Below are 60948 nucleotides of genomic sequence, written 5' to 3' on the forward strand. Positions count from 1 at the left end.
GGCGCTTAAGACTGTAGTAGTGAAACATGCCAGATGTGCATGAGGACTATGAGCAGAAGTGGAGACTAAGCTTTGATATTCTAAAGAGTATATTGATACACAAATATATATCTTTTGATATATCCAGTACATTATCATTTCTCTCACACAATCACTCATTATTTATAGTATACCGAGCTAGTGTTACATTCTCCAGAGCACATTGCTCTTTGGTTAGTATCACGCTCTTGAAGGATGACAGTTAGAAATATGGCCTGCTCACTCAATGATTATCATAATTTCTTATACCAAAAATATAACCAGAGAAAGTTGTGAGCTCAAGAGTCAGAAATATTTAGAGGCTTCGTAAAGTTGTGTATCGTTGAACTAAAACTTTCTCTCATTCCAGACTACCTTATTGTATGGATAATGGTGACTATGTGCTAGACAAACATTCAGCTAGAAGCGTTCAGCAATATTCAAGGTTGTAATGTTTCTATTTAATGATGGCATCCTGCACAGCTTTTAGCCTACTCCTAAAATTGCTATTTATTACCTTTTGCAAAAGTTCAAACTGAAATGTTTTTTTCTCCCCTTAAATTTGTATAGTTAATGTATGCTTGTTTCATTAATGACCACTTTTGTACGAAGAATTATTGTCTCTTTGTTTGTAATTATGGCACCAAGATAGTCCTTTTATAAATCCCATTATCTTGCACAGTCTATGAAAAGTATAAATAGTCGAGAGGAAATGCTTCAGTTGAACTGTCTTTTCTAACCCACAAATTAATGGCAATAATGAAAGTTTTTAACAAAATTAAAAGCATAAACTATAAGCTTAGCCAGGAAGTCAATAATAATCACGTTTTGAAATAATTGTTAACCAAAAATTAATACCTGGGTGCCAGCCTGGGAAATAAGCAGTGAACAAGGATTGCGGCACTTACAGGGTTTTAGTGAAAAAACAAAAAAATGTTTTATTATTAAGCCTCAACGTTTCAATCCCCCACAGGGATCTTCGTCATTTGTTTTTTCTCCTGACGAAGATCCCTGTGGGGGATCGAAACGTTGAGGCTTAATAATAAAAATTTTTTTTTGTTTTTCCACTAAAACCCTGTGAGTGCCGCAATCCTTGTTCACTATATATATGAGAGAGAGAGAGAGAGAGAGAGAGAGAGAGAGAGAGAGAGAGAGAGAGAGAGAGAGAGAGAGAAAGGCCAGTGCCTGTGTGCTGGTTTGTGAAAATCATGTAACAGCTAGAAAAAGAAACCGCACCAAACAGGTCTTAACCTTGTGTCAAAGAAAACAACATTTATTGTCCACGTTTCGGCTCTGTAGGTCGAGCTGTCTTCAGGAAAATGCTGGAATTTATAGTCCAACAATACTATGGAAGACATATGTCCACTCCCCAGTTCTTCATAGTAAATGTCCCTAATTTAGTTGCAGAAGCAAGAGGATTTCCTCCTCCTGCGACAATATAGCAGTCTTACTGAAAATGCCTTATACAAGGAGATCAGAGCACAAGATAAACATGAAGCAGCTCTTGGACCTGGAGAGTTGTATGACACAGCATATTCTTTTGCTGATCTACAGATCCTATCGTATTTTAACCTTTTAATGAGACATATAGGAAAGGTTAAAAAAAAACTACTTTTGTAGGCAATAATGAATAATACACAGTGCTGATTTTACTTGTGGCTAAAAATTAATATTATGTTCAAAAATGGCCCTTTTTTATCTGTGTTTCAGGGGTGGTGTGTCCTAATGGTCCCTACCTGAAGCATAATAGGAGGGGGATAGCCAATCACAGCATTGCAACAACATAAGCAAAGACAGGCTTCAGTTCTCTATCGGGTCAGCCCAGCTGCTAATTGGTTCTATATCTCCGTGATACATAGGTGCAGTGTGCATGAGTATAGTCGACTACTTCGACATCCACTTTGCATTGCAACATACCTGTATGTACATAGTGATATGTTTTTTGAGGTCTGGAGGAAAGTTAGAAAACAAGATATGATAGGTGCTGTGGCAATATAGAAGTAGTTTTGCCCACTAGTATTCAATTAGGACACTCAACAGATAAGCCACTATTGTTTTTGTCTATGAAGAAACCAATCTAACTTCATATTGTTTTCAAAATTATAAAGACAGTGTAATGTTATGCTGGGCTTTATATTATTGTTACTTTTTTTAAAATTTCTCACCATGAAAATGTCTCTCGCTTTCAAAATTGTGTAATTTCTTGTAAACTTAACTCTCCTCTTTTTGTTTTTCGTTAATATATGTTTAAATAGAGGTTTACTCTTATATTTTTATTTGGATCAATTAGCTCCATAGCTGGAAAGGTACCAATTACAGCTGGAACTCAGGTAATAATTGGTTTCAATATAACAGGTGGGGTAGTCCAGTAAACCATATCTGAGCAGTAGTTACATTACATTTAAGAGCTAGAATCTAAAAATCCATCATATTCATCATAATATATGGATGTAGTAAGTGGTCATCCACTTGTCTTGGACAAAAATGAGAAAAAGTCCTGAAAGTTCAGTTTTTTGCAAAGAACCAAATCAAATGCAAACGAATGAAACTTGACACCAGAGTGGGGGTAGATTCTGCTGCTGCTGGCCAAAGACTGCTGCTGATCACAGTAACATTAAAAAAAACCAGACCCCTGCAGCCTCAGAGGAATATGATAAAAGTAGTATAGGGAATCAGACATATCTTCCCACTGTTCTGCCTGTGACATCACTGAGCCTGGTTACAGGCAGGGGAGTGACCGAGTGGCTGGAAGCCCCAGAGGCCGTCTGGGAAAAAGAGGAGGTTCCAGGAAGAGTCTGGGTTTGGAGCCAATTGCAAGGGGTTTCGAGAGAGAGGGGGGGGGGGGTTATAAAAGCACCCCTGCTGCAGCATCCAGCCAGAACCAGTTTGTTTGAAACTGTCCATGAGTGCAGACAGGCTGTTGTTTCATGCTATTGCATCTCTAGATGTACAGAGAGAGCCCATCACATTACCTGCCAAGCTGCTAGAAAGATGGTGAAAAGTGCCATTTGTTAGATTGACCCTGCTACAGAGCTGTCTGTAATCTCCAGTGTGACTGCCTCTGAAAAATAGATTTTTGTACGTACCGTTAAATCCTTTTCTCTTGTCCTACATTGGGGACACAGGCACCATGGGGATAAGATCCAGTTGCTTGGAGAAGGACACTAAAAGGTTAAAGAAGCTCCTCCTCCTGCTCTGGGCTTTATCCCCTGTTTATTTCCCCTGTCTTCAGTTTTCTGGCCGAAGAAGTAAAGACGCCCTATCATGTGACAAACAAGAAGAGGAGACCCTCCCGGAGACAGCTGTGCTGTTTTCCTAAGCCTGTAAAAAAGGCAATTGTAATAACATATGGCCAAGGGCCTGAACTAGAAGAGAACTTTAGAATTCTTAGCCAAGCCAATAACTAGAAAATCATTAAAACATCTGTGAGTCCGATCAACTGACAGGGAGGGAAGGCCTGTGTCCCTCAATGTAGGACAAGAGAAAAGGATTTAATGGTAAGTACAAAAATCTATTTTTCTCTTGCCTAGATTGGGGGACACAGGCACCATGGGGTCGTCCCAAAGCTACCCATGAGGGTGTGACTATACGTTTAGTGTTGAGGGAGAAATGCCCTTAACACCTTCCTCTTGAAGCTTGCTTCAGCTGAGGCGAGTGTATGGACCTTGGAAAACTTGGAAAAGGTATGCAGAGATGACCACACTGCCGCCTTACAAACCTGCTCTGCAGAAGCCTGATGTTTTATTGCCCAGGAAGTACTGAGCGATCTGGTGGAATGAGCCTTGACACCGAATAGGAGAGGCTTATCTCTGACATCGTAGGCCCTGAGTATAGCAGATCTGATCCATCTAGCAATGGCAAGAGAAAGCACCCCAGTGAGTGAGCCACCCAAGGGAGTATATTGGCAAGGATACAAGTGTGGGGCCCCAGTTTGAGGAGAGGTGTATTTACCTGCTAACTGGGAGTGGCTGCTAAGTTGTAGAGGCAGGCATAGCAGGCACTACATAATCAAATGCCTCATTTCACAGAAGTATGGACTGCCTGAGAACTGCTATCACATGACTAAGACACCAGCTAGACTGGATTGCCAAACATAAAAGCATTGATAGGGGTACTCCTAAGCGGGATCACCCCACCAAAGAACCCAATTTATAAAGCCTACCTGCCATTACTCTTAATTTTTTCATTAATCTTTAGTTAACAACACAACCCCATAGACTTATTACAACTTGGAAGTAGTTGCTATATTACTAGTGATGGGCGAATAAATTCAACAGGTGCAAATTCGTGGCAAATTTCAGTGTTTCAATGCCGGCGAATAAATTCACGAAAATGCAGCGAAAATTCACCGGTGTCAAAAAAAATTTGGAAATGCATCGGAAAAGTCGCTCGCGTTAAAACCATGACACATCAACATTATTTGGATGCCCATTGACTTTACCGTGGGCATCAAAATTGATGCGGGAGTCAAAATTTTCGCTTTGAGGGACAAATTCGCCCATCACTACATAGAACTTTTACTTCTTTTCTTAATTTTTTGTATAAGGAAATGTAATGATTGACTGAAATACATAATCTATTTTATATCTATTTCTTTGTGTTTCTGTGAAAACTGAATAAAAATGTCAAGTTACAAAAAAAGAATTGACCATTCTGTAAAATACTAAGTTAACATAAAAAGTGAGCCACCTCTTTTACTAATATATTTTTACCTCCTGACATCTTATATAGTTGGCGTCTTGTCATCATACAATAACCCATGAGTTCAAAAGGGTTTCATTTTCTTGCTCTGAAGCTTATTTTTAACCCTATTAACTGCAGGAGGCAAAAGAGGATTAACTATAAAGTGGTCCATTAGAAAACACGCCAAGTGGTGATTGGCTGTTTTTCTAAGTGATTGGGCTGATTTTCCATTTGTAAATCCATGTAAACAAATATCTGTATTTCCATAGTTTTCTATTATTTTTGTCTTGTTAATACTGCCATTTTATTTGTTTATGTTGTCACAACTTTATTCACTGGTTTTAGGCATGAGACTGAATATACAGTTTACAGTATTTCCAGGTGTGTTAATCTATAGCCTTGTAATGGTTTTATGCCGATTGCTTTACGTGCCTCCGCTGGTATAAGGCTCTGGGATTGTCATTCATTAGTTTAACATTTAGGGGGTTATTTATTTTAAAGGTTGAGTTGTGTTTTTCCAGAAAAATTCGAGTTTTTCCAGGGTAGTTTCAGTAAAAGTAGTTTCGGGATATAACAATCTTGGATTTATTATGCCCCGAAGCTGCAAAAAGCCTGAATGCCAAAATACTCCAGCTAAAACTTGTCAAGGTCATGTAGAAGTCAATGGCAGAGGTACTTTGAACCATTTGAAGATGTTTTTATCCTTCATGTTTTTTTCAGTGGTTTAAATTAATTAGAGGTATTCAAGGTTTTTTTCCAACGATAACACAATCAATACGAGTACTCAAATTTTTCCCCACTATTCATTTGAGTTTTTTCATAAATCTTCAAACATTCGAGTTGTGAGTTTATTCAGGTAGAAAAAACTCACAAACTCGACCTTTGATAAATAACCCCCTTAATAAAGCTGTTGACACAATATTTATACAAATGAATTGTTTTTAATAAATATTTAAATTAATTTAATATTATTTAATACTATTCACAGCAAAACCAAAGAGATAGGTTCCTACACAGGAGCACTAACTGAATCTCGTGCATCATTCAAAACTCCCATACACTGCAGTATTGTATACAGAGAGACATGCTACTTTGTACTCCCTTCTGGGACTTCATATTCATTGGCCCATTTATGATAACCAACACCTCCCATTGCATGTCTTTATTTTTTTCTCTCTAATTAATTAACCCTCTCCTTATCCCAGAAGAAGCCAAAATATCACTTTTTTAAATCTATTATCTTAGATGCTATGATCCAAGTAAAGCATTAATATTAGAATCTAACCCTGCCAAATGTGATTGTTATACTCTAAATATTCAGCAACCCCTTTGCCTTACAAATTGTACATTCTGTCTGTTGTCCTTCTAGCCTTAGTAATCGTCATTCACTTTCTAGGAGGTTGTCTTATCAGGAAAAAAATATCTTGACTTTGTTTGACATCGCTTGCCTTTTTAACCTTATGGAAATGTTTATTAAGTTATTTATTTATAGCGGGCAGAAATATATCTTAACTCAGACAGGATGTCTTCAAAGGTCTTGGTCACCCGGTAATAAAATACAGGGGCAAAATAAATTATGGACACAATATATCACAAAATCTAAGTAGGTACAGCTATGGTTAAAAGAGTGATATGATCTATGCTAAAGGATTTACGATCTCAGTATAGATACAACAAATTAAACAGTTATACCTGTAACAGCTTTTTAAGGGTTAATACAATTGTGCTGATAATGGTTTGCTTTTATTTTATACAAACAAGGATTTTTAATTTTATATATATATATATACACATTTCGGGAAAATCTAATAATAAATACGCCGAAAAAACATTACATTTATTTATGCTGCTCTTGGTTGGATATACACATTCACAGTGTAAAAATTGTCACATGTTGATTGAACAATGAAATGAATATAAATACTGAAAATAATTGCCACAAACTGAGGAACAGAAGGCAACATCTGTTTGATTTATTAATAACAAACAACCAATTCATCTTGCAAATGAATGTAGGCTGATATGAAATGAGTTACTTATCAAAATAGGAAGAAGACATGCTATAACAGGCACATCTTTGGGGAATTTTAACGTATTAAAACATTTTTCCAAATTTCAGGTGTAAATTTGAGCATTGTTTCAGTAGTCTGAAGGTGAAAAATAGTTTGGCTAAACACACATTACAAGGTCACAAACAGAATTGATCACCTATACCGGACACAGCATAAGATTTTTACAGCGACATAATGTTTGACTTTTAAAACGAAAGATCTATTGTATCAGTTAGCTATTTTGGCATAAAACTTAATTAACTGCAGATAAAAAGTTTAATCTCTACACACAGGCCTATTTATCATTATTCAAATGTGTGAACTCGAAAAAAATGTGAAAACTCACCAAACTCAAATGTAAGCTTATTTTGTAAATATTACTGGTGAGCACAAGTTTCCCTTTTTTAAAAAGAAATTCACATTCGACTCATCATTTTCAATTACACTTGAAACTTTAAAATAAATTGAAAAATGCTAAAAACTTGAATTGAAAAAAATCACTTAAATTTTGCCTGACAACTCCAATTAACCTCTACATCAAGTAGGTTTTAAATGTCAAATTTTGACATTTGAGGTTTTTTGCACTTAATATATGTTTATAATGTAAGTTTCAATAAATCTAATTCAAGTCTGTTTTAGTGCAAATAACTCAAATTGGGGTAAAACTTGAATTTGAACATTAATAAATTGCCCCCTAGTATAAGGGGTAAATAGAATACTACACAGATATTTTGAATTCTATGGCAAAATTAATGAGCTTAAGCAAGTGGAGAATAATTTTTATGCCCTATCTGTCAATCTTTTTCTTTTAAATTAATAGAAACACATAACAAATGTAACAAAAATGCAATATTTAAACTATTTTGAGAGGATGCAAAATTCTAGCACATTGCATTTTTTTTCATGGTTACACTTCTTTGAAAATCAGGTGCTTAGAGAATTGGCACATTTATTATACCAAATCAATGTATACGTTTGTCACAATGTATTCGATTGTTTTGAATCAATTAACACAATGCAGTGTAATGGTTGAATTAATGTCTGGGAAAATATTTTTTTTCACAATGGAAAGAATCATTCCAATGCAGAAGAGAGCTTGATAAATCTGATATAATCATTAAAAAAGAGCCTTATCAACTGAGGGTATTTATGTGTCCATCAAGTGTGCACAGTTTGAATAATATATATATATATATACTATATATATATAAGCTTGAGTTAAAGGTCAGAAACGTGTGTATATGTATATATATATATATATATAATATAATATATATATATATATATATATATATATATATATATATATATATATAATATAATATATTTCCCCTACGTCCCTTACGGCAGCACCATGAGATTTATTTTGCTTACCTTTCATGTAGGACAAGTGAGAAAAAGAGTTAATTAACCCCACCCATAAATACCAGCTACTCAAACCCTCTCTAGTGTTTTTTTGTCCTACCTTCGTAGGCAGGTGAGAGCTTTATCCGTGTAAAGGTTGATGCCTATAACATTCTTTCTCTTTTTTTCCAGGTATAACGATGCCAGGTCCCTAGGGGGACCGTAGACTGCATTACCCAAGGGTTTTTTTCAGTCGGAGGTTGGGTGACCTCTTAGGTTTTTCCGTCGCCGCAATGGACTGTGCAGCCGAGGGTTGCCCTTAAACAAAATGGCGACGATTAACCTCTGACGCGCAACTTAGAGTTGACGTGATTGGTTACACTGATGATGCGGATCAAGTGCGCGACGAGGTGAGCGCCAGAGAATCCTTTTCAGCAGATCACGCTATATTCAGGCGCCCATTTGGACGCGAAAAGTTTAAGTTGTGATCAGCCTGCTGTTTAACGTTGCTGCCTGGGTTGCAGCCTCCTTGTTTCAGCACAGAGGTACAAAGTAGTCTGTGGGCTAACTTTTTACCGGGATTTTATATATTATGTCTAATTATTTTTTGGTGTTTTTTACAGATGTCTACCCTAGATCCACCACCTGCTAAAAAACACAGGAAGTCAAAGCATCAACAATGTAGAGCATGTGAGATGCCTCTTCCAGATTCCTATGGGAAAAGATTCTGTAAGGAAACGATGGAATCCTTAGAGACTGAGGAATCACAAGCATCTGCCTCACAAGTAGCTAAGAAATCAAAATCTTTTCCGGTCCACCCAGTTATGAAAGACTTAATGACTAGAGAGTGGAAAAATCCTGAAAACCCTCCATCCATAACCAAAAGACAGAAACTATTGTTTCCCATTCAGGAAGAAGAGCTACTGTCCTGGGGGGCACCTCCTAAAGTTGATGTAGCCATTGCCAGACTGTCTAAGAAAACACTCATTCCTGTGGAAGACGGGTCAGGATTAAAAGATCCTATGGATCGCAAAATGGAGTCTTTACTCAAGAGAGCTTATAATACAGGCACAGCCATTTGTAAGCCAGCCTTAGCAGCCTCGGCAGTTGCTCGCTCAACCAGGCATTGGCTTAAACAATTTGCAGATGATATTAATAACAACATATCTCGTGAGGAGCTACTAGAATCCCTGGATAAGGTCAATAATGCAGTTGAATTCCTATGTGATTCATCTATTGAAAGTATTAAACTCGCTGCTAAGTCTATGGCTTTAACTACAGCAGCTAGAAGAGCTTTATGGCTAAGAACCTGGTCAGCTGATACAGTATCCAAAAATAGCCTATGTGCCATGGCGTTTGAACCAGGTCGTCTCTTTGGATCGGATTTGGATAAACTTCTGGAGTCATTATCAGGTTCTAAGAGTAAGCGTCTTCCTCAGGAGAATCTATCTAGGAGGAACAAAAACTCTTTTTTTCGAACCAGAAGAGCATCACCTAAGAGAGATGACTTTATTCAGAGAGACAGAAAGAGAAATGAAACAAATTCCTTTCGTTCTAACAGATCATTCAATACTTCCAGAGGTGAGAGAGGATTTGGAAGAACCTTCCCACCAAAGAAGAAGTCATCCTTCTGACGCCAGAAGTTCTCTTCCAGTGGGAGGAAGATTGACTTTTTCTTTCCAGAGTGGAAAGAAACCATTTCAGATGCATGCATACTGCAGCTTATTGCAGAGGGTTACAGGATAGAATTTCTAAGTCTACCTCCTCAGAGGTTTGTTCTCACTCCTGTAAATTCTCAAAGAAAACAGCTAGCTCTCGAGCAGGCCATTACAGAATTTGTTTCAGCCAGAGTCCTCGAACTGGTGCCTCCACAAGAAATTCATCGAGGAACCTATTCAAAGGTTTTTTTAGTCCCCAAACCCAATGGGACTTTCAGGACAATAGTGGACTTAAGGCATGTCAATCAGTTCATCCACAAGAGGACTTTCCGTATGGAAACTATCAAGTCGGTGATAAATATCTTGGACAGAGGCGACTATATGGCTTCTTTGGATCTCAAAGATGCGTATCTTCATATTCCAATATTTCCGGCTCACAAGAAATTTCTTCGAATTGCTGTGTTTATCAAGGGAGTTCTACACCATTATCAGTTCAGAGTTCTTCCCTTCGGGATAACAACAGCACCTCGGGTATTTACCAAGGTGGTGACGTCGATAGCAGCGGTACTAAGAGAAGAAGGCATAGCTCTGATACCTTATCTAGACGATTGGCTGATTACAGCAGTATCAGCGTCTCTGTTAAAGAAACATCTGAACAGAACCATCGAACTACTTCAGTATCTAGGATGGATGATAAATTGGGACAAACCAACCCTAGATCCATCCAGAACAGTCCAGTTTTTGGGGCTTGTCATCAGATCTACAGAGATGAAGTTATATCTTCCCCAGGACAAGCTTTACAGATTGAAAGAGGCTGTTCGGGAGATAATTGTGAGCCCCCTATCGACAATCAGAGGCTTAATGAGAGTTCTAGGTCTAATGACGGCATCGATAGAGGCTGTCGCTTGGGCGAAATTACACATGAGACCTCTACAAACAGAGATACTTATGAGTTGGAATCGGAAAGTTTCCTCCATAGACATGAAGATATGTCTCGTGCAGAGACACGATCCAGGTTGGAATGGTGGCTTCAGGAGAATCGCCTTGCTCAGGGTCTATCTTTTCAACAACCGAAATGGATAGTTCTAACTACGGATGCTTCTCAGTGGGGTTGGGGAGCTCATCTGAACCATCTAACAGCACAGGGCATTTGGGATCCAATGGAAAGTTCCATGTCCTCAAATTTCAGAGAACTGAGGGCGGTATACAAAGCCATTATGAGTTTCCAACAACAGTTGAAAGGCAAAAGTATAAAGGTTCTTTCAGACAACTCCACTACAGTGGCTTACTTGAACAAACAAGGGGGGACCAGAGTTCCCTTATTGAATCAAGAAGTTTTCAAAATCTTGAATTGGACGGAGAGACACAGTCATCGTCTGATGGCGGTACATATAATAGGAAAGGACAATGTTATAGCAGACCACCTCAGCAGGAAGAGGATTTTTCCGGGGGAATGGTCCCTAGATCAGCAGATGTTTTGGAAGATTACAGACCGATGGGGAATGCCAGAGATAGATCTTATGGCCAACAGGAAGAATCGCAAGATACAGAAGTTTTGCTCCTTAAACAAACTAGATCGCCCGGATTACATAGACGCTATGTCAATCAGGTGGGAATTCTGACTAGTTTACATTTTTCCCCCAATACCAATGATTCCCAAGGTATTGCAGAAGATCCGATTGGAGAGAGTACAGACAATTCTCTTAACTCCATTCTGGCCTCGGAAGAGTTGGTTTTCTCTGCTAATGAGAATGTCCAGGGGACAGTATTGGATTCTCCCTCAATTTCCAAATCTATTGACCCAGGGACCTCTTACAGTTCAGCATCTTTCGAGGTTGAAGATGACAGCCTGGAAACTGACAGGTCCATTTTAGAGTTAGAGGGGCTTTCTACTGAAGTAGTAGATATACTTATTCAATCTAGGAAGGCTTCTACTATCAAGACTTATTCCAGAGTTTGGAGAAATTTTGGAGACTGGTGCAAGAGGAAACAGATTTCACATGTACAACCTTCTGTGCCAGTGTTGTTAAAGTTTCTTCAAGAAGGTTTTGATAAGGGACTATCTGTTAATACTATCAAAACTCAGATTTCAGCTTTGTCTGCTCTCCAAAATAAATCTTTATCTACTCTACCGCTTTTTAAAAGATTTGTAAAGGCCATTTCAAAGATCCGACCTAGAATCATTCAACCCTCTCCTTCTTGGGACTTACCTCGTGTGTTAAACAAATTATGTGAATCACCTTATGAACCCTTGGAGAATACATCAATTAAGTGTCTATCTTTCAAGACTTTATTTTTAGTAGCCATTACTTCAGCCAGAAGAATTGGTGAAATCCAGGCTTTATCAGTAAAGGAGCCTTATCTGACCTTCCTTCCAGACCGTGTTGTTTTGAGAACCCTTCCAAACTTTAAACCTAAAGTTGTCAATACGTGTAATGTCAATCAAGAGATTGTTCTACCAAATATTCAGGAAGCCCAGGGACACAACTCTCAGCTTACCCTTTTGGATGTAGGCAGAATTCTGAAAACTTACCTAAAGATTACAGAAGAATTTAGAATATCTGAAAATTTATTCATCAGTTTCTGTGGGAAAAACAAGGGGCTCAAGAGCTCGAAACCTTCATTAGCTCGATGGATTAAAGAGACCATTCAGATGGCCTACATTAAGGATGATCTCAGTCCGCCATTTGCAGTCAGAGCACACTCTACCAGGAAAATTTCTGCGTCTTGGGCAGAAGCAGCCAACGTGTCTTTAGATCAGATATGTAGAGCCGCAACTTGGAGTAATCCAAATACTTTCATCCAGCATTACAGGGTAGACATCTCGGCTTCACGGGAAGCTTCCTATGGCAGTAAAATACTACAGAAGGCGTTATGAAAATGCCCTCCCTTGTTACTCGCTAACTCTCATGGTGCTGCCGTAAGGGACGTAGGGGAAAAAGTAAATTTTTACTTACCGTAATTTACTTTTCCCTTAGTCCCTTAGGCAGCAATAAATTACCCGCCCTAATAAAGTACTTAAGCATTGTCTGGGTGTCGTGTTTAAAAAAAAAAAAAAAAAAAAAAAAAAAACCACTAGAGAGGGTTTGAGTAGCTGGTATTTATGGGTGGGGTTAATTAACTCTTTTTTCTCACTTGTCCTACATGAAAGGTAAAGCAAAATAAATCTCATGTTGCTGCCTAAGGGACTAAGGGAAAAGTAAATTACGGTAAGTAAAAATTTACTTTATATAAACAATTCTGATGGTACCTGCACGCCTTCACCAGTTATCATTTTCCTGGTGCTTGGTCAATTTTAATTTATATAAAAATTCGAAAGGGACCAGCACTCCGTATTTCAAAATTGCAAAAAATTTTATTGTTACATCACAATGCTTCCAAAGTTTCGGATATATATATATATATATATATATATATATATATATATATATATATATTCCACGGGGCTACCAGCATTCACAACAAAGTTAGTAAGTATGCCTGGGTGCAGAAACGACAACATTTCCACTATACCTCCAAAAGAATCCGCACTCTCAGGACTTATAGATGAATAAAATTGGTCTTTACAAAACTTCAGTCTGACATTTCGGCCCTATCCAAGGCCTTTCTCAAAGTACTGAAACATAGCAAGTATGCCTTAAATCTGCATTTCTGGCAGGAAACAGTAGAGTCATAATGACATATAATCTACAGTCTGGTCATTTCCCTATGGGACCAGACTGTAAATTATATCCTTATAATAGGCGCGTTCTGGCGTCAGAACGGGCCGTTTATAACTTAATGAGTCAGCAGTGGTCACTGCAGCTTTTCTTCCTGCCTGTCCGCCTCAATTATCACTTCCTCCATCACGTGGTGTGCTCACTCGTGCCTGCTATTACAGTCTAGCTGACTTTTTTCCACTCTCCCACCCTCTGCCGTTTCCTCCCTCAGCATCCGTCTCCCTCTTCTGTTCCCCCGTCCACCTCTGATCTCGCTCAGTCTGCATCTCTCTCCCTCTTCTGCTCCCCCTCCAACCACTCCCTCTGCCCCTCCCACACCCTGTCACTCTTCGGTCGATCGTTACTTCTGCCGATACCACCCTCCAGCTAACAAACTTCAGACTTGCTCGTCTACGTCTATCTCCCTCTTCTGCTCCCCAAGTCCCCTCCTTCTCCGGTCACAGTCCTTCTGCCTCTCTCACATCCTGACACTATTCGCTCTTGTTACTTCTGCCGCTCCCACCCCCTCCCACTATCAAACTTCCCCTCCTTCCCTTGCCTTCAGCCATCTCTGATGCAGTGGAAACGTCACACAGAGCGGGCTACTTTAAAATAACCTGCAGAAAGCATAATACAGGTACCTAGCCCCTTTCAAAGCGCTGCAGGGAAAGATAAAAATAAACCAGCAAAATAGACTAGTTGGCATTATGGCATTATGTAAAAAGCAAACACAGAAAACTTCAGGAAGTAAAAGCTGAACTCAGAAACTTTAGATTATAATGGATAATGTACACCCTACTTAAAATTTATAAAGATATTAATATTCACCTCGGAGTTATGTGACCTGTATAAAAGCACTCGGCCTGCGGCCTCGTGCTTTTATATGGTCACAAAACTCCTCTGTAACATAATATCTTTATAAATTACAGTAGGGGGTACATTATCCACTATATAATTATGCTAAACACCATTTACCCCCCATAAAGTTAAAAAAACATTCCTGCTATGTGATACAATGCTATTTTCTCAAATATGTTCCCCAAATAATTTACCAACATTATTATTCATAAAAAACATTAAGTTAAAAACAATTCTCAAAATAGCAACAAATATTGTATCAATACATTAATGTATGATTATAATTTAGTAACAAATTGTAGCTATTGTGTTTAACTCATGAGCAGAAATACACGACCTTTAATTGATATCTGTGGCTACCAGTCAAAATAATTAAAAATAAAAATAAAGAGCTAAACCTATGTGTTGCAAATATATATTACTCCTCCCTCATTTCTGGTCCAGTGGTTTAACCCCTTTTAAGTTTATGACTTCACTCCCTCAACGTAGCTAACCAGAGCATTAACTCCATGGTTGCTAAGGTCACTAGTGTTAGTAACCCCCTTTTTTTGTCTTATATTATGCCTCATGAACCGTATTGCTCCTAGGGTCTTGGAGGGTTATTTTGTGGTGTTTCTATTAATAAGGGGATTATATCATCTACATCAACTTTCCATGAAAATATTATGGCCATCTCCAATTAATTACATAACTTAACTCATAATCTAATATATGTGATGCATAACATGCCCCACTGAACAAGGCCTATATACTGTGAACCAGTGTAAAGTGACATACAATATATCCACCAATGTGAAACGTAGCCACCTGCAAGTGTAACCACCCAATCCAGATACCCTATGATATGTGGCAATGCGTTTTGTAACTATTTTTATTTGTTTTTTAAATTTTTTGGTTTTTTTATAATTTTTAACTATAATTTCCACGTCATCTAATGCATAGTGGTAATTCTTAATGCCAAACACATCAAACTTATATATCCGTAGTGCAGCAAGCAGTATCTGTGATTACTAAAGAAAGAAAAAAAAATAGAAAAAGTGAAAAAAAACTGCGGGAGCATAAAAAATTATAAAACAAATGCAAAAAAATAAAAAAGATATATATCAAAAATATAAAAAATGTCCCCATGTTCGTGTTGTCCCTTATGGTAGAGCCCTACAGACAAATCAGTTGGAGTTGGATCATTCCTTACTGCAGAGGAGTAGCACCCCTAATGATGAAACATAATCCCCACATAATCAAGGGATCCCCGCATTATGTTAAAGTATAACTGGAGATTGAGCTTTGCTCGCCTACCCGTCAGCCAGCAAGTATCAGAACATCTTTGTTGTATAGGCATAGTCCTCGCAACGCTGCGATGTCTAAGTCAGGTAGTGGAGCGATCCATCCACACATCTCCCCAGGTTGGTGCCCTCCTTGTTTGAGACCCACCTGCAAACCAGGGATCAAACAGTATTATTTGAGTGGAGGCAAGCTCTCTTAGTCTCACTGCATCGGGGGTTTGCAACCGGCAATCAGATCCTCTCCCTTTTCTCTCTCCATGGGGGTTGTTGGCCGGCAATCGGATCTCCGATATATGTATATTTATATGCCAAAAGAGTAAGATCCACTCTTTTCATTGGGCTGAGCTGAGGCCTTACAGCTTAATGTTCCTTAGTAAGTAGAACATGGGAAAACAGCAGCCAAATGCAGCAAATTTTTGAGTCCTGAGAAAGAAAGAAAAGAAAGAAAGCCAGCCCAGGGTAACCCCGACTTTGTATTCTACAACATAAAATTGTTGTGTTGTTTGGAATAGCTTGAATTTTAGCTATAGATTACTTTAAAGTGCCAATGTTCTTTAAAATGCTATGTTGTATCTCTCTGTACAGTCTATGAAACCCAATATAGTTCTTCTTGCCATGGGGAAGTCTGTTCAAACCCCTGTTTGGCTAATCATGATATAATATACCCCAGACTTATTATAAGGGGATAGAACACAATAGGATAGCTAAACAGATAATAAAGAAGCATGTGGCCATTAATATTTAAACATTATAGCAACATAATGAATAAAGATGTAAATCGGCCAGTGTTTCCATCAAAGAAAGGGGGGGGGATTAAATCATATAGTTATCTCTACACTTGCCTAATGCCTGTATGAAGCTGATCACCAGTTACAAATTGCTTCTAAATATGGATAGGGTGTGAATGGGGGAGGGCACAGGTCCTGCGTCCCATAATGTGCAAAGTGGCCTTGGTAGCTACATACCAAAAATACTCTCAGGTGTAATGTACAACAGCAATTCAGATGATAGCGTATCTAAATCTGTGATTATTCAACCCAGGAAACCAGCACTCTTATGTTTTGCTATTGGGATAAAGCAGTGTGAAAATGCAAGCAAGAAATTCAAGTATAAGAAAATAATTTCTAGGCTAATAGGGGCAGATTTATCAAGTGTCGAATTTTGAATAAAAAAAACGTTTAAAAACAAGTAAAAAAAGAACAACCGAAGTTTATTAAATACATCAAAGGTTTTTTTTTACAGGTGAATAGGCCATTTTTGTTCGAATTTGAATCGTACGAATCAAAGTAATTACACATTCGATCAAATTCAATCAAAGTTTTTTTAAAAAAAAACTCCAAATAGGTTCTAGGAGGTCCCCCATAGGCTAAAACAGCAATTCAGCAGGTTTTAGTTTTAAAGAGACAGTACATGATAAATTACGATATTCGAATTTTCCAATTTTTTTGTACTAGTCGAAGTTTAAATTTTTTTCATTCCAATTTTCACTTCGACCACTGATAAATCTGCCCCTTGTGTCACTCTGTGAGGGACACATATCTGTGAGATACAGGAATAGTTTGGAGTCCCACAAATTAAAAAACAAACACCAGAGAAAACACAGAATTTCACCATTGACATGACTAAGGGAGTTATGTAATAACTGGCACTAAGTTTGCCCAGGAGCAGTAAATTATAGAAACCAATCAGCAGATAGAATTTACTGGTCACTTATTTAATAGTGAACATCTTATTGATTGCAATTGGTTATTGATCCTGGACAAACTTAGTGCTCCAAGAAGCCTTGTGACTCTAAGGGGCCGATTCATAAAGGGTCGAATATCGAGGGTTAATTAACCCTCAATATTCGACTGGGAATTAAAATCCTTTAGCGCAAATAGTTCGATCGAACGATTGAAGGAATAATCCTTCGATCAAACGATTAAATCCTTCGAATCGAACGATCCGAAGGATTTTAATCCAACCATCGAAGGATTATCCTTTGACCAAAAACACTTAGGAAAGCCTATGGGGACCTTCCCCATAGGCTAACATTGACTTCGGTAGCTTTTAGATGGCGAACTAGGGGGTCGAAGTTTATCCTTAAAGAGACAGTACTTCGACTATCGAATAGTCGAACGATTTTTAGTTCAAATCCTTCGATTCGAAGTCAAAGTCGAAGGTCGAAGTAGCCCATTCGATGGTCGAAGTAGCCCAAAAAACACTTCGAAGTTTTTTTTTACTTCGAATCCTTCACTCGAAGTTAGTGAATCGGCCCCTTAGTATTTGTACTAAGACTATATTTAAAATAAAATATTATATATAGTGATGGGCGAATTTATTCGCCAGGCGCGAATTCGCGGCGAATTTGCGCGTTTCGCCGCCAGCGAATAAATTCGCGAATCGCCCGCGAAAATTCGCAAATTTTTCGGCGAAGCGAAACGGCGCAAATTCGCCCATCACTGATTATATATTAAATACAATACTCACATCTGGGTACCTCTCCAGTCATTTGCATCAATACAATCCTATATAATGGAGACAATTCTTGCTTCACCAAGGGGCTATATGCTAAGTGCAGAGTACACAATGTTTTTTCCATGTTTTTTGCACTTTGATCCCTGCCCTTCTTGAATTTCCACACACAGACAGAAATCAGACAAGTTAGGGAGCACTGGTGGGCACCGGCTGCAACAGAACCCTGTTCGTACTGCCTGCCCTATGCTGTTAAGCACAGGACTGCATTTGGCTTTTGTACCCCTGGAGGTTGCAGTATAAAGTAAATGACCCAAATGGTAAGTTATCATTTAAAACTCACAAAACACCCTATAGTGATTATTTGACCTAGAAATATATATCCAAATAATATAATAATAATAATATATCCAATATATATAATAATATATCCAAACAGCTGCCATGGAATCGCTGCTTGATCTGTTGATCCCTTTTTGAAGTAGTCAAAGGAAAACTTTCTTTCCATTAATTGACAGCCAACCAATGAACCCACTATAAGTGACTTCAATGTTTAATGTAGTGAATAAGGCTTAGTTCAAAGGGTTTTAAAACCAACTGTAACAGCGTCCACAGCATCCCCTAGTTTTCTATAGAAGTTGCCAAAAAAAAATTCACCAATAAGGTGAATTTAATCGACTGATTAAAAACTTCACTATTAATGCAAACACACAGGGGCCCATTTACTTAGTTAGAGTGAAGGAATAGAATTAAAAAAAACTTTGAATTCCGAATGTTTATTTTGGCTACTTCGACCATCGAATTGGCTATTTCGATCTTCGACTACGACTTTGACTTCGAATCGAACGATTCGAACAAAAATCGTTCGACCATTCGATAGTCGAAGTACTGTCTCTTTAAAAAAAACTTCGACCCCCTAGTTCGCCACCTAAAACCTACCGAACTCAATGTTAGTCTATTGGGATGGTCCCTATACTGTAGGCTTTGCAATCTTTTTTTGGTCGAAGAAAAATCGTTCGATCAATGGATTAAAATCCTTTGAATCGAACGATTCGAAGGATTTAATTGTTCGATTTTTCGTTCGAAAAAATTAGTTCAAAAAAATTGCGTTAAATCCTTCGACTTCTAATATCGAAGTCGAAGGATTTAATCGTTCGATTGAACGATTTTTCGTTCGATCGTTTGATCGAACAAATTGCGTTAAATCCTTCGACTTCGATATTAGAAGTCGAAGTATTTAACTTCGACAATCGAATATCGAGGGTTAATTAACCCTCGATATTCGACCATAAGTAAATTTGCCCCATAGACCAACAAGAATGTTAGGCATCTTTCCCTTTTCTTACATATAGAGATAATTATGTCATTTTTACTTTATTATATTACACTGGGATCAGAAATGAGAATAAAGGACAAACTTGTTTAGTGCTGGGAAACTGTGCTTAAAGCTTCCAACTCCATTGCAGGAACAAAGAACATGGAGCCAGATTTACACCGATCAGTTGGGATTCTCATTGGAGGATTTTTTGCATTATAAAGCAATTGCTGGCTGCAGGGATTTGGGAAAAAGTTTAGGAACAAATTTATTGTGCATTATTGCTTTAATAATACCCTGATGTTACTGGACTACAGCTCCCAGCATGCCTCAACCTTTATTGTATGTTACATTACTCTGAGTAATGTTTGGTTGAGCAGTGCAGTGCAGGAAGGTTTACTGCCCCTTTAACCAAAATATTGTCCTTGTACTGTCTCCATTATACTGTAGCTGTGTGCAGGTTTATTCAAAGTAATTTATGTCTTTTCTTGGTGAAGGTGGGAATGGGGAGAATAACTCAATACGTTGAACAGTAAAAAGCCTATACATAGTTAAAGATTGAGAGAGAATCAATGTATTAAATGTTATGACCTTTATCATTTTTCAGTCAATGGGCCCTAATATAATCTTTTAATATAAGATGACTCCAGAGACTGGCAGAAGTGTCATGAAGTTGATGTGACATTGTTTACTATAAAATCTAGCATTCTAAATGTTAAAAAATAACCAAAACAATCATATTATTGATCAAAATGAAAACATTTTATTGTTACCGGACAAAGGACAAAGGAAAGGCAAAAAAAAAAAAGATCAGTACGAAGTCTGGAAATTTCACAGACTTGTTGGCATTTTATTAGCAATGAAGAAAATGTGCTGCCGTTTACACAATACTTTAAAGGGTAATTAAGACTGAAGTTTTATGAACGCTATGCTGTAATAGTAAATGTAATGATTGCCGTTATAAAGTAATTGCATGTACAAGCGTAATCGTACAAAGTAATCAACACACCAACTGTCTTAATTGTGATGTTCCCTCAGGCTTTGCTATTGCGAAACTTATGGGGGAAAAAATATATCTGTGACGGGGAAATTGGCCTGTCTTCTTGCAAAAGTGTTTCAATTTTCCTAGAGGTATGTAATTAGAGCAGCTTTGATATAGTGTGGTTTTTAAATACCTTACATGACATAGCTTTGCAGATTAGCCCATGAAATGTACTAACCACCGTATATACATTCAACATTTAATACTTTTATAAGGACAGGAACATGTGATATATGCAACAACCACAATAACATAATAAGTACTAATTAATCACTAGATGAAGGAAGTCACATCTTTTTTTGACAAATATAACTGCACATAAATACAAAAAATTAATACGATATGGTTAATTAATGTATGAGCAAGCCTACTACATTCTAGCCATAATTCCCTTTGGAATATGTCTACTTATAAATGCAACAGATAAATCCTTAAATAGGGGGCTTATTTCCTAACAAGTCCTAAGACCCTGTAGTTACTGTTAGTTGTTATGGGCACCCGCAATGCCAGTTTAGTCCCAATGTGCAACAATAAAAGTGAAAATACCTTTTATACACTATGCTCTTGTCTTCACTTTTTAAGCTTTCTCTACAGGAAATTTTGCTGACCACATCCATTGCACAAAAATGTTCATAATGTTTTTTACACTTGCTCAATCAAAAGCTGAATGGCCCACTTATCAGATGGGTAAGGTCATTGTTATGGGAGTAAAGGGTCAATAGGCTCATTACACAGTCAAGAGAGGCTGTATTAGTCTGCTTTTTTATGTTACTGATTCTTTAAGGCATAATTGAAGACTACAAAACACTGGATATTAGTTTTACTAATTGGAAATATTGATTTCTTTTTAAAATATGTATTAAAACTTGCTCCCTTTCCTGAATCTCATACCCTTTTATTCGAATGGATAGATATGTCTATATGTGTGTGTAGTTATATTTCCAGCCTTTGCCTTTTGAAGAGAAACTCTGCAGTGGTTCCTATTTCTTTGAACAGAGATAGGACACAGATTTGTACAGAGATAAGCAAACCTTAAATTCATTCTCCAAAACATTTAATTCAGTATAAAAATTTTTGTAAAGTGGCTACTAGTGATTAGCAAATGTTTTCACCAGGCATGGATTTGCGGCAAAATTCAGCATTTCGCCTTCTGCAAATATTTTGCAAAACTGCTGCAAAAATTTGCCACACCAAAAATGTCGCCACAACAAAGAAGGCACTACAAGAAAAGATGCTTATTGACTGTAATACATTTGGAGTAGGAGAAAAAGTCACCCATGAGAAAAATTTGTAGCCTATTGACTTCAAAGCGTTTTGCAGATTGTTCACCATTTCGCGAAAAGATTCTATCATAAAGATTGCCTATTTAATACAAGCCAACCTTGTACAACTTAATTTCAGTAGAAGCAAAAACTAGATAGAAGCAGGCACTCTTATCACCTTCTTGTTTATTTACTACTCCCAAAGCAGGGACAAGGGCCAAGTCCAAGAGTTTCTAGGTATCCAGAATTCCCTGCTCATCTTTTTGCCTTTACACATCACAAATAGAGCCAATACAGTATATATATTATGCATCAAGGAAGAAGCAAACACAGCCTTTCTATAAGGCTGATCAATATTATACTATCCCCTACTACAGAGGCAGCTGTATTGAAAAAAACCTGGTTGTTTGGTTGTCCAGTAAAATCACTTTGATGTACCCCCAACAAAAACAGAATGTGTTATTGCACTTTAAATAACAGCTCTCTGATCAATCATTCCTTTGTATCTGAGGTTTGTGTCGTAGGAGGCAACTTTGCTGCTCTGTGTTATTCTACTGGATTTTTTTTTGCTGCTCAAGTATGTTGCTGCTGAGTTCCCATGGAACTTTTTATATTTAATTGTTTTCAATAGCCAGCAAAAAAAAAACAATAATAATAATTATTGCTGATAGTGTGTATCTAATTGGTTGGAAGGGGCATTAGGAGTAATTGAACCCATTAGGTGACTGCACCTTCATTTAGCCACCACTAGCATATCAACCAGTTTTATATTCTTTTTACTAAAGGGAATTTGGAAAACTGAAAAACTGCCTCAGGATGAGACAATGCAATGATGAGTATTGTTAATCTTTACTGTGTCTTTAAGCAGTAAAAAACCCAATAACCTAACAGATGAGGTTGAAATTGGGTGTTGTGAGCTGTGCCGTGTATATGTTTTTTTTATAGTTTGTTAATGCTTAAGAGAAAAAAAATACTTTAATAATAGGTACAGTGCAGTTTATTTATAAAGTGTTGGACTTGATCTCAGTGCTGCACCGTATATTAGTGAGATGCACCTACACTCTACAATCCCCAAAGTTCCACAATGTCAAAACTTGTAGAAGAAGAACAACAGCATCTCTGCTGAATTGTATATAATACAAGGAACACCTCCATCACCAAATTACTTTATGCATTTTACTAATATAGGTGTTAAATTAATCAAATTAGTCAAGTGCAGCTTGAGTGCAGTGATACATCTACTATAAAAATACAAAAAGGGGTTGTAAAAACTTCCCAAGACTAGTTAAAGAAAAAATAAAGTGTAATAGAAATGTGAGCGATCTGGCCAAATATATATATTTTTTTTTCATAGATACAAATTTTTTTTTTCATAGATATAAAAAAGATGGGATTTATTAATGCACATTTATAATCCACATGTTGTATTAGTTATCTATTCTGTGTAAGTGCACAGATTTTCAAAAACAGGGGTTTTTAGTTATTATTAACCTTTATTAATATAGTGCCAACATATTTCATAGGACTTTAAAGATATTATTCATTGCCTCTTGTCCAAATGGAACTCACAGTCTATACAGGGTTGGACTGGGCCCGTGGGCCAGATCCGCCAGCCCAGACCCACTATTGGCACTGTCTCCCAACTTCCCTCCTAGCCCCCATCACAACCTCCAGCATGAAAATATCTAGGTGTGGGGGGCCAGGGAGGCTTGGGCAAGAAAGGGGGCCGGAGGTGTCGAACGTATCTTCACTGCTGGAGCGGAGGCCCTGGGGGTGTATGGGGGCCCCGAAGCAGCAACTCCAGTGGATCACAGGCCTCCTGAGTCTATCATATCAGGACCATAGAAAAGTAAGTGAAATACAGACATTTTGCCAAAATTCACCAAACACACTGGAATCAATGGGCATTTTCTATGCGTATTTTCTTGTGCCAAACTTATTGGAGCCAATGGTTGTTTTTTCTTGGTTTTTTTTGCTCACACAAAATGAATTAGATCCAATGGGCATTTTTTTCTCCTGTTTTCTTTTCATGGCAAATGCATTGGATTCAATGAGCATTTTTTCTCTCACATTTTTTTCTTTTGCCAAAAAAAGTTTGGTTGTTTTCCCAAAATAAAAATCACAGCAAGATTCTAGTAAGGATTTACCATTAAATTTGTTATGTGCTACTACAATTAGAAAATGAAAGCAAAAGTGTGCTTGCTTGTTATTGTGTTATTAAACACCTATGTTGATAAATCAGTCCTAGAGTTTCATGGTATCTCAGCCTACAAGCAAACAAAGACATGGAGGATGGTTCCTGCTGGTGCTATGATTGCTATATCACATTACAGAACATGTTTGTGTAATGAGTTATGGGCCTATACTTTTGCTTCAAGTTAAATAATATTCTATATTTTTGCAGCTGCGGACAATTGCTGTTAATTATGACTGAATACAACTATCATGTTTATATACTACATTTATTTGGGTCATTTCTACTGTCAACCAAGGGGAGTTAAAAATCATTTTATAGTCCCATTCCACCAGATCTAAAGTTCGCTTCTTAACAATTTTCAGCCAGTTTCAGTGCAATGTTGTAGGAAAGGTATATAGCTTTTGCCTTAATACATAGGAAGCAGAGATATATCATGAGATATAAAAAGCACTATATTTAAGAGAAAAGGGTGGTCAACTGTGTCGACTTCCATTTAAATAGGGTTTCTTTGCAATAACTCTACAGCCTTATTTGCATCTCACCCCTTTTGAAAAGTCTCATTATCCTTTCAAAAGTCTTTGCAGACATCTTTATATTAATTAAAGAAATCATTAGGATAAAAAAAGTTAACATAATGGTTTGAAGAATACAGTTCACAAGCCTTGTATGTGCATATTTAATCCTCTCTGCTAATGAATTTTTAATAATTCTTCAAGTCCGGTTTTTTTTTTTAATTTGAAAGCCTAACCTGATAACAAACGTAGCAATCGGTAGAACTAATTGGTACAGAATAAGTAAATAATTTACGCTTTTATGAAAAGCTTGGCTTTTTAAAAGGTGTGCAAAGACTATACATTTAATGACTTCTGAATAGATGTTTGGCTCAAACTGTGGTATACTGCTGACATCCAGAGGCCAAAAATGAGCATTGCTAATGACACCACAGTCGCTGATAAAGTACTAAATGCAATATTGCTTAAAAGATAATAGAGGTTTCCATAACTTTTATAACTGGCTAACCAGGGCTTTTTCAAGGTACCAGTGGGCAAATATCTCATTGGTGACCCCTACAGTTGTCCCAATAAATTTGTAAAAGTGTTACTCTCAAATAGGTGGATATAATAAAGCACCACTAGGCACAAGACCAATGAATAAAATAGCAAACATTTAGACCCCTTGCTAGCATTCCACTTGCTGAAAAACACACCGGCCTGGGGGTATTCCACAACGCCACCTTCATTGAACTCCCAGGAATCACTTATGGGCCTGTAAAACTGTAGAAATAGTACTTTTTTGTAAACACATACTGAAACTGCTGTCCGATAGTTTCTTACTATGCCCAATACCTCCGTACCACCTAGCAGTCGCACAGCACCTGCTTCTATAGAGATAATTAGACATTTTGATTAGGGTATTTTACATTCAGTGAACTTGAATGTTTCCCTGACATCTTCAATTCTTTACAAATCACTTGTGTCCTCAAATATGTTTTTTATATGTATTCTATTAAACTAAAAACATCGGTACCAAGTTTTTTTGTGCAGTTGCACTAAAATATTACTTGTGTGTGTGCTTTCACAGTCTGTGCAGGTATTGTCAAGATATGTTGAAAAGTCACAAAGAGTCTATGAAGCGGTGAGAATACTGGTGGTCCAGTGGGGGTGCAACAGGGACTCCTACGAGTTCTCTCTCTTGAAAGATGCACCATGCAGGAGCTTTTAGATGGTAATGTTTTACATTCAAGCTTTATAAATGTATGGTGCTTAACAAATATTGTACATAATTCGAATTCACAAGTTTTAGCACAAAAATATTAGATTTGTTGAAAAAATGTGAATTCAAAAGTTAATGTCACCTTTTCTGAAGTGTCTGCAGAGAAGTGCAATACAAAATGCCCTAATTTCAATGAAATAATATCTTCATAATTAGCAGAATCAACATATTATTCACATTTAAGTCCAATTATTTTAAAGTAAATAAAATAATCAATTATTTTTTGTTCCTGCAAAAACGAATACATCAGCCCCTTTAGCTGTTTTAATATAAGTGACTGTCCACATTTTATAGCCTGCAATAAAAATTTCCTCTAAAATTGCAAAAAAGAAATTTGATATGTCTATAAATGCATTGCCATCCAAGGCTTTTTTTTTCCCCAGCTTTTTTTTTTGTGCCAAATGTTTTGGAGTCAATAGGTGTTTTTTTTTTTCAGCAATTTTTTCCAGAAAAACAAAAAGTGCACGGTGAAATAGGTCAATTCGCCAGTGCGTTTTACCGAAAAATTGTACCTGGAAATAAAATTTGCTCATCCCTAGTAAAATTAGACTTAAGTTACAAAAGGATGTTCCCTAGTGCTTAACATATTTCAGTAATGGAGGCACAAAAGGCAAAAAGTAAAAAAAAAACTGTCTGAAAAAAAAAAAGTTCCCCTTTCCCTGAGGGAGCTGAGATCTTTGTCCTTGGCCCACTGATACCTTAAAGCTGCCCTGAAATGAATGCTAAATACTTTAGCATAGACTTGTGATCTTGGATTTGTGAACACGTGTATTCAGCAAAAAGGGTCATGTACATTATATGTCATTAGTATTTGCTATCTTTCCCCTTCTCGTTTAGTCTCTCGAAAAGACTACACATACTGCTGAACCACTGTCTAGCTACAATTTCATAAGAAATATACAATTCAAATGTCAAGCATTTCTGATTTATTTTTATCTATATATGAGAGCTTAAAGTGCACAATATAGTTTTATAGACAGGTCTATCATCTCTTGTGCAGTCACCTTGTTTCAGGTGTTAAATCCCACATAAAATGACAGAATGTGCAAAATGAACAGGAATATCTGAGATTATTATAAAGCCATTGAATAGAAAACTCAGAGTAATAACTTCAGTATGAAATCCTAAAACTGCCTGAAACTGTAATATACAAAATATGTTGGAACTATAGAATACCAAAAGAGAACCATCACGCTGTGAAACAATAGAAATATTTAGCTGAGGGGAAAAACAGTAAAACACCAAAGAAAATATCATCTGTGAAGTGCGTATCTTAATTACTAATTCATTTAATTTTACTTTGTCACAACAGTTGATATTTCTTTGTTAAATCATTTGATATTTGTGAAGAAAGCATCATAAAAACAGCAAGAGACTTAATTTATACAGTATAGACTTTCATTTTTCTTCATTCTCTAAAATTGTTACATCCAATCTGTGTCATGATTATAAAGATTTCTTACAGAATGACTGAAGAAGAACAAATCCGGGATGGGAGGTAAATGAGCGGGGAATGAAGACATCTTATAGTTTCTTCCACAAGCATGCAATCTATCCCATGTATTCTTAAAAAGGTGTCTCATCCAGTGTTCTTTTTCACTGAAAACATTTTGGGTGATTTGTCCTGTTTTTAGATGCCCAGACATGCAGATTCAAAATTCCAGAAATTGCTCCCTTGGTTCTATCTTAAACATTTGGCTGGAAATTCTTGGTCAAGTTCTCGTCAGGCAATCCTTGCCTAAAAATGTTCAGAAGTGCATTCATTTAATTGTCAATGTCAATATATAGCAATATTAGGACACTAAAAATGCAAAGCACAATACCTGAGATGGTCCAGTGTTCCACCGACCTTAATTTTTTCCCACAATTGTGTTTTTTCTAAAATTAAAAATTTACCACCTAAAAACCTGTTCAGCTTTTAATTTTTTTTAAAAATCACAGCTGTTTGGAAAAAAACCCTGCACAATGGTTAAAAAATATATAAATGCATGAAATAGTGAATAAGAAAAAAAAATCACTAGCATTTTCTTACATTGATCTCCCAACCATACCTGACTTTTGATTTAAGAAAATTCAGAAACTTAGGGGCAGATTTATCAAGGGTTGAATTTCGAAGTGCAAAAGACTTTGAAATTCGACCATCGAATGGGCTAGTTCGACATTCGAAGTCGAATTTGTAGGATTTTTAACATCGTACAAACGTACTACAATTGTACTTCGAATCGAACGATTTCCCTTCGACTTCTGAAAACTTAGCCAAATGTTGGCTATATGTTCTAGGAGGTCCCCATAGGCTAACAAAGCAATTCGGCGGGTTTAAGGTGGCGAAGTGTCGAAGTCAAAGTTTTTTAAAGAGACAGTACTTCGATTATCGAATGGTCGAATAGTCTTAGCATTTTCGAATTTGGCCTATTCGACGTTTTTCAATTTGAATATTCACTTCGACCCTTAGTAAATGTGCCCCTTTGGGGCACATTTACTAATGGTCGAATATCGAGGGTTAAGTTTTAGTTGGCGAAGTAGGGGGTCAATTTTTTTTTTAAAGAGACAGTACTTCGACTATCGAATGGTCGAATATTCTAATGATTTTTAGTTTGAATCGTTCGATTCGAAGTCAAAGTTGTAGTCGAAGGTCGAAGTAGCCAATTCGATGGTCGAAGTAGCCAAAAAAATGTTTGAAATTCAAATAATTTTTTCTTCTATTCCTTCACTCGAGCTAAGTAAATGTGCCCCTTAGAGTCAGTGGTAGTGATGAGCAGAAATTACCTATTTTATTAAAGAATTTGAGAATCTTCGGAAAAAAATCATGAAATGGCAAAATTTCCATTGCATATTTTTTTCCAGGGAAACAAAATGCATGCAGACAGTCTAATGCCATTGTTTTTCCCTACACAAAAAGAAAATTTTTTTCTTCCAGTAAAATAAAATTCATGGTTAGTTTCTAGCACAATTTGGCTGAAATTAAGCAAATTATCCCTAGCTAGTGCGAAATGTAAATCTTATATAACCATTCACATTGCACTCCCCTTTTCTCCCAAGTGCTGTAGATACATCCTAAATTTCCAGTTGATGATTCTGCCTACAAGTGTTACATCAGTATTCCTGTTGATATTTAACATAGGGAGATTACTAAGCATTCTTGTTTGACAATAGTTTGCAGAGAATTCTGTATTTTGTCTGAATCTAAAATAAAATTCTGGATGTGGCGCATCTCCAAAATAAATAACAAGTAAAACTATATCAAAATAATGTACATTACTCATTTAATAACAAAAAACAAGGCTTATAACACCCAACACAAGTGTGTTTAGTCCAGTTCCACAAGTATTGCTTAATAATAACATTTAAAAAATGGCATCTGTAAGAAAGTAGAGGAGCTATGTGATTTGCTTACTACATAATATTTACAAAATACACAATGAAATAAATTCAGACGGTAATTTTTGTACAGTAGTGCTTGAGTTTGCAAGGCAGTGTCCCTCTGTTGAGTTTGTAAAACTCCACAAGTTGTATAAGATCTGTAAATTTTGTCTGGCCATTATCTAATGTAAAGAACTGGTCTCCATCTTCTTCTACCTAGAAATAAAACAAAACATGAAGTATTTATTAAGTAAAATATGTGACTGCAAGAGCAGATCTTGCCACCGTTAACTAACAATTAAATACACTTGCTGCTATTCAAAAGATTGTTTTCATTATTCTAATTACTATAGATATTGTGCAAAAACCCATTATCCTAAAAGCTCTGAATACAGGAATGAAATGTGCCTATTTAAGGAAACAATCCTTAATAAATTGTATTTATTTAGTTTGTTCTCTGTAATAAAAAAAAACCCAGTGACTTGTATCTGATGGCAATTAAACTGCATAAATGCATGTTGAAAAATTCTTGTCTCAAGCATTGGATCCCATGCGAGTACCCTAGACCACAACTAACTAGCTACAGACCAGTAGTCACCTCAACTCTAATGGATTATCATTTGATATACTAATCTGTTAAAGAAATTGGTTAGGAGTAACCCAGCAATAGAAATATTACGGGCACGTTTCCTATCTTTTTAGTATTGCCTAATTAATTCTTCATATCTGAACTGCACAGTATCTGCTTGTTTGAAGTTTATTTACTGTGTGTCAACCCTAGAGAATTAGTTGGAGAAAAAAAATCAGTTTTACAGTTTACAGTTTACAGTTTTGCTTTACATTTAAAGGAATACTGTCATGGGAAAAAAAAAATTTCCAAAATGAATCAGTTAATAGTGCTGCTCCAGTAGAATTCTGCACTGAAATCCATTTCTCAAAAGAGCAAACAGATTTTTTTTATATTCAATTTTGAAATCTGACATGGGGCTAGACATATTGTCAATTTCCCAGCTGCCCCAAGTCATGTGACTTGTGCTCTGATAAACTTCAATCACTCTTTACTGCTGTACTGCAAGTTGGAGTGATATCACCCCTCCCTTTTCCCCCCAGCAGCCAAACAAAAGAAAAATGGGAAGGTAACCAGATAGCAGCTCCCTGACACAAGATAACAGCTGCCTGGTAGATCTAAGAACAACACTCAATAGTAAAAACCTATCTCCCACTGAGACACATTCAGTTACATTGAGAAGGAAAAACAGCAGCCTGCCAAAAAGCATTTCTCTCCTAAAGTGCAGGCATAAGTCACATGACCAGGGGCAGCTGGGAAATTGACAAAATGTCTAGCCCCATGTCAGATTTCAAAATTGAATATAAAAAAATCTGTTTGCTATTTTGAGAAAAGGATTTCAGTGCAGAATTCTGCGGGAGTAGCACTTTTGACTAATTCATTTTGAAAAAAATGTTTTTCCCATGACAGTATCCCTTTAACACATTCCAGTCCTGTACACAATATACTTTCAACCAGAATAGTTGTTATTGTTGTCTAAAGTAGTTGAATGGGACTCCTCACTTGTTAGAGACTAGACTAGGGGTATGTATGGCCCCATTGGCCACTAGGAAACTTCCAGTTTGCCCAATCGGCAATAGATTAGGCCAGGGTAATAGATTTTTTTTATTTGTGGTGATGTGCATTAAAAATATATATATTGTCAATGTAATCATTTGCTTTTTAAAATTATATAATGAAAAACGTACTTACAGGGACAATTTGAAAGTGTTTTACTTTCTGCCCATGACACATGGACAAGACAAATGCCTTGTGTGTACTTTGGCTATCTCGTAATAGAAATACCCTGAAAAAGAAAATGCATTAATTATGACTATAATTTCCATTGTCTTTTGTTTACAGGACAATGAGTGACAAACAAAAACACCCAGTTTTATCGCAATTGTAGAAACTTCATCTAAAATTTTGGAAATATCTAAAATGCATTCTGTCCATTTAGGCAAATAACTGGAGCAAGATCAAAAGATAAGCATGACAACGAGACTCCTCAATTGACCCCTCGCCATGTGCCATCCCAATGAACCCCCTTGTTACATACCTTAATTAAACACCAGGAGACAGAGTGTAACAGTAAATTCAGGAACACATCTACATTCAGTTATTAATAGGTAATATGAGAACATAAAGAAGAAAACTCCTGACATTTTTGAAAGATATGCAAAAATGGGGAGGGTGGGATGCTTTTACCTGCTCTGAAGATAAGGAAGTAAACTGCTTCTTCCCCTGACTTAACTCATTGTTTCTCATCAAATTACAGTTTCATCTGATTCTGTCAATCTCTAAATATAAACCAGTGCAATCTGGCTTCTGGTCATTTGGAAATCCCTTGTCATGCAGCCCCTGTGCTTATAGCTCCAGGGCTGTTCCTTTAAAATCCTATTGTTTTTTATATACCCTGAGAGTTCTATATGGAATACTATGTGAAAGTCAAGGAAGCAGTTGCCAAAGTAAGAGTAATTTCGAAATGCACCATTCTGATCAATTCTCAGAAGTGAAATTTACTGGGCTTATTTTTGGTTGTTATCGAGATGAATTGGATCTGCATATGTATTACTAGTGTTTGCACTCAAACATTAAGCTGATGTAAATGAGAGGCAGCTAGTTTTGGTAATTCTTTGGCTGGTTTTGCCTTAAAAAATGCCGATATGGCCCAATGGCTGCAAAATATAAGGCAAATTTTTACATTTTCGATAATATTTTAGCTGAATAAACCAGGACAGATTCTCTGATCACTAGAGCAGCTTTGTTTGAATCTGCTTTGAATCGTACAATTAAATCCTTCGATTCGAACGATTCAAACAATTTTACAAAAAAAAAAAAAACAGTTGACTTCTCAAAACTTAGCGAAAAGCTCATATAGGATATAGGAGGTCCCCCATAAGCTAAACAGCAAGGTTTAAGGTGGCGAAGGGTCGAAGTTGAAGTTTTTTAAAGAGACAGTACTTTGATTATCGAATGGTTGAATTTCCAAAGTTTTTTCTTTTCTAATTGAATTTTGGTCTATTTGATGGTCGAAGTACCCAAAAATTCGTCGTTTTATAATTCGAATTTTCACTTCAACCCTTGGTAAATGTGCCCCTTATAGCCGTACAGTGCATTTGTTTTTTTAGAAGGGAGTCAGAGACGCCCATTTGAAAGCTGCTTAGAATTGGCTATTCTATAACATAATAAAAGTAACCTTAAAGGGGAACCACCCCTTTAAGATAAAACATCAACAGAGGAATGAGAAAAACAAAAGATGGAAAAAAGAAGAAATTTTATGTATTTTTGCTGGGATTCCTTTCTTTGAAAAGTTTATTCAGCAGTGCACTAGAATTGAACTGAGCACACTGTGTATACTGGGTGAGACTGGGCCAGCAGTACACAAAAAACCCAGTAGGTAAGTCCCGGTCCTTGTGGGCCCTGCCAACCCGGGCCCTCTCCCTGCCTGAAACTTTGTGCACTACCCCCTGACCTTGCTCCTGTCCCCCAACTGCAGCTGCGAAAAGAGGAAACAAAGTACAAGCTGTGAGGGGGGGGCAGGGGTGGAAGGGGATTGTGGCTAGGGGAACCCTGAAGTGGCATCCTGGGAAGACACTGGAACCCCCAGTTCAATGCTGTGTGTATACTGTACATAGAATCCATAAGTTTTGTTAAAAAACAGAAGGCCATGATACTTAAAATTATGACTAAAACTTTAGAAAAGTAAAGGAAGAGAGCATTGCTTTTTCCTTTGGGTCCAGCCTATCGAGTCATCATGGAAGTTAAAAAAAAAAACAATTATGCTGACAGTGAAAATAGAAGTATTTAGCTTTTTTGGTTTTGGTTCATTTTGAGTCTCTTTGCCTTCTATTTATTAGGTTATTAAAGGTGTCAAATCTGTTTGTAAAAATAATTAATGGTAACTTGTTTAATTTATCAGTCCACCTTATTGATCTTCTCAAGATACCATGTTAAATGAATTATGAAAATGTGTGTGTGTTGGGAGTTGGAGTCACCAAGTTCCAGTACACAATGGTTCCATACACCACTGGTGCTATCCAGATAGGTTCAAAGTGATAACATGCTTTTGATTTATATTATTAGCAGTTGACAATTCAACTTGTCAGCCTATAGACTCCAAGCACAATAGAGCCCACTACAACTTCAGTAATACAATGTAGAAGGATGTTACAGTTACAAAATTGCAATCGGCCAAGTTCACAATTTAAGGTAGCCATACACAGGCAGATTAAAGCTGCCGATATCAATCCTTTAGACCTGCCCTTGTATGTGGACATCCGACAAGTTCCCCTGATCGATATCAGGCCAAAAATCGGGCTGATATCAATCGGGCAGGTTTGATTCTTCCTGCGATCGAGGACCGCATTGGCTAGTCGATGCAGTCCTACAAACCCGTTGGCAGCCATTCTCTTTTTTTGTAATCCGATCATTCGGCCCTAGCCAAACATTCGGATTAACCCGGTATCACCCTGCCATTAGTGGGCATATTGGGGAAGATCTGCTCGTTTAGTGAGGTCGCCAAATGAGCAAATCTTATCATGAATGGCCACCTTTAAACTAGTCTACAAATAAAAAGGCATAGTGATAATTACTGCAAAAATAAGGGTAATACAAAGTTAATTTATTATTTAATATAATAATATGAGACCAGAGCTAAGTTGCAAGTACAAATGAGAGAATGCAATCTATTTTATTTATTGAAATATTGCATGTTGGCCAATGTTGGACACTGTAACTCACCCATCTACAAGCCCTTGCTGGAAAATCAGTTTTTGCGCTTCCTCTCTGGACAGTTGATGATGGAACCAAGGCTGTGATATATGTACAGCTGAAATGTAAAAGAGTTCATTTATCTTTTTGGAGATACAATAATAAATTATTTAGAGGGCATATTTATTATGCTTTGTAAAACGAAAAATAAATAGTGAATTTATCAAGGTGTGTTTAATTTTATGCCATGCGAATGGCAGATTTTTCATTGTTTTTTTACATTGCTTCAGGGGGAAGTCACTCTAGGAAAAAAATGTGTCAAGATTGTATGCTGTTTTTTTACAGGGTGAAGCTTGGAGATGCGCGGTATATTATCCCACTGTTTTATACACAGCATAATAAATATGCCCCTTAGAGTATATATGCAGTGCCATAATTTAAATGGTGCATAAGCCCCAATACATTTATTAAAGGGGAAACCCTAAAACGTTAATGATTATACTGATTTAGATGCAGCTGTATATGCAATATCTCTTAAGGAAACTAAACCCAACCGTAAAGCTGTCCCACTGTGCCACCTAGTTCTCTATAGAAGCTGCAGGAAAACATAATTACACATGGTAAACAATTCAACAAGGATTCTACTGAGCAAAAACTTAATTATAAGTTTATAATATAGGTATAGAATTCACATATGACATATGATGATCACCTGTGATATTTCTGGTATCATGCTGGTATACAGTAATTATTATGTCATTTTGGCTCCATTATATTAAGCTGGAATCAGACATAGGGATAATGGACAGACTTGTTCAGTTCTAGGAAACCGCTCAACCAAACAATTACTCAATTGTTGCTGGACTACAAATCTTTGAATAATGTAACTAGCATATAATGAATCCTTATTGGTAAATTTTCTTGCATCTATAAATAAATTTATTAAGCTACTTCTGTAGAAAACTAGGTTGCACTGTGGGACAGTGTTACAGTTGGGTTTACAACCCTTTAATGCTTCCAACTCCAGTTGAAGGAACAAAGAAAATGGAGCATATCAGGATGAGTGGGAAAAATATATGTGCATTCACAAACAGGAGGGTTTCATTCTCTTCCTGTATTTCAGCACTGGGTAGCCATGACAGAGTGAGCCTGCTGACATTCTATAAAGCATATATGTGCACCAGATGGCATAAGCGTTGCCATCTGTAAATCAAGGTAATAGACTTCTTATTTTCATATACGGCAAGGTGGATACACTGAACTAAAGAAATGTTTAATCAAATAATTTTTACACGTGGTTTATAATGTCTAGGTATGCTTTGCATTAACTGGTTTGGTTATGTTACAGAATGATATGTAAGTGTATATTTTTTTCAGAGGCAAATTGCTTGCAGTTCACTGGCAAATGCACCTTTAGAAAAGCAGTGATCAAATAGTTCTTCAACTACTTAACATCTGCAGTGTATTATACATATGACATGCAATAAATATGTAAGATATATATTAAACATAAGGTAAAAATATAACATTCAGTAGTTGTTTTTAAAGGAGAAGGAAAGGCATTTTTACTTTGTGGTGCCAAAAGTTAGGCACCCCCAAGTGATTGTATGTACTTACCTGACACCCCGGGCCGGTGCTCCTTTCAGGAGAAAACTGCATAGGCCTGGGGTTATTCCAGAAAGCACCACAGAGCGATTGTTACACATGCGCAGTAGAACAAAATAGCCGGCTTTTTCATTGAAGTTCGGCTTTTCGTGCTACTGCGCATGTGCAAGTAGGAAGAAACTGGAAAATGATTGCTGGCAATTTACCCATATAATCTCATCTCAAGATTATTTTAAATGTACTTTGTAAAGATTTTTAAATACCTATATTCTTTGAGGAATTCTGAGATGAAGTAGGAGTCCAATGACAACTGATTCGACCACTGCTTTTCCTCTGTTGAAGAATAAAACTATATCATTATCTCCTTCCAGCTGCAAGCACTACAATAAGAAATCGATCAAATCCAATCTAAAAGATTACTAACCCGCCATAACAACCCTTCTTGGAGAGCTATGGAAAGTGCTTCTGTTGGGTTTTCAATAACTCTGCTTTTATGTCCTGAGAAATCCATTGCCACCAGTGAATTCTCTGATATGCTTCTCTATAAACAGAAAGAAACTTATATAAATAAATAACCAGTGAGCATCTGATTCAGTCGTATTTAGCAATAGCAACAATACAAAATACGGTATATCAAGAGACCAAGAGTAAAAGATAGTTATAATGTATAGTGTACTCAATTTAGGTTCACAATAATTTGGATTCAAAGCATAAATGTTTAAGAACAAGTGACCAAGGCAAATTTATTAACATTTGTGTTAACTTCTACAAGTTCATGTAGAAGTTAATGGGAGTTTTCTGTGAAAGTAGGTAGACACAGTGAAAGTGATAAGTAGAATATGATTTCCCTGCAGTCAAGTTTTCAAGATTTAAGTTGTTTATAAATAAAAGAGAAGGAATCCTAAGGGGATGCTGCAGCCTTACTATTAGCCTTCGAACAACCAGAGTGGCAGATCTTTAAATATATCAAAGAGGCTGTTCATAAATGACATTTTTAATAGGAGTTTAATTGTCCTTTAAACTTGATTGCTATGATAAAATGATCGCTAGTTTATTTACAACTTTAATTGGAAGAACTCAATCATGTCAATTAGTTCTATTTAGTATAGTCAAATTCAGCTGTTTAATAAAATTAAAAACAATAGCTTGAATGTTGAAAATATACCTCTCATATACATCTATAGAAGTTCAAGTTTTAAGTTCAAGTGCATTCAAATCTTACATTTATTTTTCGACTAATAAATTGCAAGTTTAAATAAATAAGCTTCTTATTCTGCAAAATGTTCTGTTATTGACTAGTCCTCCACAAAATCTTATATTAGTTGCATCTTAGAAACACATGAATTGAGATGTTTTAAATTTACACCAAAATGGGAATAAAACACACCAAATATATATATATATATAATACACAAGAGCCATGAATAACCTGTAAATTATATCCTTATAAATAGGGATGCACCAAATCTACTATTTGGGATTCAGCGAATCCCCGAATCCTTGGTGAAAGTTTCGGCCGAATACCCAACCGAGTTCTGAATACCTCCGAATACCTCGAAGTTCCATGACCTGTATAAAAGCACTCAGCCATAGGCCTCGTGCTTTTATATGGTCATGGAACTCCTCGGTGACTTATAATATCCTTATATTTTACAATAGGGGGTACTTTATTCACTATATATATATATATATATATATATATATATATATATATATATATATATATATATATATATATATATATATATATATATATATATATATATATATATATATATAAATATATATATATTTTTTTTTCTTTTTGTTTTGTTTGGTTTGGTTTTTAACAAAACCTAAATTGGTAATATCAAATGTACTCATCCACTAATATTCCTTTTACACTGGTCATCAACGAAAGCACTGGCACATACATACCGTAGGTGAGAAACATGTGCTGCTTGAATCACTCTGTTGTTGAGGTCTGAGGTAATTTTGGTAAATCTGCATTCCATGCTGTAAATCAAAATGCAGAGATTTTATTTCTGTATCTTGTAGTAACTTTATCATAATAATTATAACCGCTACCATAAACCTACTCCCATTGAGAACACAGATCACTAATCTATTGCTTATTCTGTGTTTAGCCAGAAGGTTTAGCTCTGTATCATTCACATCAGTCCTACCATTCACTTTTTTGACCACACATTGAATGGTAAAAAACATATTAGGGAGCATTTATCATATTTAGGACAAACTGTGCTCACAGTTTCCAACTCCAGTTGCTGGAACAAAGAGCATGGAGCCAGATTTACACAGATCTGCTGGGATTCTCATTAGAGGATCACTTGCATTTTAAAGCAGTCATGACATAAGCCTAAACCTGTCACCATGAACAATAACAATCATGGGAATGTCCATTATTTGCACCTCCCACCTTATATTTTATTTGTAAGTGCAGAAATAAGTTACTTGCAGTCACAGGGTGGACATAGTTTACACTGTTCAGTAAATTAATATTAAATCCCTTTAAAACTGTAGACTGGACTCATAATCTTTCTTTACAGTCTACTTTTTACCAGAGTGAGTTGAACTTTGTGGTTTTGAACAAATCAGAGATTGAAATGTTTACATCAATTTATTGAAAATTAGAGTGAAATCACCTATACAAAGATAGAATTAAATCCAAACCTGGTCTAAACAGATATGAATCAGTCAAAATAGGGACTAAAAAAATGTATCTGTTGAGATGTGGTTGAATTGCAGAAATGTACAAGACCCAAGATTTATCTGAACTCATTCCCTCATCTCTATTATTATGTTGTTTCAATCAGTGGAGGCAATTCATGGACATATTTATCTTGCATTGAAATAACTACTCTGCAGCAGATAAACCTGTTCTACACCAATTTGCAAATCATCTTAGTGTCTCCATTTTTATTGAGAGCATCATTTACAGGAAAAGGCAATTTTGAAATAAACTACAGAAAAACGTTACCTTGAACAATCTAATTGCTGTCACCCAGCAGATTTTACTCTCTTCATTGTCTGCACAAAACAATTTCAGCTCCTTGGAACCTCCTGTCTTGTTAGGCTAGAAGGCCACAGCACATTTTGATTAATGCATATCTTGAAGGCAATACCTGTTGAAATAAAAGCAACTAAAATTCTCCTATGTAAAACAGGAAAAACATCAATATATGTGGCCAGTTTCTGAACAAAGCCTGTTCTAAATAAAATAAGCATTGGATCCAATATAAAATAGAAGAACATGTACCTTAAGGCAGAACCCATAGTCTGTTGGTGCTCCATAAAGCTTCTTCCCAGAGAGTAACATATACACTTCACTTTGGTGAAAATCGGTGAAAAACTGTAAATGTCTCGGATCCTAAAATGAATACAAAATGAAGTTCACAATTCTTTTGATATATGCAAAATGGAGTTGTTTACTTTGATTTATATTGAAATATGTCTTACAGTATATTCCCCCTTTTCATGTTAGACACTACCAATGTAAATTACTGGCTTTACAAGTTTACTCATTGGTTCTTTCACCCTGGAGGTCTCTTTTTAGGGACATTTCTAGAATACAAATCCTTACTGAGATTTATTCAAGAAGGCTTTAAGAAAATGTAATTATAATTTACTTTTTAAAAGGGTATTATGATAACAATGTAGAGCATTTATTAGGTTTTAGCCCAGGCTGTTAAACATGGACTTCATTTTTAATCAATGTTTAGGGTATGGGAATTCCGCTGCTGGATCATTGGATATACTGTACTGTACAGTACCAGGAGTTTTTATTATTGACAATCATTCATGAACCAATACAAATCCAGGGGATCAAGGAGTACAAAGTGCCTAGTGGATGTACTGACTGATCCATAATTTATATCAATGTGCACCTTCAAGATTAGATCTCACTGCAAAGCTGCATGCTTTTGTAATTTGCATCTTGAATTTAGAGGTGTTGCTTTTTTATTATGAAGAGCAAAGAACTTTGGCTCTCTTTGTGTGAAGCCTGCCTGCATACAGTAAGGGAGCTGAACAGCCTATGTTACATGTCCTTTGGCTTACATGTCCTCTATAAAGTGCAAGCCAGGGTATGGCAAGGATCACAAAATCCTTTACCTCTAGTTTTTGGCAATGGTTTTGTACAAGGCTCCTTTATGCCTGACAGTGCTGTGCTCTGTTCCTTGTGCCAGGAAGCAGCACTGGAAAGGCTAGGTGCACCTGATTGAAAAGTACAGCATATAAATAAATAGTTAGGGTTACCATTATAATAATTATAATCATCACAATAAATATGCATGACAGAGGCTGTTAAATGTGTAAAGGTGGCCATGCAAGGGCTGATAAAAACTGGCATCACAGTCCTTTCAAACCAAGTCAGAAGGCTTTTGGCCTGTGTAGAGGGCCCACAGACTTGACTTCCCAAATTATATCTGCAAAATTTGTACAGATATCTGTCGGCAGATTTGCTTTTCCCATCGAATGAGGACCACATCTGCACATTAGTGTAGTCCTCATCCAATTGGCCTCTAGACCTCTCTAGATGATCCTATTGTTGGCCCAGCATGTGTGTGGCCAAATCAGGCCCAGATACGCTTGTTAGCCAAACAAGCACATCTTGCAATGTATTACCAGCTTTACATTAGTAATTGTACAAAACTTACTGCTAAACTGGATCCAAAGATCTGAAAGAGATGTTTCAAATTTCCAGTACCTTTGATGTGCTTTTTGTAGAAAAATACAACCCAGAGCGTCGCAAAACAAAAAACACTTTTCTCCATGACTTTTTTCCTTTTTCTGTCATGTATAAGTAGCTGTGAACTTCAGGACAGGCACTTGTGCTTAGGAACACCTGTCATTGACATAATGGAAAAAAAATGAATAACGTGATAACTGCAGATATAGATTTTAATACACTCTGTTATGGATCAAACTTTCCCTTGGTAGGTATCCTAAGCTTTATAACAGATGCAAGAGGATTCTCCAATATGAATATTTTCAGCTGTTATCTGCCTAATTTTTGCAATATTATATTGTAATCAAAGGTGTGTATAGCGCTGCTATAATGTGAACAGAGCAGAGAAGATTCCCATCTTTAGAGAGCAATACTCTGAGACAATTTTTAATTGTTCTTGATTTGTTATTATTTGTGTTTTTTTTAATTAAGTTCAGCAGCTATCCAGTTTGGAATTTCGTAGCTATCTGGTTGCTCGAGTCCAAATTACTCTTGCAACCAGGCAGTAATGTAAATGAGAGACTGGAAGGTTAATAATAGAGGCTTAAAAAGAAAGGTAAATAAAAAGTAATAATAACAATAGTTTTTTGGTTTTGGTGACCCTGGAGAGAATTAGAAGAAGATGAATAGCTCAAAAAGTATAACAAATAAAAAATGAAGACAAATTGAAAAGTAGTTTAAAATTAGTCATTCTATAACTTATTAAAGTTAACTTAAATGTGAAACATCCCTTTAAAGGAGGAATATTGAGCAATAGTTTAAAGGAGAAGGAAAGTCTTTTTGCACTTGCGGGTGCCAAATGTTAGGCACCCCCCTCCCCCCAAGTGATTGTATTGACTTACCTGAAACCCTGGGCCGGTGCTCCTATCAGCAGAAAAGAGCACAGGCCCGGGATTTTTCCAGTGAGCACCACGGAGTGATCCTCTTCCGGCTTCTTCTTTCTTTAAATTTCCCAGGGCAAATGCATGCACGGTTGAATGAAATAGCCGACGTTTTAGTTAAAGTTTGGCTTTTCGCTCTACTACGCATGCACAGTCACGCAAAGAAAGATGAAGACAGAAGAGGATAACTCCATGGTGCTTGTTGGAAGAACCCTGGGCCGGTGCAGTTTTCTGCTGATAGGAGCACTGGCCGGGGTTTCAAGTAAGTCAATACAATCACTTGGGGGTGCCAAATGTTGGGGGTTCTTACAGCAAGAACACTTTCCTTCTCCTTTAAACACCATATATAAGACAACCATTATATAGTAGATAAACATTACTATTAATAACTGAACACATCTAGAGTTGCAGTCAACCTCCATAGTACATTAAATTCTAGTACAAAATCAAGTAATCAAAAATACAGTTCACATGTGAAAAAAATGATTATGTGTCTTGTTCCTCTGTTATTTATTGTGGGTCAGATATTACCTGGCATCGCCATTCATTTCTGCAGACAGTAAATAAATACAAGCAGCTAATCAGAAAGGAACAGTGCAAGGGTTGCAAACTGGGCTGGCTTTATTGTCTTAATGATTCTTATCTCTCGCAATAGTTTATGGGTCTACATAATGTACTGTACTCATATTTCAGACACGGCCTTGCCTGTTTGCCTAGCTTAGGAGAAGCTGTGATGGCATTTAGTACTTTAATCTTTCTCAAGCACACAACTATATTCTTACATATTATGTTATAGCATTTATATATTTAATTATTTGGAAAATAAATCTACCTGATGGATATTATCACTGACAAACGTTATATAAATGCACGTTATACACTAAATGGCAGTGTGTTTGGGCGTTGCTTTAACTGAGAAGGATCTAGGGGGTTTTGTAGATAACACGTTGTCTAATTCTGGGCAGTGTCATTCTGTGGCTAGTTAAGCAAATAAAGTTCTGTCTTGCATAAAAAAGGGCATTAACTCAAGGAATGAAAACATAATTATGCCTCTTTATAGGTCCCTGGTAAGGCCTCATCTGGAGTATGCAGTGCAGTTTTGGACTCCAGTCCTTAAGAGGGATATAAATGAGCTGAATAGAGTGCAGAGACATGCAACTAAATTGGTTAGAGGGACGGAAGACTTAAATTATGAGGGTAGACTGTCAAGGTTGGGGTTGTTTTCTCTGGAAAAAAGGCGTTTGCGAGGGGACATGATTAGACTTTACAAGTACATTAGAGGACATTATAGACAAATAGCAGGGGACCTTTTTACCCATAAAGTGGATCACCGTACCAGAGGCCACCCCTTTAGACTAGAAGAAAAGAACTTTCATTTGAAGCAACGTAGGGGGTTCTTCACAGTCAGGACAGTGAGGTTGTGGAATGCACTGCCGGGTGATGTTGTGATGGCTGATTCAGTTAATGCCTTTAAGAGGGGCTTGGATGATTTTTTTGGACAGACATAATATCAAAGGCTATTGTGATGCTAAACTCTATAGTTAGTATAGGTATGGGTATATAGAATTTATGTGAAGATATGGAGGGGTGTTTGTGGATGCTGGGTTTTTATTTGGAGGGTTGAACTTGATGGACTTTATCTTTTTTCAACCTGATTTAACTATGTAACTATGTTATATAATGTGCTATAATACTTTAATTATAGCTATTATCTCTGCATGACCCATTGCCACTCCAACATTTTTAAACCTATAGATCCTAATTATCTCAAATGAAAATGCAATGGCTATAATGGAGTTGCTTTGTAGTTGTCTCTGCTCCCCTGTATAGGGGAGGAAATCCAGCACTACAGTAGGTGCAGAGCACAGCACTGGTGGTTCCAAGGTAGCCCTAGGCTTACTTACTACCATACAGGGCCCCATTGTTGTCTGCATTATCCTGTGCTCCCTAAATTGTACATCTGCATAACAGGGACTGCATCCTGAATATTGAGTCCTCTTAACTTGTCCACATTCCACTCTATACCAACTAAGAGAACACCCTAAAGGTGGCCATAGACATAACACTTACGATCTTTCTTGGAAAATATCTTTCCAAGAAAGATTGTTTGTTTCAGTACACATGTGTAGAGCTGAATCGTCAGATATACAGGTAGAAACAATAGAATTCTACCTGTATCTGATGATTCAGCACTAACAGTGGCCAATGTTCAGGTGCCTTTGAAAATCAAAATTTTCTGTCCAGCCCGATCGACGAGTCAACCGATATCTAAGTCTTCTGCTGATATCGGTAGGCTCTTTTTCCACCATACACGCACCGAATATCATTCAAAAATTTTTTTGTACGATATTATCTGTGCGTCTATGGCCACTTTGTTTTTTGTATTTAAACTCAAACAAAAATGCTTCAGTATAACCCAAGTGCATAAGACAGAAGTTTGCACACTTCATGCAGGAGTTGGGTGTCAAATAGTCATTAACAGTTAGATCCAATATATCTTATAGTGGGCTTCCTTTCTTATCAGATGTATAAGAGCTCACTCAAATAACTGATTCCACTACAAACAAAATCTAACAAAACAACTACCTTTTTCGCAAATTCTGCATGTAGAGAGACATGATGTCTGGTGATTTTAATAGAGTGAACTAATACATATATTAGGCAAAACGAGCCCCCCCTATAAGATCTATTGGATCTAACTGTCAATGAATATCTGACACCAACTCCTGCAAGAAGACAGAATAAAGGGAAAAAGATGCGGAGAAAGGGATAGTGAAGATAAACTTGATTATTTCAGAAACTGTACAGAATATTTAAGAAATCTGAGTATGCTGAAGCTTATATTAAATTTTCATTTTCAATAGTTTCCCTTTAAATAAGCTAGTATTCGAGAAAATTTTTTTCATGAACTTGGATTTTGATAAATCTGCCCCTAAGTGTACCAGACAGAGAGATTTGGTCATGGGAATCTTCTTGCTCTCTTTACACTTTACTGTACAGTACAATATCTGCCCCTCTGAAGTTTGCTTGCAGGGTAATATGAAGAAGTAAAAATTGCACAGCAAGATGACAGATATAGAGCAGGTAAGGATGACTCTCATTGGAGAATTATCTGCTTAAACTTGGGATGCCTAATTGGAGCTGAGGGAAGCAAAATAGTTACATTAAGAATCCATCTCTGTGCTTGCTGGCAGACAGCTTCCATCCTGCTTAAAGTGGACCCGTCACCCAAAAGAAATTATTCAAAATCCTATTTTATCACATTAGTCAAGCAAAATGAACTTTAATTACACCGTAAACAATATTTGAATCTTGTTTACTTCAGTCTGGGAATTCAAAATGATAGCAAGCAGGCAGCAGCCATTTTGTGGACACAGTTTTTAAGGAAAGCCTTGTATCATCTCAGAATCTTGTTTGTGCACCAGAATGGGGGAACCAAGGTCAATTTCCTTGCCCTGGCTACACAATTAAATGGTAAAGAGAACGGGAGAATGTGTGGGGAGATCAGTGACATCTAGGAAGATGTTGAATGGAAAGTGAAAGTAATTGTCTGCCCCGCCTCTATGCCCAGGGCATAGAGGAGGGGCAAACAATATTTTATTGACAGCTGAGATTTTGAAATGAGCCTACTTCAGCTATGAATGCTTTAATAAAAAATAGAAATTGGATTTCATGTTTAATTTGAAAAGGAATTTTAGTATACAAATTTTTGTGTCTGGGTGACAGGTCCACTTTAAGGAACAAACCTGATGTTAATGGACTACAGCTCCAAGCATGCCTCAACCTTCATTTTATGTTACAATATTCTGGGATTTGTAGTCCAGCAACAACTGAGTACAGTTTAGATAAGCAGTTCAGTGAAGCAGAGTTTATTACTCCTCTAGTAAAAAAAAAGTGGCAACCCTGTTTAATACTTGCTTTAAAGGGTGTACAAAAGCCTATTGCACTGCTCAAACAACCTAGTTTTTCTCAGAATAATGTAACATATTATTAAGCTTAAGACATTCTGGGAGCAATGTGTACTTCCACACAAAGATGGAGTGCTCTGCCTCATGCGATGAATCCTTTCTGATCAGGTGCTTTTAGCAGTATTTGATCCATCCTGCCACAGGTCAGAAAATCAATTGCAAAAGTCCAATATACTGCAGAACACTGCAAATTGTATAATAATCAAAAGTGTACTTTATTGGCTCAAATATGAGCAGACATGTGGCAACGTTTCGGGCCTCACAGGACCCTTTCTCAAGTCTTTGTGTACAACAGTTTTTTTCCAGCACTGAACAAGTCTGTAATTTATCCCCATGTCTAATTCAAGGGTAATAAAATGAAGAATAGTAAGATTTTTCATATAGTGCTGGGAATCAACATTCTCATTTGGGAATTCTTTTGTATTTATAATAAAGTTTTTGCTCAGTAGAATTACCACTGATGAATTTTCTTGCATCTATAATTTTTTTTCTATAGAAGTGGGACAGCATTATGGTTGGGTCTAGAACCCCTTTAAAGGGCACTTGAAAAAATATACATATTTTCCTGCTGATGCTGCCACAGTGTATAACCCCCTGATGAGTTAATTGCATGTCAGTATCTATGAATCTAATCATGTATCTTTATGCTTTTGAAGGGTACATGGCATTTTAGCAATCAGTGGTTTTAATGTGTAATATCCTGGTTATAGAGTCATTCCTCTGTCTCATGGGACACTGGAGAGCTATCCAACTGGCATTTAGTTATATTAAGCCTTTTATTTGAAACACCAAAAAAAACTGATATGGAAAAGAGGTAGAAAATTGGTTTTGTCTTGTCAACAGATGGAAGTTATTTCCCTCCAAACTGTTCCTTCTGCAGTCTAGATTCTGTAATCTAATATTGCATGTCACTGCTGGAAGTGATTATTGATAACTTTCTGATTCTCTTCCATAATGCAAAACATTTTACGTACAGTATCTGCATTGGATTTTATCTGCCAATGACGTTCTAAGTTCTCCATGCAAGTCTCCCTGTACTCAAATTGAATCTGAACGCATAGATCTTGCAATATGGTTTTACAGACACACCTGTAGTTTGTACACACCGCAGCAATTTGTACAGACACAGGTGTCTTCTTAATTGAACTCAACAACAAAGGGCTGCAAATGAAGCCCATGCCAATCATCCACTCTCCATTAGTTATTTGGAGCCAATGTTTAATTTCAAAGAACAAATTGTCCTTCTCTAAGTAACCTTTATGCTTTTGGACTTATCATATTAAGAATTTTCTAGGCATGGTTCCATTTCAGTTCTGGAAAGAACCACAATCTGTTTCACCTCAAGCAGATGGGTTCTTGGAAATGTATTTATACCAACAAAAGGACTCTCATAAGAGACTGAATCTGTTTTCAAATACATACTCAAAGGAAAGCAAACAAATTCAGTGTATACAAAGCAATATAATAAAATAAGTAAGAAACAGCAATTAAATAAATCAATCAATAAAGCAGACAATAGTAGTATACAACCACTATTCCAAAATAATGTACATCCTATTATCAGGAGTCACATGAGGTATGCCTGGTCCATATTATGGCTTCTTGGTATGTACCCCACATATGACTGACTATTTTATGTATGTGGCCAAAAGCCTCAAGGATTCTCGTCCTGGGAGGATGACATCACATTGTGCTTCTGCAGAACTCAAAGCTGATCTATGAACTATTAACAAAATTCAGACACAGTAATCTCAAGTATGGCCTAAAGGGAACATTCTTGTACATCAAGCTCCAGAATACTGTTGATAGTTGAACTATTTATTCAGCCATAGAAATCCGAGCACATAAGTCTAAAATAAACAGAAAGTACTTTTTCATTTTGCAGCACGGCCCTGTCAGACATATATATCATTAGAGAGATTAGGTTTGAGGTTGTGAAAATTGACCTTTCCTCATGAAAATAAGATTATGTAGCACCATTATACTCTATTTATTTACCTTTAGCATATCCTTAGAAGTGGTTGCATCATGAACTTCATTTGAACATGACACCACTGAATCTGGAAAAAAGGTCTGTTAATAGAAGAGAAGAGAAGTTAAACTAATCTTACTATCAGTTAGTGTTTTTTACAGATTTAGTCACAATTACCAAATATTGCAGTTCAGAGGACAGTAATTGTGGTTGATCAACAGATAGGCCAATACATCCATCTATATGACTAGTAATGCATATTTATAAAGATGTGCAAAGAATAAACTCTATTAACACTTAGAGGTCTATTTAGCTGTTTTCACTTTTTATTCAAATTCGGGTTGTGAAAGTGCAATTAAACTCAATCAAGTGTTTTACAATAACAATAGCATATTCATAAAAGACTATAATCTGAAAAACTTGATCATAAGAAAAACTGAAAATTGCATTGGCCTATTACATTTTAAGAAATCTGAATGTTTAATAACTAAAATAGCTTGAATGTTGAAAATACTCATTCAGTTGACTCATATAGAAGCTCAATAGGTTTTAGCTGCTAAATTTTCAAAAAGATGTAAATTGATAAATCTTGAAAATATGAGTTCAAAACACTCAATAAAAATAATACCATTAAATACATATCAAATGAATACACTTTACCTACAAAAAATAATATCAGTAAAATATGACATCTTATTGTAAGTATGTATTATTTAGAATAAAATAAACATTGTTATACAATTGAGCATCTTACCTCTGGCTTTTTGAAAAACTGGTATTTTGCAAAATATTTCCGAAAACAAAATCTACATTCTTCTTCCATGTCCCAGTTTGATTGTATATCAATCATTAATTCATGGTCTTCTATGATTCTTTCTGTATGAACATTAACTTTATTAATGTAATATGTGATTTCAACCTTAAATCTGCACTATTCAGTGATATAAAACTTGTTTGGCTACTGTGGGTACTCGAACCTAAGTCAATGATCAGTGTATCTCATGAAAGCATGTTGATATACACATAATTTGAACCCCATCTTTTGTTTTTCTTTGCTTCTTTCACCTATGTCTCGTTTCCTCTTTTACTGCTCTTTCACATTATTTCCCAGCTCCAAGATATATAGCTTAGAATCACATTTTGTTTCATAATGCAAGACAAAATAAAATTTAAAAAACACAAAAAATCAGAACAATTCTTTGAGATACCCTTTAAAATTATGGTGAGGTCAATGGTGTGTTGTCCTTCTCTTTCTTATTTAGGGTCTCTGTTTAATTCATTAAAATAGATTATTGCATACATGAATGGAGGGATCCCAGTTTTTTCTTTTGTCCTTTCAGATACAAATATATATATATATATATATATATAATATCAAAAACAGCGTTCAACGGACATTGATTACAGGTAATGCTAAAATGCACATAAAATATAAAACAAGTTAGGGACCGCCATTCGGGGTTTACCTTGACGTGGTATGGTGGCTTATCAATTTTATGATCATAACTTTGTAACAAAATAACCCCTGTTTTGGGTACATATGCAATAGCATTTATTATACTTATATATATACTTTAAAGCCTTTAGAGTGCTCCCACAACCCCCCTGTTTTGATATTATATATATATATATATATATATATATATATATATATATATATATATATATATATATATATATATATATATATATATATATATATATATATATATATATATATATATATATATTATATATATATATTTTTTACTATTCTGTTTATTTGTTATCACAGACCTGGATGAAAAGAGGGTTTGTTTAATCTGACAATAGTAAAACTAACATTTACATTCTCTCTTTTTCAGACATTGCCTCTTACTATATTCAAATTATTCCTCCTAGTTTAGTAGCAAAAATATAAAAAGGATTTTAATATCTAAGATACAGGGCAAGTGTGAGCTTACCTAGACCTAAGTGAGACAAGTGCTCAAACATTGTCCAGTTATGGTCATCAATATAACGGTTTTTCATAATAAGTAACTGACACACATCTTGAGCTGTCATATCATTAGGAACTTCTAATGCTCTGCTGGTGCCATCTTCACCATAGACTTTAATCACCTGAAAAAATGCAAATAGCGGGGTTATAAACTTTGGAGACTGCTATACTTACAAGCCACTAAAAGGGCCAGAGAATGTGTGTAGGTTACTCCTGGAAATGTGTCTTATCCAGGTTTTAGTTAACCTATTAGATTCATATTTAGAGTAAAAATAACAGACATACTATAATGCACATCAGTTAGAGCATCTACTTAACCTCCTTCACAACATGGCCAGTTGATGGTAATACATTATACCTTCACAAGCAAAAGCATATATATAAAAAAAGTGTGTACAGAATGCAAATCTAACCCTCTATCATCATGTGTCACGAACCTTGGCCAGAGCGCCAACAGGCGCATCTATTCCCTGCGGCACCTGAACCAAGATGGTGGCGCCCATAGCCATCATGTGGGCAGCAGCGGTGCCGGCACGGTGAAGCCGGTGACGTCATTTGGTTTGGCGTCAAATTCAAAATAAAAGGACGCCCAGGATGCAGGTTCAATGCCCGTGGATAGGTTCTGTTTGTTAATGTTCCTGGGTGCTCTATAATTCTATTTGGATTGATTACTGGACTTTGATTATTGCCTGGACTTTGACCTTGATTTATTCAGCCTGTCTTTCGAACTCTAGCCTGGATTGGGATCTCTACTTTGCTTGAACCCTTTTGTACTGCGATCTTGGACTTTACCCCTAAAGGCTTCCTCCTTGGTCCTGACTACTCCCCGCAGGGAGCCGATATGCCCCTTGACATAAAATATGCAGTTATATGTTGCATAAAATGTACAACTTAGCCAGAGGTGTAGCAACACCAGGCCAGGCCCAGACACAAAAAAATCTTATAAAAAGCCCAGCTGCACTGCAATCTACCCAATTCCCTTCCATGTCCCACCCATTATGCAGTCGTAGGCAAATTTGCAGTGAGTAACTATAGAGGAAGCTGCCACTGCCTTTAGCAAATAAATCAGTAGATGGAGACTGTCAGTCTTATATACTATATGTATTATTTATGGCGAGATCTTACTGAGCTTTTGCCAGCTGCACAACAAACTTTACACTGTAAAAGTTGGTTTACTTTCATGTTCCCCGTGTGCCTTATTTTCAGCATTGATGAGGCATCATACTGTATGTTTCATAGCAGAAATGGGAGGGTGAGGCCTGGCTACAAGAGCAAGAATGTATTCTGTAAGCCTTACAGTATGAATCAATGCTCCACACATCAGATCAACATGAATCAGATTTACATCAACCTTCTCTTGTATACTGTTTCAGTAATTATGTTTTTAAATACTTAAAAGAACATGGGGAAGCAGTGGGTCAGTTTTATGGTGGGTTTCAATCCCCCCAAAATTTACTTATGATTTCTTACAAACTATAAAACTTTTATGCATGTTGTTCACAAATATATAATTATAAATCCAAAATTGTTATTTATGTAAGAAAAGACACAATAATGTGTTTTTTCTTGTAAAAAATGCTGGCCCCCCCTGAAGGCAGTTATTTACATTCTCTTTGCAAAGTAGTTGCAAAGCTAAAATACAAAATCAATAAAGATGAAGTGTACATGCTTCTGTTTTCTTCTGAATGCCTCTTTCTTCATTTTTTCTTTGTCTGACCCCAGGCTTATGTTTTAGTGAATCATGTGACATCCATGTATTATGTCCACATCAAAGTAACAGACATTTAATTAGTGTATATATTGTATCTTCAAATAAATGGACACTCGCAATGAGACCAGAAGCACTGGATTGAGTGTAGGTGAAATCCAATGGCCATTTGGGGTGAATGGCTTATTAGTTGTTCTGGATTCAACTTGGACAATTTGCATGGTGTCTGTTTCATGACTTTCCCAGTTGTAAGAAATGGATATAGATGAAGATTTAGTTGCTGTTGTCATGACAAGATGCATTGTAAACCACAAAATTAAAGCATTATAGTTAGATGATTATTGATCAATGATGATTATTTGATTTATAATATATTTATGATAAGATAAATGCTAATAGAAGCATGTGGATATGAACATTGTAAGTTGTCAGTACAAATATAAAATCAGACATTGTTACCTTTGGCTATAATAATTGGTACTAATTTAGGGTATTGGCAATGTAGTTTATTGCCAGTTAATCCTCCTATAAATTAGAAGGTAGTATTGAAAGTCATTTGTAATTGGAACTGGTCAGGGTTGTCAGCAATTAGAACATCTTTGATTGACTTTACTGGTGCCATCAATGGAAGGTATCAAAATCAATTCAACTTACAATATGGACAGTGATTGATTCCTTCAAATTGATTTGCCTTTCACTCATTGCATACAATAGAGGTACAATGTTGTTTCTTGTGAACTCTCCAGATGGATTATTTTGGCTGCCATTCAAAGTACAGCATATACACAAATGAGTGGGTTAAGAAGAGGGTTTTTACCTTTGCTAAAAGGCACACTCATTCCTTTCTTTGCATGTTTGAAAGGGTAATTTACACTATTTCTCATTACTGATCCATACAATCTTTTTAATGTTATGTTTCACTTTGTAAGAACTTAATTCATAGTTTGGAGAAGTGTCTTTATATGATCATAGAACTCTTTAGTGACATTTCATACAATAATATTTTTTTTCAATTGGGGAGCATTAACCTATCCTATCAGTAACACTTTTACTTTTTACTAAAACTAAATTTTCTCACTCTACTACAAAAAAAAAAAACTCGACCATAAAAAATCGAGCATTAACAAATAGGCCCCTTAGAAATGACTAGAGTGAACATGGGAAAAACTGCTTTATTGTAAAGCTGGCTATATATGTATGTATGGATATATATCTAAATATAAAAGAAACAGTTAGCAACCCAACCATATAGCAGTAAAAGGATATCGGGTTCAATAGAACCACCAAATCACAGGGACTGTGGGGTATTTAGGACATCTTGCAAGGGATGAAGTTCTTTAATATAATTCTGCTTTGAGTACTTACAGTAGCATAGTTACTTAATGTACAAACTGCATTACACCTGCCTCATCTCACAAGAAGTTGTGTCCCTATTTACCCAAAGCCAAGATACATGTTTATTGCTGGTGTGTTTAAATGAAAGAATGAATTCATCAATTAATTCACTCATATTCCAATGTCAGATCTATTTTTAGCAAATGACTGTCCTCATGTGCTCTGATGCAATGGTAAAAAAAAGTGTAAAAAGATACTGGGAGGTTCAATAGATGCATTGTATCTGCAAGCAGAAACATCAGTGCATTGAAACAAATGTAAAGGAAATAGTTTATTAAATACTATTGAGGGGCACATTTACTTAGTTCGAGTGAAGGAATAGAGGAAAAAAAGTTTGAATTTCGAATGGTCGAATATGGCTACTTCGACCATCGAATGGGCTACTTCGACCTTCGACTACGACCTTCGACTTCAAAAAAAATCTAAAAATCGTTCGACTATTCAACCATTCGATAGTCGAAGTACTGTCTCTTTAAAGAATTATTCGACCCCCTAGTTCGCCACCTAAAACTACTGAGGCCAATATTAGCCTATAGGGAAGGTCCCCATAGGCTTCCTAACAATTTCCTGATCGTAGGAATATCCTTCGATCGATGGATTAAAATCCTTCGAATCGTTCGATTCAAAGGATTTAATAGTTCAATCGAACGATTATTCCTTCGATCGCTCAATCGTAGGAATAGCGGTAAATCCTTCGACTTCGATATTCGACCCTAGGTAAATGTGCCCCATAATGTAAATGTTGGAAAACTTTCTAGAATATGTTGTGCATAATTTCATCCACTTGAAAAATGTGCCCCAAATACATTTATTATGCAATAGATTTATTATGTATGAAGTCAGTGTGTTTTTGTGCCAGTTTTTCTGCATCACAGTACATCACTTACAGAAATGAATATGGGAAAAATAACAGACCAGATTAAAAAAGTTAAATATTTATTAAAAAAAATAATAAATAGGGGAAATATGGGCAAGGTAATGAAAAACAGGGGGATATCATATTGTTTCCAAAATATGAGAAGCATTTAAAAGAGACATAGGAGAACATCGTTCCAAAACTGTGGACTCAAGTTCATGCTCTCACTTTAAAAATGGTTGAGCTCATAGAAAATGTATGCAAACTCAATGAAATGAGAAAGGAGATTGGAAAGAGAACTGTAACTACTAATGGAAAAAACTCAAAAAGTCATTGGGGCTCATTTATTAATGCAGCGCAGCGCTAAAAAGAGCGCAGTGGCCTTACATTTGCCCAGCGCATGCGAGTATTTAATAATGTAGTGCACGATACCTTAACAGTGCAATTTGTGCGCTAATGTAGACACAGACAGGTGCGACGTGTAAAACTGCGTATCAGCTGTCGCAGTGCTTATAATAAATTGTGCGCACAGGAAGATACCGCAAAGGTAAGGATTAGTTGTGCTCATGTATGAATGCGCTGCTTTAATTAGTTGCGTCACATATTGCGCATATTGCGTTCACTTAGACACATCTGCATTTGTTTCTGTGCTAATATTTGTTTGGTTGCAAAGGTGTTTAGCCTACCTGATACCCTTAAAGGAAACTTGGTCAATATAAACATGTTGGGTGAAAGGCGTGGTTAATATGCACTTTACAGGGGTTGTTCATCTTTGAGTTAACTTTGAGTTAACAAACATCCCCACCAACAGCAGCACCATTGTATTTGCCAGAACCCAGTTTAGCAGTGTGGCTCTGCACACATATATAAAATTCTCTTTTAAGCAACATGAAACGCAAAAATGTGAATATACTAGCGCAGCTGGGCAGGAATGCGCATTTTGAAGAGCGTTACTATTACGCCACGAAGAGGCAGTTGTAAAAATTGTGGTGCTGTTGCCCGGGTGCAGTTTTGCACATATACAGACGCAAATCTGCGACGGCCGCAGTGCAAGCGCATTGTAGCCACGCCCACAGCCACGCCCCTAACAACCACGGCATCGTTTGCGACATAAATGCCCAATCTTTTGCGCAATGCGCATAAACAAAACCATCGCAAAAGCTCTGTGTTATGCGCAATATCACGCAAATATATTAGCGATCACGCTTGTGATGGCGCAGACAATCTTTTGCGTCCACTTATGCGCTGCGTTGCTTTAATAAATGAGCCCCATTGTTTTTAGCCACAGAAAAATGTACAACTATCATTTTCAGTGCAACAGCTCTCTGGTAAAAAAATATTGAATTTTTCAATCTTTAATTTTGTAAATGAACCGGCTGTACACGTGTTGCAGACAGTTTATGAAAACTCACCTAATAAAAATGAAGGCCTTGCAACGTGATGAAACAGATGACAGGACAGGTGGCAGAGACCCAGTTTAATAAAGTTTGCCATGATGCCAGCACATAGTTCATATCACAAATAACCTTTGAAAGTGGCTCTGCCCTTTGAACACTGATAAGGCGGGAAGAAAAGGGGGGTCACCTCGCACACCCTGGCCGTCCGAATCTTGTGAAACCTGGTGCTCGATGAAGGAGGTACTGGCAGCCTCCACAACAGACAAAGAAGTAAAAAATCACCGGCACAACAGGATATTTCTAGCAGGGAAACCCTTGCTCGTTTATTAGCGGATGCAACGTTTCGGGCAGATGCTTGTCAAGCTTGACAAAGGGGTTATGCCCCGAGACGTTGCATCCGCAAATAAACGAGCAAGGGTTTCCCTGCTAGAAACACTGATAAGGCATCATGGACTGGCTAATTAACAAATTTAGTTAATCTGTATTTCATATAAATCATAGTCAAGCATACGTTAATAACACAGGTGTTACTCCTTTCACTGTTATAAAGCAAAAAAAAAAAAACACATGTGAGAGGATGCAGACTAAGATATTTCTGATACAGGGATTGCAAGAAGCATTTGTGCATTAGTTGCCCCTTGAAGCCTTCTTCACTATACAGATACCCATAGTGAATTGGCAATAGTCAAGGTTTAGTTACTCTAGTGTGGTAGCTTTCAAATGTATTTGGTTCAAGACCCATTTTGAGGCCTGAAGTTTGGCCAGGCTTAGATAACAAGGTTACAAACAAAGGAAAAAATAGCTTTTCCAGCTAATCAGCCACAGTTCCAAGAAAATATAGGGCAGAAAATACAGGGCAGATGTATCCAAATTCAAGTATTTACAGTGATTGTAGTTTTTTGCAGTAAAACCATGAATTTCAGTTTTCTGAAACTCAAATATTCAAGATTTATTAAGTGCAAAAAAATTAAAAAAACTGAATGAAAATGCATCTAAAAGCTGGATGTAGGAATTGTATTTTGACTCATTTGAAAGTTGGCAGATTCACTTAATAAAACTCAATTCAATTGAAAATTTCAATTCTAAAAAATGTTGGATTAAAATTTTGCCCTGATTTGCTCAAATGAAACAATATAAGTAGCAGTAAACTAGTCCTACAGGGTGCAGTAGCATGGTAAATTCAGGTTTGTAATGTCTTCTTTTATTTATGCAGAACATCATCCAATGATCTTGCCTGCTCCTGCATTCTGTTCTTTTCTGTTTATATAAGTGGACATTTAACATATTTCTTCTACCCGGAAGCTCTAGTGTCTGCCTTCTGGTGTTTACTTTTAATCAACAAATAATAATTGGACATTAATCTATTTATGCTGGATAACAGACTGAGTGTCAGTAGGTGGGATTTCCAAGAGAGAATGTCTTTGTGTGTGTAATTACATTTTTTGTCTCATAATTTACGGAACTGAAACTGGAAATGGAAAGGGAAAATTATATGCATTTCAATTCATGTTATTATCCCTTTAAATTACAAAACTGCATCTCAGATCCTCATCAAACAATTGGAAAATGCCTTTGTGGGAGTGTCCTAAAAGAGCTTGATTGTACCTCTAAAGGAGCAGTAATGTACTTTATCTGTGGAAAACATAAGTAAGGTATTGTTTGAAGGACTGTGGCAAGAAAGCCATTCATAGATTTAATTAGCAGTGTGTGAGGAGCAAGCAAAATAAGCAAGCATGGCTCACACTGATCATGCTGAAAACAAATCCAGTTCCTAAATTCGTGCTAAAAGTCAAATTGAATAAAAGTTAATAAACAAAAATTAGTTAAACTTTCCCTTTAGCCATTCTTAAATGTATTTATTAGATTATACTCCTTTCTAGGCTAAAATGCATTAAAGGAATATAAATCTTTGGAACTGAGGTCTGAAAGAGTTAAATATTTGCCCAGTATGCAGACGACAAACATTACTGTTTACATGTACTATTAAAATATAATCATTCCTGCGAATCTATTTGCCTTGTGCTCATTGCATACAATATGGGTACAATGTTGTTTCTTGTGAACTCTCCAGCTGGATTATTTTGGCTGCCATTCAAAGTACAGCATGTAAACAAATGAGTGGGTTAAGAAGAGGGTTTTTCCCCTTTGCTAAAAGGCACACTCATTCCTTTCTATGTATGTTTAAAAGGGTAATTTACACTATTTATCATTCTTTCCGTAAATGAGGCAGAATCCTAATCTTAAAATGGTTGCACGCATTCTGATTTTGCTGTGGACAAGAGGGGTCATTTACTTTTTTTGAAGTGCGACAATTTTTATAAGCGTGACTCTTTTGCCCAAATGCATTAAAGTCAATGGGTGTTCTACATAATTTTGATACGCAACAATTTTTATGTGCGTGACAATTTTGACGCGTGGGATTTTTTATGTCACACCTTTATCCAGCCCAAGGTGCAGACCACAGCCAGACCAAGGGTATAATTACTTGCAGAATGAGCACTACGGGATGTTCTCTTATCCAGTTCTACCCCTATGGTCAGTCCAAAGTTAATAACAAATCTGAACTTCTACAGCCCAGGAGCAGAACTAAGGCTAGGTAGAAGAGGCACATAACTAGGGTGTAATGGAAAAAAAGATATCACATGAATCACTCTGCTTTGGTAACCTAGAGCAGCCTGCACGTTAGTGGGAGGGGAAGGGCGGAGGTGCTGTTGTGTCTAATGTGGGGGCAAGAGAAGGGATAGTGGCAAGTAGGAGCAGACACAAGACAAATATGCATAGGGTGCCAGTTCATCTTAAAAATTTCAGTGGAGCAGGCACTCAGAATAAGGCAATCTAAGCCTATGACACGAAACACGTAAGGCTGTGGACACAATAAACATTTTTTATTAGTTTGAATAACCTGGTGGAAGATTGACTTATTCTGAGTGCCTGCTCCATTGAAATTTTTGGTTTGTCTGCTCCCTATGCTGAGGGCTCAGGGCGGTGCACCAGGGCCACTTCCTAAATGTGGTGAGTGATTACTATACACTTTTTTGGGGACCCCTACTCAAGTTCATCATACCACAACATCTTGGTCCAGCTAGGCTACAGCATTTCGAATCATATATGAAGGTCAGTCCGCTATCTTTCAGGCAGGTTTTAAATTTCTCATCCACGATTTTATCTTATTTAGCAATAAAATAACTCATAAAAGTTAGGTCAGGAAAAGACTCAATAAAATTGTGCAAAAACTCTAATCATACAAATTTTTAGGATCTGATGCCTGAATCTCTAAATTTTTCAGGTTGTTGCCCAAAAACCCTGAATTTTTCTGATAATTAGACGAAACCCAGCGAAGATCTCGATATCTTCAAATTGTAAAAAGGACATCTGCCATTGACTTCTACATGACTTCGGCAGGTTTGAGATGGTGGATTTTCGGATTCCAACTTTTAGCACCTGCAGAGTATAATAAATCTTGAAAATTTTTAATTTTTTTCCCAAAAACCTGGACCATAAAAAAATCGAGGGCTAGTAAATAACCCCCATAATGTTGTATCTTTCCTGCCACAATGGAGCTAACAATCTACTTTTTGTACCACACACACTGGCATCAATTTTGGTTGCTATAGGAAACAATGGCACTGAAGGGACCTCATGAAGACCTAGCAGCTCATTAATTAAGCTTGGAGCAATGTGACAATACCTATTGAGGCTTATTTATATTATATTTAGATTTTATTAAATTAAGATAAATGGTATAAATTAAATCTGATACATGCATAATATAAATACTGAGAGAAGATCACCTACCCCCTCACGGAGTTCCAAGCCCATATAAAATGTTAATTTTAATTTCTTAATGACCAAATATTAGTTATTACGCAACAAAATTGGAACTCTACTGTACATCTCTACCAATCCTTCCATTCCAGCTACCTCACCAGCACCTCATCAGGCACAAATGCCAATCACCCCTCTCTTACTTCTTTACATGTTTCACTGCCTCTGCTGCTGCCCCCTTCACCCAATATATCCAACACGTCTTTCATTATTATAAACACCTGTCAGCACTAGGCCCACACACTCTTTCTTCCTCACAAGTTTCACTGCTATTGTGCCCCCCTGGGCATCTAAGGTGTCTTCGTCGCCAGCAACTCACTGTCATGCACAACTTCAAGCACAATCACTCTTATGCTCAAATCCCATCCGCCAGCCCCCACCTTGCCTTTAGAAAAAGTACAGTACTGCCTGTGTTACATCCCTGGACTTATGCCCCACTTCTCACTTCCTACTTTCTTATCATGGATAGCTCCCATCACCTTTACTATCATGCACCAGCCCCATTCACATCACCACAAATTTCAGTGCCTATGCTGCAGAACTATTATTTAACATCAAACCAGCCTTTCCACCAGTTTCCTCTTTGTTTTCAGTCTGAATTCCATTACAAACATACACCTAATTGTCCCCCATAAGCTGACAGCACACCAGCAGGCACTAACATGGGGTGCAATTGATAACTATAGTCAGTGGCCCATGTTCAGCGCTCATTGTTCCTATTAGAGCACCCATGTTAGTGACTGTCTGTGCTGGTCTTTAAGTTATAAGCAATGAGTTGTGATAGAAGAGCTCCATATATAAGGATAACTTTTACAACTGCGTACATGGGAAAAAAGGATATATATATATATATATATATATATATATATATATATATATATATATATATATATATATATTTGTATATTTGAGTTATTTGCATTTCTAATTCCCTCTCTCATTTTAATTCCATATACTCTCTTGTGGTCATTGTAGCCCAATAACCACATAGCCGATATAGTAAGCCGCAACATGTTTTTTATGTTTTTGTATGTCTTCTTTTTCTATTCAAGCAGGCAAACAATCTCTGAGGGCCCTAACAACCAGATTGCCGTTTGAGGGGCCATAACAAACAGAGAAAAGAACATACAACATACAAACAAAAGTTAAAAAGTCCTAAAGGTTCCTTTTAAGTTCCTTAGATCAAGATGGAACCCTGGTTTACTTTTCAAGCCAGTTCCTTAACTCAAGAGAGTATACAATGAAGTATGTAAAATATGTACTTTTAATTTCCTACACCGATTTCTAGGAGGTCATTTTCCTGTAAGCCCCATTTTAGTATCATTCATAAAATACAAACTACAGATATGGAACTAGAACTCCAAGCAGCCAAAGACACACATGTAACAATTTCTGACATGAATGCCTGAAAACTAGCATTCTTGTGAGTCCTAAAGATTTAATAAATAATAGTGCAAATTGGAAAAATAAGAAAGAGAGATATGATGTAAATACACTTATAGAGAGAGAGACAGAGAGATGACAGGTAGACAGAAACAGGCGGTAAGGCTGGCTGACAGAAGACAGAGAGACACACACAGAGATGAGGTAGATAAAAACAGAGTGAGAGTAAAAGAGACAGACTTCTGAGAATATGTTATCATATGAATGCAAGTCATACTAACATTAGTTTAAATACATATTATATGTCATTGCAGTAGTTGCACATACTATACCGTAGAAAATACATGCATAGAGATTGCTTGAATAGTAACAAACCTACTTATTTACACTTCTAACGTCTGTTAATAAACAACGTTGCTGCTTTCAGCAGACATGGAAATTCTGCCGCTCCCTCTGTCACCTTAAAAAATTATGGACAGAACAAACCGAAGCGAATAAAAACAAAACAAAGCAGTGTAAACATAACTGCACCCTACCCTTTTCTGCAGAACCAGCGGGGTGATAGCAGGCAAAGTCACCCTCCTTGCATAAAGACTCATGTTTGCTCTTCGTACAGTACACTGAAACTTAGAACAACCATCCAGGATATGCAGCCACGTTAAATATCCCTTCACTGTTCCAGCACTGCACAAGCAACTGTGATTCTAGCCAGACTCCAAGCCAATTAAAACTAACTGTGGGAGAGGACTAGCGAACATCCAATCATAAGGTTTCCCTTTTGTCCTTGGAAGCACATTCTGATACATTTGTTTATAATACTTAAGTAACGCAAAAAGAAAAATTTGTTTGCAAAGCTTTTATTATTGTGACATGAAAGCAGCATATGTTTAGCTCCGGCATTCCTGATACAAAGGCGCATCTTAACAATAAGCTCTTAACACTGACATATTGTAGTGTTCCCATAGCTCAGATTACTTGGAAAAGCAGAAGCCATCAGCAGGACTAATTGTGGCACGGTAGTGCATGTATATGGCTCTCCATTTAATCTAGAATTTATTGTAATCTAATGTTAAACGTTCAAACTAGGCATTGTTCTGTAATTTGTTCAGCAAGACTTTGGCAGCAAGAATTGGCAAGTAAATGTAATTAATGCTGGAGAGCTGAACAGAAACAAACAATTACACAGCCTTAAATAGAAACTACAATTGCATTCCAAACTTTTAGCTGAGAAACAGTTTTTATTTGTTTTGTTTTTTTTCATATCTTGTGCATTATAGGCAATATTACACTGGACAAATCATGTAATAGCGCAATAGGAGAGCACTCACCCGAACTCCAGAATACAGGCTCCTACCAACAGATTAGGCTGTGCTAACAACGCCGACACGCCTCCGGATAGAGCGTAACAATTTGTATCAGTAATAGTCTTTGATCCACGGAGCACCAAACCAGGTCGAAGATTAAAAGATTTCCATTTATTGAATATTAGATAACATACA

General features: G+C 36.6%; 1 protein-coding gene across 2 annotated transcripts; it reads right to left on the reverse strand.

Annotated features, from left to right (window-relative positions):
• Positions 1 to 28882: 28882 nt before the first annotated feature.
• grb14.L (growth factor receptor bound protein 14 L homeolog) lies at positions 28883 to 60192 on the reverse strand. Of its 2 annotated transcripts, XM_018235857.2 has the most exons (13): positions 59986 to 60192; positions 48851 to 49007; positions 47662 to 47783; positions 46934 to 47008; positions 40066 to 40203; positions 38617 to 38727; positions 38338 to 38433; positions 37278 to 37355; positions 35785 to 35901; positions 35624 to 35693; positions 33786 to 33873; positions 30756 to 30849; positions 28883 to 29212 (listed from the first exon to the last, which is right to left on the reverse strand). In XM_018235857.2, the coding sequence occupies exons 1-13, from the start codon at positions 60046 to 60048 to the stop codon at positions 29066 to 29068; spliced, it is 1356 nt and encodes a 451-aa protein (XP_018091346.1). In that variant the 5' UTR covers positions 60049 to 60192; the 3' UTR covers positions 28883 to 29065. The 2 variants fall into 2 exon arrangements, with proteins under 2 accessions (XP_018091346.1, XP_041432844.1); XM_041576910.1 differs by lacking the exon at positions 48851 to 49007 and having other exon boundaries at positions 59986 to 60189.
• Positions 60193 to 60948: the final 756 nt, after the last annotated feature.

This window comes from Xenopus laevis, chromosome 9_10L (assembly GCF_017654675.1).
Source record: "Xenopus laevis strain J_2021 chromosome 9_10L, Xenopus_laevis_v10.1, whole genome shotgun sequence".
NCBI lineage: Eukaryota > Metazoa > Chordata > Amphibia > Anura > Pipidae > Xenopus > Xenopus laevis.

Excerpts from the sequence above, each read along its gene's own strand:
- grb14.L (XM_018235857.2), bottom strand. The coding sequence starts at position 60,048 with ATGAGTCTTTATGCAAGGAGGGTGACTTTGCCTGCTATCACCCCGCTG. Across the intron at positions 47,009-47,661 it reads AGTTTTTCAAAAAGCCAGAG|ACCTTTTTTCCAGATTCAGT; the intron begins GTAAGATGCTCA and ends TTCTATTAACAG. Across the intron at positions 33,874-35,623 it reads GAATTCCTCAAAGAATATAG|CTGTACATATATCACAGCCT; the intron begins GTATTTAAAAAT and ends TTTACATTTCAG.